The following is a 72,089-nucleotide window of genomic DNA, read 5'->3' on the forward strand; positions in this document are numbered from 1 at the left end:
AACAAGTGGACTAGGCACCATTATGGTTACAGGAGATGGCCAGTTCAGGTTACATATTTGCTATTGCTAAGAAAATACCTTTCTACAGACCATATCTTCGGGACTCTCTTCACAAATTCTTTTCTGAGCTGAGAATGACCCTTGCCTACTATGTGTGAGGCCCTGAGTTTGGTCCCTAGCAGCCAAACTCCAAATTTTAGGTTCCTTAACACCTTTTGGTGTATTTTGCTCTTTTACATCTGCCTTTGAAAAATTAAGGTACATATTTTATACTATCCCATGTGAAATCTCTGTTTGACGATCTCTTTGGTATCCAACTGCTGTTGTAAAGTTCAGTTAACAGCACTCCTTTAAATCTTGCCAAGCAATTCTTGAGAAGGAAAAGAGAAAAATATACAACATTTGATATTTTCTGAAACCAAACCAAACATTTCTTGGACATATTTGTGGATAAGTTGTGCATCTCTGCTTTCGTTTGGACTGAATGGTCATCCATGTGTGAGGAAATAAATTTGAAAGCTAACAGAAAGCTCTGGCTAGTCTTTCCAAATATCTCATGTATCATCTGGTCTTTTAAATTTACTCTACCACACATGGGTGGCTGGGCTCTCCAAATGAAGTTGGCAAGAGAAGACTCTTCTATGTTTGTGTTAATCTCAACTCCCTGAGTTGTCAGCTGTCTGTGCAGGGCCATAAGGCCCTTACCAACTTTTGATTTCACTTTTTCATTTACTCTCAAGTCCTTGCCTGATTCTTTCTTTTCAATAGACAAAAGTCTGTGCTCTTTCAGAAATGTAATGTATGAAGGAATTTCTCAAATCAGATCACAGGAAGGAGAATGCTTGTGTACATACAAAACAAAATCATTCTTGAAATATTCTATTTAAAGAACTACCCTTTCCTCTGGCCACTACCAGAAAGAAGCAAACACACACATGCATGCATGCATGCATGCATGCATGCACACATGTACATCATACCACTCTAAAATGAACACTTGATTATTTAAGATAACTCTGTATTTTCTTATTATCCAAATGAGATAATCACAAAAATGTTGAAACATTTCCCAAACCAATTAACACATTTTCACAACTATTTATAGGATGAGCACAATGTTCTCTTCTTTCACCTAATTACAGATTTATATGTTGTGTATTTTTGCTTGGGACTGTCTCTCATCAATATTCTCTATTGGAAAAAAAAGAGAGTGGGCAGAGGACACTTTACTTGATCCCTCACATTGCATTGGATTGTTCTGCATTGGTTTACTGAGACAGTTTCACTTGCAATTTCTGTGTATAAGCAAATCCAGCTTAATAGTTGTGATCTGCTAATCATAACGAGTGTGCATATTTGAATCATAGTCTTTCCCTCCAAAACAAAGCTTTAAAGATATAGCAAAATACATACAATTTTATAATTTTATTAAATCAAATCTATACTGTAAGCACACATAAAAACAAATAGTTATTTATGATTATTGAATGTTGGAAAAGAACAATATGGCAAAAACATCAATTACACAGCATAAAACATCAGCTTTTGTTTTGGGGAACCACACAACAGAATCTGATTTATACCACGGGTTGTATTATTCCACTGCACTGGTTTTAAGAAATTAAACTTTTGAGTTGCACATAATTATCTTGACTTTAAATATCCTGGTTTATAATTTTTGGTCCTTACAAATGTAACTCAGGCTCTTTCAACATAGTTCTCTTGATGCTATAAAAGCTGAAGACTGTACTTAACACATTTTGTTCTTAACATAATGTCTCTCCAAGTAAGTTTGTCAAAATGTAAAGTACACAAAAGCCAATTATAATGAATTCCTACTGGTAACATCAATAATAAAAGCACAGCATTACAAATATCTTGTTACCAAATTTTATATTACTTTCACATTTTTATATTACTTTTCATTAAATGGTTATTCTTTGTTAATATTTATTTCTTAATGTTTATTTTAATGTTTATGTTTAATGTTATTTTTCTTTTTAAATATTTAGTATTTTTTCTTATTTTACATATTGATCCCAGTTCCCTCTCCATTCCATCCTTCCATATTACCCCTACACACCCTCATCCCATCCTCCATCCACTTCCCAAGGAGAGTGAGGCCATCCATGAGGGATCATCAAAATCTGTCAAGTCTTTTGGGATAGGGCCTAGGCCCTCCCCTGTGTCTCTAGGCTAAGGGAGTATCTATCCCTCCATGGGAAATGGGCTCCTGAATTCCTTTTGTGTACCAGGGATACATCCTGGTTCCACTGTCATAGGTCCCTTAGACTGCCCAGGCCTTCTAACTGAGACCCATGTTCAGAGAGTCTGAGTTGATCCAATGATAGTTTCCCAGCTATCAATCTGGGGGCTCATTAGCTACTCCTTGTTCAGGACAACTATCTCTGTGGGTTACTGTAGCCTGATCTTGTCCTCCCTTTCTGCACCTATTCCAGTTTGTCTCAGTGTTTAGCTGTGGGTGTCTGCTTCTCTTTCCATCAGCTACTTGACGAGGGCTCTATGATGGTGGATACATTAGTCATCAATCTCATTATCAGGGAAGGACATTTAAGGTAGCCTCTCCAGTATTGCTTAGATTGTTAGTTGGGGTCATCCTTGTAGATCTCTGGACATTTCCCTGGTGCCAGACTTTTCTTTAAACCTATAATGGCTCAATCTATTATGGTATCTCTTCTCTTGCTCTCTTTTCTTTCCCTGACTCAAACTTCCTGCTCCCTCATGTTCTACTCTCCCCTACTCTTCTCCCCTCCTCTTTCTCCTAAATCCCTCTCACCTCCCCCACACCCTGCTCCCAATTTGCTCAGGAGATCTTGTCCCTTTCCCCTTTGTTGGTGACCATGTAAGTTTCTCTTAGGGTCCTCCTTGTTTCCTAGCTTTTCTGGCCATGAGAGTTGTAGGCTGGTGATTATTTGCTCTATGTCCAAAATCGATATATGAGCGAGTAAATGTTTATTTTTTGTAAAGGAACTGGGCAACAATGTGAAAATAGCATTTTATGGTTTATAGTACCAAAAATAAAGGTAAAGGGAATAAGAATATTTCACAGTGGCATCATTATTATTAACCTTCCTGAAGCCACAGGACTTTCCTGTGACTTTCCTGTAATACTGTGACTCTGGTGATGGGGAATAGGTGCAGAGAAGATTGAAGGAAGAGGAATCAGTAAAACTGATTCTTTTCAGTTTGAAAATTAATTTCAAACACAGTGTACAATGATATTTTTAAATTTATCTCAAACTTGATTAAATGTCATATGTAAATTACAAAAATATATTTGATTTCCTAATATTTGTGGCTGCATTGAAATGATGCCTTGCTTTTCTGTATTTTGGTATTTCCTACAGCACAGCAACAAACCCTCCAGATCCAGTACACTTACACAGATACATGATGCATGACATGGTATTCATAGTAGTTAATTTTTGAACCCTGTTTGAGGTGCATTCATTGTTATTAGTAGTATTATTTATAAGAAAATTATAAATGTGCAATCATGCTTTGAAGTTACTAATCTTTCTCAGAAACTTCATTTGGTTAGCTTTTCTATAAAGGATGTTAAAATGCTGAAATATACAGCCACTTTTGTGCATAATGTTCTGGGGTTCATAGTTGTATTGTCCCTCATAATCAGACAGAACTTTCTAATTCTAGCAGATAACATATAGCTAGCAGGGATTATGTATTCTCCTTGCATCTTATCGGGGTGTACATTTCCAGATGCGTTTTGCTGATGATGCTTGCCTCGATTACATGATTACATCATTGTTTGTCAAGATCCTCTTATAAAAATATAGTGAAAAAAAAGAGAATGGATAATGGGTACATATTTTAATTGGTATACATTTTTCTGGGGATGGACCTTAGAAACTGTGTAAATATCCTTATTTTCATTAAGCTTCCAGCTTATTCATTTTATTTGTACATATAGGAATAGATAAACAATTTCCTATTCTTTCCAGTGCTTCACAATCTTCTCTTGTCATTTTTCATTTTGAAGTTCAAATTGTTTTTAATTTGCTAATGAAAGCTATATGAACTTCTATATGAACTTGTATTTTCTTTATTTTATATCGTATTAACACAGTCATGAAATATTTTCTGGAACGCTTTCTCACTTTCTGGCACAAGATGATAGTATATTTCAACGTTCATACTTTCTGTGCCATAGTTTCAAGGAAAGTCTTTCTTTCTTTTTTTCTTTCTCTCTTCCTTTCTTTCTTTATTTTGTTTGAGAAGTCTCGAGTCTCATAGTAGGAAATGGCATTTAAATACCAAGAAGTTTATTGCCTTTGAATGACACTGTTTACAGAGGGAAATGGAGAAAAATTAACACACATAAATGCATACAGATGTGTGGACCATGTTTCTTTTCTATATTAATGAGTTATTAAATGGGGCAGATCTTTGTAACAAAAGGCAGAATGACAGTAGAATCACAAACACCATGAATGCTATTTGAAATTTTAACATGAGTATCTCATATGAACAAGGGAGGTTACCAGGCAAGTGAGAAAACCTCAAAGACACAACTTTGGATTCATTTTTAAATGCCATCATGCATATTGTAATAAAGAAAGAAGAGTGTGGGAAAACCCAGGTAAGAGTAAGTAACCAGGTACAGCAAGCCAAATAAGGGCAAGGTGAGTGCTGCAGATGCAGGACTTTCTATTAGAGCCCCTGAGTACTGAGAATGGGAAGGTTCCTTATGGTACTGCTTATCCATTACAGAAGGACAACTGCTTCTCAGCCTTCAGAGCCTCTGGGCCTCATAATAATCTGCCTAAAGTAATCCTTATGACAATGAGGCAGAGTTTGATTGGTATATATTTGTTCTCTATACATATACAAACTATTTATTTAAGTGCATACTACCTTCATGACTCTTTGACATTTGAAAATGTAGCAGAGGCAAGAAGGTCATTCTTCCCTTTATTTTAATAAACAGGACATAATACTGCATTTAGAGATAACTTGCTCCTACTTGGAGGAGAGCAACGTATTGGCTTTGAAAACACACAGAGAGAAATGAAATGAATCTAAACAGAGCTTGCTGAATCCCCCTAATTTAATACTCCTTTGACATTCAAAGTTATTTGTAACTGTCCTCTCTTTATGAAATCAAAGTGTGGAACCTCTTTCTATGTATGTTCACGTTGATAGCTTTAATGGGACATAAAACATGTATGAATAAGATTTTCTCTTACTGATCTGTCTTTTACTTGAGAAACAGTCCATCATTTACTTCTGTGAACACTCTCAGTTTCACCCCTGTCTCTGAGCAACCATTCTGAAATGCCCTGTTTGACATCATCGCAGTCAGCAAGGTCAGGCATATGGTACCTCCTGGCCTTTGTTGCACACAGGTTGAGTTATATCACCATACAAACACTTTATTTACCAAGCTTTTATTCAGTAGCTGCTGCTGAATGGCTTTCCTCGGCAGCATCCTTCTTGGTCTCGCCTACATTCAGACTTCTACATTATATATCCTGGGTTGCTTTTCCATTGTAACTGGAGTTTTCTCCTCCAGGTCCTGCCCCCCTTCTCAGCCCCAAATAAACATATAGACACTATATTAAATATAAACCTGTTGGCCAATGTTTAGGGCTTCCTATTGGCTAGCTCTGTCTTAATTATTAATCCACTTTTATAAATCTAAGTATTTCCACATGGTCTTATCTTACTGGAGAAAGGTCAGGACCTTTTACTCCTTCCTCAGCTACATGGCATCTCCTCATGATCTCTCTCTGCCTACCTTTCCCAGAATTCTCCTTGTCTCCTAGTCCCATATATCTTCCTGATTCTATTGGACAGTGTTTTATTATCAACCAATAAGAGAAATATATACAGAAGCACATCCTCCATCACTCCATCACACATTCGACCTGAAGGCCTACACTAAGGTGGACTTTTTCCCTCCAACTTTCTTCTGGTGCAGGTATTGGTATCTACCTTGTTTGGCTCAATGTATTGGTTTTGAGCTTAAGTATTTCTTGAACAACAAGGATGAGAGGTAAAAGGATAAATTACCATTTTTAGTCTTTCTTACACTTGTTTGGTATGCTTCAACTTTCTAAGTTGAAAATTTGTATGGGAGAATATTTTTAAGAAATTACATAATAGAACCTTTTACTGTGTAACTAGCAATGTGTGCTTCTAACTCAGATTTTAAGTAGTATGAGTGAAGTAGGATGCAATGGAGAACAAGACAACATGTCCCACAATATCAGGATCGATTCCTGCCCTAATATATGATAGGTGGTGTACAGCTGATGCCAAATGTGGACTTTCTGTCTGAATTTAATCTCTGTCTCTCTATCTCTCTCTTGTGTGTGTGTGTCTGTGTCTGTGTGCATGTGAATGGGTATATATGATGTGTATGGGTGTATGTGTATTTTGCATGTGTGGGACTACAAGTACTCTGGCATGCAGTGAAGGTCCTTTGCCTTTATTTGCCACTGTATACATCAGGCTAGTGGGGCCATGATTTCTGGCATGCCTCTGGTTACTGTCTCCCTTCTCACCACAGGGTCATTGGGATTACACCTGAGTTCAGCTTCATGAGAATTCTGAGGCTTCAAACTCAGGTACAGTTACAAGGTAAGTGATTTTCTGAGCCATTTACCTAGTTCCAAGTCTTAATTTTCATCTTAAACAATTAAGAATTGCTTCATGCTATGTCACATATCTCAACAAATGTACTAATATTTTGAGGTAGTTGAAAAGAATGCCCTTCTTTTCTTACAATTTGGCAGTACTGTCACAAACTAAAATGTATGATCTTTAGCATGTTTTATTTAAAAACCTGGAACTTGTTTATCCATAGAATTTATAGTAAAATATGAAATTAAGTTAAAAGATTTTAAATAGAACTAAAAATATTAGAAAAAACCCTGAAACAAAAATCTAACAGTCAACAGATGATAAAATCAATTCCTACAAGTCGAGTTTTAATAAGTTTTCAGCCAATATTACTTGAAAATATTGGTAACCATTTGGGTCTTTATAATACTGATATGTATTCAAGAACAGTTTTGCTATGATTTGATTAAGGCTATTGTCTTCCACAATTCTGTACTTTTAAATAAAATGAAGACCAGGGTCAACTTTATTGACAGTAATACTGGCTGTTACCATAGCTACTTTTTCTTTTTGATAAATGTAGTTGATTTTAAATATTCATCAATGCTTCCTTTTGGGGTCCCCTATGTTTTATATTCATCTCTGTCTAAAGACAAGGTTTAAAAAAACATGCTTAGTTTTATGAAGATAAATCAGGAGAGCTTATCACTTGGAATGGTATTGTATCCTTCACTGAGATGTAAGCTGTCGTTTCTCCATTTATTTCCATAATTATAATTTCTAAGACCAGTTCATTTCCAGCATATATTTTCTTGGGTTCTTATGATAGGTGATTATCTGCATTATATAATTGTAGATTCTAGTTGCTTTAGCAACAAAATGCCTGATTTAAATTTAGAATCTCATTTCTTTTCTGTCAGTTTATTCTTTACTGCTAAGAGACAAGCTATTTTCTGTTAAATAAAAAATAAAAAGAGATACTATCATAATGGGTGAACTGTCAGCATTTGGTCTTTGTTTCAGTTTAAGCTAAGGAGAAAAGGAATAGCTAGTTCCGGCAGAGAATAAAAGACTTTCCTATATGGGTAGGTGCCATGCTGGAGAGGTGTATACATCACAGTGCTGTTCCTGAGTCATGTAACTCACTGTAATGCTGTCAATGTCATCTGTGGAGCATATTTTAACAGAATGGAACCTTAGACAGTTGGTGGACTACCCTAGCAAGGAGTCTTTGCTAATTCTTATTTAAAGGGAGGAAGGGCTCACTTGGATGTGCATAGTCACATATAACATGGATTCAAGTTTCACTTGACTCATTAATGAGATGAAGAAGATAAATGGCAGGAATTGAATTAAGTGTATAGAAACTGGAGTTGGTGATGTTAAGAGTGATAAAATAAGATTTATGCCATAAAGATTGTATCACCATAGTTTTTTGTGTTGTTCTCTATTCTAGACTTAAGGATAGGGGTACAATCTCTTACAAAAGACTTTTCTAAACTAATATATAATTCTACAGTACTGTAGAATGATAAGACTAAAACTATGTAAGGATAAACTACAACAAGAAGTTGCCTTTTTGGAAAAAATGCAGAATTATTAGGGTGAAATCACTGGAACCCATGTAAAAATATCAGCCATGGTAGCTCATGCTTGTTGTCCCAGACTGGGAAAGTGGAGAAAGAGGCATCCCAGCAGTTGAGAAGTCAGTCAGCCATGCCCACTGGGGAGCTCAAAAATAATGACAATCTTTGTCTCAAGGGAGTCTGATGATGTTTCTATATTGACGTCTGAGGTTGTCTTCTGGTTTCCACATACACCATCCTCATTCATTGCCCACCCCACACAAATAAACATTAAAAGAATCAGAAAACATTCTATGTGGTGACACAATGCTTAATCTTAGCTTTCTGCCTTGTTTTCAGATTCTGGATAACTATTCTTATAGCACTTGTTTACCCTTTAATGCTCCCAAGTTTAAAAGCTTATGAAGAAAATAAAATTGCTTTCATAAAAGAGTTATTAGAAAATGATTAATATGGAGATCAGCTCACTGTCTGATGTATATTCTAGATAGTGGCCAAGAGTCATGTTCTTCTGCCACAAGACAGGTAGACACAACTCCAGCCTTCCTCTCTTACCTTTCCTTTCAGGAAATTTTATAGATGACAAGCCAGTTCATTTGGTTTATCAGAGTGTTTGGGTAGAAAATCTTAATTTAAAACTAGCAAGCATATATTCAAGAATATACAAACTACCAAAGAGCTCATTACAAGTTGATCTTCAACAATCTAAAATTGCATCTTTTTGATTATGAGAATAAGTCTGAAAAATAAGTCACTTATTTCTTGCTGGAAGTAAAGAAAAGTATTGTCTATAGGGAATAACAAAGAATTTGAGGAAATGGTGATCTTGGAACAAAATGGTCTCAGTGTGGATTCAGATTTCAAAATTTGAACTGGCTGTTCTCAGGTGGTTAGCAACAAATGGTGATGGGCTAGGTTATGTCTTTCCACTGATAAACATTTACAAGCATTAGGTGTCACTTTATCAAAAGTCAAACAGGGAAGTTTTCTGAGCAAATGGAACTAATGATATATACTCATTCCATGAATGGTTGAAGATAACTTCTTCCATCTGAATGATGCAAGAAAGGGTCACTCTGTAGACCAGGCTGGCAATGAACTCACAGAGATCTGCTTGCCTGTGCCTGGGATTAAAGGCATGCTCCACCAAGTCTAGCTGTATGTATAATTTCTACTGAAGAAACAAAAGTATAAGGAATGTGAAGGTGCACTCTATGATAAAAGTGAATCTGATTCTGATTTCATGTTGCCTTTCCATTGGACCACCATTGGACCAGTGGGAAATCCTGTCTCCATCTTTTCATTTCTCTTAACCTCAAATTCTGTGAAATTTTAAAGGGTCTAAGGTAGGTTTTCTCAGTTTCCCTTAGGGACCCTAGTGTATAAGTCGCAGAGTCCCTAGAAGGCACCTGAGCCTTTGGATAAGTTGTTCCCGTGCTGTACTGCCTATTATACATCAGGTTCACAGAATGTTGGTAGGGATACTACTAAACATCAAACAACCACTTCTTAATGTGGAACAGAAGTCTCAAACATCTTCCACCTTGGGTGCTTCTGAGGCAATTGGGTATAATTATGATCACAAACCTAGAATTTCACAAACAAAAGGATGAAGACTTCCACAGATAACTACAAATCTCAAACCTAGTTGATTTCTTTAAATGAAGAAGCAAGAAAGGATAGAGGGAAGTAAAAATTAATAACAAGAAAGTTTCTACTCTTGAATTTAGTAATTATATGTAATTCTGGAGATCTTTTATAATAAACAATAAAAATGTAAAGTGCTAGTATTGCTATAGCAAGAATGCATGCTAGATTCATTTTAGAGAATTCAACTTCATAATACAAAAATTAAAAATTAGACACTGCTACTATTAAAGTAACATTGTATATGGAGATCTCAAACATTTAGCTTCCTATGACAGCTATGATTATGCACAGTTGCACTATAGTTATATTATGAAGCATGATCTTAATTTAAGTGCCACAATATTGCAAGGGATAATTATGCATTTGTTATTGACTTAAACCTCTGTGTCTTATTATTCTGAGAAAATCAGAGATTTATATGGGATATGGAAGGTTAAAAAGATTATTATTGATTTTGGGTAATTTGACTGCACTTATCTTTACCAGACAGACTTTGAGATTTCCCTAAAAGAATCTCTTCATGTCCACTTATACTCCAGAATTTGTAGCTTTTAATTCCACTTCTCATAATTCCATGGATAAACTAAAAAATAGACCTCTTGAATTTTGGTAGCTCAGTTTCTCTCATCTTTACTTACATGATGCAGGAAGACAGTGTATATTACTATAAATATAATTTACTTTATATTTCTTGACCTTGCCTTTATGACTCATAACTTTTTTGTTTAGGGCATAGAGTTGGCTTCAATGATAAAATACTTATCACACAAATCTGAAAACTGGATTCTAAGAACTGATGTGAAGAACCATATGCAGTTAGCTCATATCTGGAATCCCAGCACTCCTATCCTAGGATGGGATAGAGGCAGAGCCAGGGGAATGGCCTTTTCTGGAAACACTTGGGCCAGCTAGCCTGTGGTTTACAGTGTAAGAAACCATTAGAGAGACCTGCCTCAGTAAAAATGATAAGGTTAGAACTGATTTCTGAAAGATGTTCTCTGACATCCACACCTGCTTGTGTAAACCCAGTCATACTCACTCACTCACACACATTATATACACTCAAATGCATATGAACACATGTACACAATACCCACCCCCACACTTCCAAAATCTTCCTTCCTTCCTTTTTTTTTTTTTTTATTATAACCACCTCAGTTCTTTTGAACTCAATGTGAAACCAAATTTCTCTTCCCTCTTTTTTTCTCCTTGAGGTAGATTATAGTCCAGACTGGTCTGGAATTCACTACCTACCACAGCCTCCTGAAACCATAAATTCATCTTTGAAACAAATACAAATCTTACTGTACTTATTTTGTTACAATATGAAAACTTAGTAGTGAACAAGTTAATACCAAAGATTCCAGGTGTTCAATTTCTGCATGAAAACAAGGGAATCAAGGGGACAACTGTTATCCTGTGTGCTATACACTCAAATCTTCACCACAGCTGTACAATGGCAGCTATCATATCATACAACACAGGTTTGGAATTGTTCTAGCATTCTTATTTTTGGGATGGCTGAGAGGAACTGAGTATGGACATGAAGCTATTTAGTGAAAGCAACGAGGTTTGTCTGTAATCCAAATGCTTAATTTCTCTAAAAATCTTGTATGATATTCATTTCATGTTTTGCCTTTAATAAACTCAATGAAGACGTTCCAATTATAGTGGAATTAAGGAATTGATGTGCACTGGCTCACATTTAGATCTACGCTAAGCTCTTCATTTTCTTAATCAGAACCAGACCTTTTATTTTAACCAGGTTGTTAAGCACCTTCTTCTCAGTCTCTTCTGTCAATTATCCATTGCAGAGCTTTGCTTATTCTGTCCTTTTGCCACAAAAAATTTATTGACTCAGTAGCACTGTAGTTTCTTTTTGATTCATCTTTCACTCTGTCTTTACCTGCTGATATCTCACACATTTTTAATAATTGCTCTTTAAATATATTTGTAATTGAAATAGAATTACATAAATCCCCCATTTTCTCTCCCTGTCATGTACCCTGTTTCCAACACCTCCCATATTCTTGTTACGAACAGGATTTCCCACCTGCCTGCCTGGTCCCACTGCCACTCCAGCCACATATAACACACAGAGACACTGTATTAGATATAACGCTGTTGGCCTATTACTAGAATTGCCTATTGGCTAGCTCTGTCTTAAATATTAACCCATTTCTATTAACCTAAGTATTTCCACGTGGTCTTATCTTACTGGCGAGAGGGCTTGGAGTTCTGCTCTCTAGGTCCTACATGTTGAATCTCCCCCTACTTCTTCCTCTCTCCTCCTTGTCTTCTAGCCCAGCCTATCTTACTTTCCTATTGGCCAATAGTGACGTATTCATTAACCAATAAGAAGAATATATTTACAGAATGACATTTCCCATCACATTTTTATCCTTGTTTTAAGCTGATAGCCTCAATTATCATCATCGTCATCACAATCATCAATCTTTGTTCCCTCTGAATTCCTACTGCATTTTGACTTCATTTTTATGCTCACTTAATTTGGAATCTTTCGCATAATCCCTCATTACATTTTAAAGTACTTGTGGGCAAAACAATCTATTTCATGTTTTGGAGCAGACTCTAGTTAGGTTCCATAGACATAACAGACATTTAGTACTTATTTGTTGAATGAATAGTAGAGGTTACGTCTAACTAACTATTGCTTTCATGGCCATTTGTTGTCTAATAGGAATCTCTAAGCAATCCAAATAAAGGATAATAGTATATTAAATCTTAACAAATAAAACATAGTTCTCTATTTTCCTTACTGTGTCTTTTCCAGATGTTTGTATTCCCTTGATGCTGACTGTCTGGTTTTAATACCTTCCCACAATAGGCAAGAAATATAAAACAGATGGTCAAAGGCTAGCAATATTTGAATATCAGGGTCCACTAAGGTCTCCTACTTACTAATCCCCAACATCCAGACATTTAGATATTAATGCTTTTCACTTCTGCTTCTCTTTAATATTAGCATTCTTATCTATTTGGATGTACATAAATTTTTACCTCTCTCCACAACACAAAGTTGTTGACTTCAAAACTGTGCTATGAGTATCTTTTTTTCCTTTATTCAGAGTGAGTCCTTTGATACCTTTGTTCATTTGATGAGATTATTGTCCCTGCTTCAAATTAACTAGTGGTAACGGGTTTAAAAAATGGAAATAAAGCTTGAATAAGGTTTTATAGGTAATGTACCTGAGACCAAGATATACAGTAACATAGTGAATAGCATTCAAATGACAGAATCACGAATGGATTTTCTTTTTTTCCTTTTTTTATGGGTGCAGTTTGAGACAGGCTTGGCTGTCCTGGACTCCCTCTGTGGATCAGGTTGGCTTCTAACTCATAGAGATCCCCCTGCATTTGCCTTCCAAGTCCTGGGATTAAAGGCATGTGCCACCACTGCCTGGAATGATTTCAGTTTTCTATCCTAGATAATATATGTCTTGAAAACACAGGTAGAAAAAAACATTAAAACCAGTTTATCTCTTAAGTGTTGGAAATGATTTCTTCTTAAGAATCTTGACTACATAATTGGGTTACTCATATTTCTATGTTAGAATTTCAGATGATTACTTTGCCTTCAGCTAAAACTGTTGAAAATGCTATAGGGAAATCACACATGAGTGTTGCATTCATCATGCCATCTGAGGTCTTGACAATGTCCCAGGCACATATCACATTGGTGAAGTTTAGGTAGCCTTCTAGGAAAAAAGAAGTAATGGCTTAATCTGAATAAAAATAACCTTTTGAGAATCTCAGAAACTAAATTTTTTTGGAGGCAGAATATTTTATTTTATATGAAAATTATGAATCTTTATTGTATTGGATAGCCAACTTTCAGAATTTTTGTGTGTGTGTGTGTGTGTGTGTGTGTGTGTGTGTGTGTGTGCGTGCGTGTGTGTGTGTGTGTGTGTGTAATCCCTGATCCCTGTACTATGCTTTGGTATAGCTACCTACCATATGTCAAGATGTATAATTATATTTTAGTGAGGGTCTAGAGCAGTGATTCCTAACCTGTGGGTCAAGACCTCTTTGGGGGTCAAATGATCCTTTCACAAGGTCACTTAAGACCATCAGAAGACACAGATATTACATTACAATTCATAATAGTCGTAAAGTTGCACTTGTGATAGCAATGAAAATTTTATGGTTGGGGGTTACTGCAACATAAGGGACTGTATTAAAGGGTCACAGAATTAGGAAGGTTGAGAACTACCAGTCTAGAGTAAATCTCCATGCAGACATGGGCAGATAGTCTATTTATGGATGTCTTGATAGAAGGTTTTGGTATATGGTACAGCAAAGACTTTAAAGACAAGCTGCCATCAGCTTAATCCTGCCTTTCATGTGTGTTTCCTCTGATTTTCTTAGTGTTGATAGTAAGTTATTTTTCAAGTATTGGATTCACCATTGATAGCATATAATTTACTTTTTTAACACTAAACCTGTTGGTGGAAATATTGCAAAGTGGAAAAAATTCTGTTAGGATATATAAGATGGGTTAACAAGTTCAAAAAAAAAAAAAGGAATTATTTATCTACTTATAGTTTGAACAACCTGGAAAACGAAGTAAGACCTATATTTGGAAACTGAAGCCCAGTTATACAGCTAAGAGAAAAATAAGACCATTTGGGGGATACCCATAGAAATAGCTGGCTGGAACTACTGGGAGGTCACTGACTCTGGACTGACAGCAGGGGAACCTGCAGGGGACCAAACTAGGCCCTTTGAATGTGGGTGACAGTTGTGCAGCTTGGGCAGTCTGTGGGACCACTGGCAGCAGGACCAGGAGCTAGTGCTTGAATTGGCTTTTTGGAGCTATTCCCTACTGAGGGGAACAGGGCTTGGTCCTGACTTAAAGAGATGTGCCAGAGTTGGTTAACTCCCCACAGAAAGCCTTACCTTCTCTGAGGAGTGGATGGGAGGCTGGGATGGGGGGAAGCTGGGAAGGTCAAGAGGAGGGGAGGGATTGGGAAGTGAGATTGGTATAAAAAGAGAAAAGATTGCTTTAAAATGAAAAAGAATAAAAAACATATGAACCATACCATCCATGAGAGTATTCTTCCCAGCCTCTTTTGTACTGTAAACTCCTTTAGGACAGAAATATTACTTCTGTCTCAAGATAGTACCTCCAGCCTTGACTTTAAAGGGCATTTTGAATAAGGAAATGGATGAATTTAATAATGTCTCTGCATCATTATACAATTCTGAATAGAACTGTGTAAGGAGTACAGGTTTTTCCTCCTGTTGCCGCTGGTCTTGTCCCGCCGCTGTGCCAGCCCCAAATAATGCACAGAGACTCTGTATTTGATACAGTGCTATTGGCCAGGTGCTAGTTTCTTATCGGCTAGCTCTGTCTTAATTATTAACCCATTTCTATGTATTTCCACGTGGTCTTACCAGTGAGAGTCGGCTGGCGGTTCTATTCTCTCCAGACTCTCCATCTTGGCTCCTCCTCTTTACTTCCTATTTCCTCCTTGTCTCCTAGTCCCTCCTATCTAGCTTTCCTATTGGCCAACAGTGCTTTATTCATTAACCAGTATGAGAAACATATACAGAATGACATCTCCCATCAGAACTGGCCATACATTCTTCTCCCTCTTCCCTCCTTTCCTCTCTCCCTCCCTCCATCCCTCTCTCCTTCTCTTCAGCCTCTTCTTCTCCCCCACTTCTCTTCCTTCTTCCTTTCAAGTTTACTTCCTCTCCACTCCTATTTCCTTGTTTTTATTTCAAAGAAAAAAATGTGTTAGTTGTATAAAAACACACAATGCTCCTCATAAAAAGAAACTGACTTTTCATTGAGTTAAGAAAATTTTAATCTAGTCTAATTTCTTTGAGTCCTTGTGTTAGAATACATGATAATGATCTCTTGAGAATACTTGGTATACTTTGCTACAATTAATGTTTGTATCTCCTCCTGTGAAACATATCCCATCAACTCCACTGCTCTTTATTAAGATGTAACATTTTCCTTACTGGACTTGATCAGCAATAGGCCAACGGTCATTGAGGAAGACTGTCCCTAAAGCTGTTCCCTGTCCAAACAGCATTACTTCTCCATCCTTGAGTCACACACCAGCCTCAGGTAGTCTAAGGAGCTTTGAGTATCTTGGACTTCTGATATTGTCACAGAGCTACTCAAAAAAGAAGCGTGAACTACTACAACAGCTGGAATTGTTTTTAAGAAAGTAATTATGACTCATCCTATTAGCAATAGTTAAATATTAAAACAATATTACATTGATACTCTATTTTTCTCTGAGTTCCCAAGGTCTCTTTATCATTCATTTGATGTTTGATGCTTTGCAAATCATTGAACTTTCCCTGGTTTTGTGTTTCTCTCCCTTAAATATTATTTAGCCAGAAATGGAATTGGCATGCTATCCAGTGAAGGAAATTAAAGTAGAAAACAAAGGATTTAGAGAATATATTGTATTTAATTCTGTCTCATTTGATTACCAAAAAAGATTTGCTTGAATTTAGGCAAGTATTCTTTTCCTTGTTGATGTGATATTACATATCTCCCATTTCACCTTGAAAGGAGATTATCCACTCTAAAAATAAAGACTCTAAGATAAAGATAAAGTTATCTCCATGTCTCATCTACTGATGATGTATGTAATTATGTAGTGTGTGTGTGTGTGTGTGTGTGTGTGTGTGTGTGTGTGTCTGTGTGTGTGAATTCTGCAGTGCCAGCAGACACTTTGGAATAGTGAGAGAGGAAGAGTGTGCCTCTCTTGCCTGGTTGCCATGGAATCCAGTCCATAAAAAAAGAAAAAGTAGTGAGTGTCACGTTTTCAGAAGGAAGTGTGTGCCTTTCTTCCTGTTTAGATCACTGTTGGAGCAATAGTTTTCTCAATGCAAGGGCTGTCAATGCCCGGTCAGCAGCTCAACATTCTGGTAACTGCACTGATGCTTACAGTACAGGTGCCATGTGAGGAAGCAGAAGAAATTGAAGAAATCCAGGGTTGGCATGGTGATGCGAGGAAGCAGTCACTGGAACAGAGTACAAAGGTTTGGGTAGACTTCAGAATTAGAAATCATGTCAGGGAAGCGTTCAAGCCATCTACTTTTCCATTTAATAAATAATTTACTGCAAACCACAGAGGACTTAATTAATAGAAAATTAGATACTGTTTTATTTTATTTATTTATTTTATGTAGTAACAATTACAAAATGAGAAATTAAGTGAAGGTACAATGTTTTTAAAATGTTGTCAGGAAGATTATTTTTTTTCCACCTAGACATTCTTAATGAGTGGCTTTGAGATGATTCCCACAGATCTCATTTTAGTGTTCAAAATGTAGATTGTAGAAACCACAAGTTATTTTCCTCCTAAGGGCTTGCCTTTGTATTCAGACAGGGAAGCACTCTTCAGATAATCTCTCTTAGAACAGTCCAGTGAGATCATATCACAGGACAGACACAAGTGAAAGCAAAATTCCACGTTTAGCTCTCTAGGTTCTCCAAGAGAGAGTACAAAGGAAGAATTTATTTGATTGTCCTGGGAACGACTTCTGCCACAAGTCTAAACACTGGTGCTTTTCATAGGACAAAGTGCTTGATAGAAAGTGGTACATCAGGTATGTTTCTCCTCATCTTGCTGATGTGGAATACAAAATGTAAATAATATTGATTTCATTGCTGACATTGGCATGGGCTATCTGCACTCATCTGCTGCTTTAACATCTTTTTCTCCACATGGTTAGACATTATATAGATGGTGAAAAGATAATCACAAACCAAATATTAAAATATCAACTTCCTTCCCTGTGCTTTAGTAACCCTAATAGATTTTTATTTTCATAGTCTTTTGAATGGTTAAGAAAAAAATAATCCACATTATATTGTTCAAGAAAAAGAAAGAAATCCTTTCTTTTCTCTTTGCTTCTATTTCACACGCAATAGTTTTCTCTATATATGGTTATTGCAGTGAGTTTGGGATCCTAGACCCAAACATTATAGATGACTTGCACACAACATAAATTTAATCCTTCAAAGCAAAGACTGGATTCTAGGAATTCAGCTCAGTGATTAGCTGTGTGTCTCTGCTTCTGCTTCCATCAGCTACTGGATGAGGGATCTAGGATGGCCTATAAGGTAGTCATCATTCTCATTATAGGGGAAGGGCATTTAAGATAGCCTCTCCCAATTGCTTAGATTCTTAGTTGCAGTAATCCTAGTATATCTCTGGACATTTTCCTAGTGTGGGACTTCTAAGGGTGTAGTTCAATACTGTTGGCGTCTTCATATGCTTGCTTTTGATTTGTATAGAAACAACTCCTCTTATAGGTGTCTTTGAATGATGGAATGCACAGAGCTTCCTAGGTCTCTTTAATTATAACACTAGCTCATTTTATTGCTAAATTACTTCTCCAAAGCTACATGTTCTGTAATGTTTTCAATTTGCAGTTAGAACTCCAGTGCATACATTAGAGCTGAGTACCAAGAATTAGTTCATAACATGGGAGTACTCTGTTCTAACTGGCTTCTATTGCACAACTTGTCCTATGACCAAAATAAAATTCTGTCAATAAAAACAAGGTAACATCTGCTCTTTCTTGGGCACATATACTTGTTGATGTGTGTTTTTTCCAAACCCTAAAATTTTATGTATATAAGATATTCTAGCTATTGACTATTTCTATTCTTATTTAAATTTCAAAATATTTTTATGTTTTGACTTGAAATAGAATTACTTCATTTTTCCTATGCCTTGTCTCTCTCCAGCCCCTCTTAGGTACCCTCTTACTAATGTCATCTATGCATCCCCACCTTTTTCTCTTTGCTTTGACTATTATTGTTATATTCTTTAATTGTCTGGGTTTTTTTCTTTGTACCAAAAATTGAGATTTTAATTTAATTTCAACATTGACCATTTCTCTTTGCTTTCAAAACTCTTCAATATAAATTCTTTCCACTCTTTCAAAATCAGCATTTCTTTTTTTGTCAACTGTTATGTCAATTGTATGCATATATGCATTTGTATATACACATATATGTACTAACATAGCCTGTTGAACTCATATAATGTTCCTTACATGTTTTCAGGGCTGACCTTTTGGCACTAGACAAGTAACTGACATGCTTTTTCCTGGGAAGGACTATCTTTCCAGCCCTCAGCTTTGTTCAGTTGCCTGTAGTCCTGTGTGTAGGGCTGAGGTCTCACGGGCTATTCCCTATGCAACTTGGCATATTGTTGATGTCCTCTTAGTTCAGTTGATACTTGGGCAGATATGTTGATGAGACTTTATGAATGTAGCTTCTAATGTTACCAGGAGACACAATCTCATAGCAAAGTCCCTGACTTTGCTTCTGCAATGTTTTCTGGGCCTTATGCATGGGCATGTTTTGTAGATGTATCTATTGGACTGGGCATCACACCTCTGCATTTTGATTTGTTGTGGTTTTCTGTAGTCCAGAATAATCCCTAATAATGATCTTTAAACATTTTTCCTGAACCCCACAGATAATTGTAATCTTCTCTTCTAGGAAAATTCTCTTTACAGCAGAGTACATTCTTTTTAATAACAACTATTTTCAGTTGCATATATTATCCATGACATGAAAGCAAAGTTTTGCCAATGGGTTGCAAGTGGAATTACTATATGGAATTTTTGGAAAAGTCTACTTACTTAAAGGAAAGGGATAGGCCATTTAATGCTTAAAATAATGATGTGTTGTTTCATGGATCCACCATGGAACTAGAGAATTTATACTTTTGTCTATAAGACACTGGGGACAGACCTGTCAGGGATTGGGGAAGAGCTACTGACCATTATTATTAAGTTATCTTAAGTACCATGTGTACTTGTAAAAGGGTATTGCTACTTAGACCAATGGAGTTTATCTGTCAAATTGACAGATATTGATAAGTAGTATAGAAATTATAGGATGCTCAGCATCTGAAGCCAGAGAATTTTTATCTGATGCAGGAGCATCTGGTACTATTGTATCTGACATTAATAGTGACAAGTGGTATATAAAGATAGTTTAAGACAAGATGCTTCAGCATAGCAGAGAGAAGTACTCAACATGTGGATCTCCTGACACAAAAATAAAATCTTAGAAAGTCAGCCTTTATGTCTGGTAGTAAAGAAGATAAAACTCTTTGTGTGCTGTTATCTCAGAGATGAACTGTAAATTTAGTTTTCACTGAAATTAGGGTATTTTGATTGTCTGGAAATATTTTTATATCTTAATTCTATGAAACTTTGTATCTTAAAAAGAAAAGAGGCACTCAGATTTTCTAGGAAAAAGAAAAAATATTAACATTTCAACACATGGTATTTAAATAAATTTTACATGTGGCAAGGCATTACTTAATCTTTAATTGAACTGATGCATTCTTCAGCTGCTCACTTGAAAGTTTCTGCATCTCTGTATCTCCAAGGGCTATTTTTCATATTTTCGCACAAAAAGGTAGTTATTAAATGCATATTTAAGAACAACAGGAAAGGTTGTAGCTGTAAAAGCACTAATTAGTTTTCATATGCTTCTTTTGTATTCTTAAACACTTTGATCATACTTCTTAAGGAGAGTTCAATGATATATAATTTAAAAAATTACTAATTAAAAATGTTGAAACTCTCACTCCTTGGCACTTTTATATGGTTGTAACTATTATAACCACAGAAATGCTATTTCCTAAAAGTAATATTTTTTGCTAATATTCCAGAAAATTATGTTTTGTTTTTTATTTTTCAGAGAATATATGTGTGTGTGTGTGTGTGAGTGTGAATGTGTGTGTGTGCGTGTATCCAAGTTTTTATGCAATGTAGAAGTCCTGTTCTCTTTCAACTAATACATGGATAGCTTAATTCTGTCTAGGAAAACCAAGTTTGTGTTTCTTGAGGTTCATTAAATAAGAGTTACAAAATAAGCACTTAATTCATTCAGTTTTTGAACACTAAATTCTTCTTGCAAAATGGCAAACACTGAGGACTAGGCTAACATTATTTTACACAGTATAAACTTGATTTATAACTGCTTTGACAAAAGTCTTACTTTTTTGCAAAGCCTGCATAAGAAGTAACTCTGCTTTGGATAGTACTGTACATAGTCCCTGTGTATAGAATATATTGCCATTCAATGTGAGTGCCCAATTAATATTAGTTATATCAATAATGAGTGATCAGATAGTTTTGACTCGAAATAAGGAAAACCCAATTCAAACTAAAAAACAAAAGGAAATTGATCAAAGAATGTAACTGAGTAAATAAATAAAGTAGGCCCCAGACAGAGCTAATAACACAAATAACAGTCACTGACTGACATTATGCATGTAGTCTAAATTAGCTTAGTGATAAGCCCTGAATATTTGCTTTAGTTGCTTTCCTCATTGCTGTGACCAAATACCTGAAAAGGAAAAATAAAAATACCTTAAGGAATTAAGCATTCATTTTGTGTCACAGTTTGAGAGTATAGTGCATGCATGGAACAATGAACATCAGGAAGTCACTCATATTTTATTTGCAGTTGGAAGACAGAGCAAACAAGGCCATCTCCTACTGTCACACTTCCTTCAGAGAGGCTTGCCTCCTAAACGGTCCCCAACATTTTAAAACAAAACAAATATCTGGGGAGCAAGTGTTAACAATCATGAACTTATGGAGTACATTTTGCACTGGAACTGTACAGTATGAGACTGAATATTAATTGGTCTGACCTATAGAAAGAACTTTGTCACTGTTGAGTGTTTGTTCTCTTTCCCTTCCTCTGAAAAGTAGCTCGTTCCATTGGCTCCTGAAAGTTTGAAGTTTACATTATAAAAACTATCATTGGATAGCAGTTGATACCCACTCCCCTATATCTGGGAGGAGAGAGGGTAATTTAAAATCATTTTTTATTAATACTTTGAGAATTTTATACAATGTATGTTAATCATATTCATCCATAAACATTCTCTACATTCACCCTCCTTCCTTATTCACCCAATTTGTGTCCTCATTTTTTTTTTTTAATCCATCAAGTCCAAATATACTTTCCATAATTTCTGGTTGTGTCACCCTCCACTGAAATGTAGTTGTGCTATCAGGCCACACTCTTAAAGAAAACTGACTTCCCTTATCCTAGAAGTTATCAATTGCTAACAGCTCCTCAATGACAGGAGGGACTTTGTTCCAGCCCATGATGTAATTTTGTCTATTTTGAGGATGAACAAGTCCTGTGCTTAAACAATCACTGTAAGAACATATGTGCAAATTCTCACTGTATGTGGAAAACATTGTAATACTATAGCCATCCACTGCCTTTGACTGTTATAATAATGCACTCACTCTTCCATGACATTGTAATATTGCAGCCATCCACTGCCTTTGGCTCTTGTAGTCATTTACTCACTTTTTTAAGACGATCCCCTATGATCCCACAACCTTAGGAAGGGTGGGTATGACACAGATATTCCAAAAAAGGAATGAATAGTCTGTATGAATTCTCTGTAACTTGACATGTTATGGGTCTTTGTGTTCCTGTGTTACAAAAAGAAGTATCTCTGATATAAGATGAGCAATGCAGAATCTGGGTATCACAATAAATCGTTAGGAATCTGTTAAATATTATGTTCTTGTCGCAGACTAACAGTAGTATTAACAGTAGTAGGTTCCCCTCTTGTGTCTGATTTGTCTAGCCACAGTTCTTGGTCCCAGTAATAGGGCTAAGTAAGGATTCGATTTTGCGGAACAATCTTAAATTGAACCAGAATGTGATTATCTTCTATAACATTTGTGCCACTATTGCACTAATGGACATGTCTTGCCAAGCTCATTATTGTAGCTTGATAAGTTCACAGATGGGTAATATTGATGGTTACTTTTTAGAAGAGCATATTACCAAGCAGATTGAATGTTAAGTGTTTCTTATAGTAACCTTGCCATTATAATTAAAGCTATGTGTTTCTTCAAAGTAAATTTACTCTTTTTATTTTAAAACACTTCTTTTCTCATTTTACATATTGATCCCAGTTCCCACTCCTTCCTCTCCTCTTGATACCCCCACTTTTACTCTCCCATCCACTCTTCAGAGAAGGTAAGGCTTCCAATGGGGAGTCAACTAAGTCTGGCATATCACTTTGAGACAGGGCTAAGGCCCTCCGAGCTATATATAGTCTAAGCAAGGTATCCCTACTAAGAGAATGGGCTCCAAAAATCAAGTTCAAGCACTAGGGATAAACCCTGGTCCCACTTCCAGTGGCCCCACAGACTGGCCAAGGCACACAATTGCCACCCACATTCAGAGGGCCTAGTTTGGTTCTATGCATGTTCCCCTGCTGCCAGTCCAGAGTCAGTGAGCTCCCACTAGTTCAGATCAGCTTTCTGTGGGTATCCCCAAAGTGGTCTTGATGACTTTGCTCATATTGTCACTCCTCACTCTGTTTGACTAAACTCTGGGAGCTCTGCCTAGTGCTTGGCTGTGGATCTCTGTTTCTGCTTCCATCAGTTGCTGGATGAAGGTTCTATGATGATAATTCAGGTAGTCATCAATCTGATTACAGGGGAAGGTCATTTCAGTCACCCTTTCCACTGATGCTTAGGGTCTTAGCTGGGGTCATCCTTGTAGATTCCTGGCAATTTCTTTAGTTCAAATTTGTATGTTAACACTTACAAAGGACCATCTAAGAGTTGTGACATTTGTGTTATGTTAAGCTGTATTCTCTTTTGGTAGTTTTCACTGCCCATCTTTTAGTCTTTTCAGAAATAGATGATGGGTCAGTGGATTTTACCTGAATAGATTTTAATGACTGCGGGCTGAGTTATCAAAACGTGTGAACCTTTTCCATCTTGTTTGTCCTCTGTTACTGAGATTTTTTGAATTTACAAGGTTGATGCACTGAGGAGGAAGATGAGTTTCTGGGATTTATGCTCCATGTGACAGAGCTTCAGTTTGGACTCAAAGCACCTGTTTAATATAAACCAGCCATAGAGTAGGAGAGATAACACAGGCCCTCTTTATTATAATATTTTCATGAATTACATTGGGATATAGTCTTATTTTAAATGTGGTTCGTCAGAAACATAGACACATTTGTTTTTCTGAATTTTGATTAAAATCCAAACTCTGCCATTTTCTGCATTGCGATTTTGGGTCAGTTCTTTGGTTTCTTCAAGCCCTGGTCTTTTGTTAGTAAGAGGAGGGGAAGGGTACTTGTTGGACTATCCTGAGGTTGCTGTAAGCATAAAAATATTGCAAAACAAAACATTCATATTTTTTGTCTATGTAATTAGCATGTGTACAGTACATCCACAAGGAGGTGAATTAGTTCTAATAATTTATTTAACACTCAAGAAAGCTTTAAGTTTCTGGTATTATTATCAACCTTATTTTATTTGAGGCAGATGTTCTAAATAATGTCACAGATATTTGACCCTGAGGAGTTGAATGACAAAGTTAACTCAAATAAATTACTGTCTCTTAAGAAGACATAAAGAAAGTAATCCAACTAATATTGCTCGCCATACATCAGTGAATAAACTTTTTAACTATACCAATCCATTCTCCTACTTTCCAGACACCAATCAAGTGCACTAAAAACCAATTAAATTCTGGTATGCATTGTCTAGAATAACACAGACTTTACTTTTTAATAACCCAAGATAAAATTATACAATGGAAAAAAGAAAGCATCTTCAACAAATGATGCTGGCATTTCTGGATGCAGTCATGTAGAAGACTGAAGATAGATCCATATCTATTGCCATGCAGAAAGCTTAAGTCCAAATGGATCAAAGACCTCAAAATAAATCCAGTCACACTGAACCTCTTATAAAAGAAAGTGGGATGTAACCTTGAATGCATTGGCACAGGAAACAATTTCCTGAACATAACACCAATAGCATAGACACTGAGATCGACAATTAATAAATGAGACCTCCTGAAACTGAAAAGCTTCTACAAGGCAAAAGGACACAGTTAATAAGATAAAATGGCAGCCTACAAAATGGGAAAAAATCTTCATCAACCCTATGTCTGACAGAGGGCTGATTTCTAAAATATACAACGAACTCAAGGAGCTAGTCACCAAAACACCAAATAATCAAATTTAAAAGTAGGGTAAAGATCTAAATAGAGAATTCTCAATGAAGAAATTTCAAATTGCCGAAAGGCACTTGAGAAATTGCTCAACATCTTTAGTCATCAGGAAAATTCAAATCAAAACTACACTGAGATACCATCTTAACACCTATCAGAATGACTAAAATAAAAAACACCAACGACAGTTTATGCTGGAGAGGATGTGGATGAAGGGGAAGACTCCTCCATTGTTGATGGGAACACAAACTTGTACAGACACTTTGGAAACCAGTATGGCCATTTGTTATGAAAATGGGAATCAATCTATCTCAAGATTCAGCAATTCTACTTTTAAGCACATACCCAAAGGACGCACATTCGTATCATAAAGATATCTGTTCAACTATTTACAGAAACATTATTTGTAATAGCCAGAACCAGGAAGCCCCTCAACTGAAAAATTGATAAAGGAAATGTGTAACATTTACACAGAGGTTAAATGGAATACTACACAGAGGTTAAAAAAAAATGACATCCTAAAATTTGCAGGCAAATGGATGGAATTAGAAGAAACCATCCTCAGTGAGGTAACCCAGATACAGAAAGAAAAACATGGTATCTACTCACTCATAAGTGGTTATTAGGCATAGAAGAAAGGACAACCAGCTTACAATTTACACCTCCAGAGACGCTAGGAAATAAGGAGGACCCTAAGAGAGACATACATTGACTCCCTGAGAAGGAGAAAGAGAAAAGAGCTCCTGAGCAAATTGGGAGCAAGGTGGGCGGGGGGAGTAGGAGAAAGAGGAGGGAAAAAGGGTAAGAGGGAAGAGAACATGAAGGATCAGGAAGATTGAGTTGGAGGAAGAACAGAGAAGAAGAGCAAGGAAAGAGATACCCTAGTACAGGGAACCATTATGGGCTTAATGAGAAACCTGGCACTAGGGAAATTTCCAGAAATCCACAAGGATGGCACAAACTAAAAATCTAAGCAATAGTTGAGAGGCTACCTTAGATGCCCTTCCCCTCCAATGAGACTGGTGAGATACCTTCAGTGCCATCATAGAGCCTTCATTCAGTAAATGATGGAAACAGAAGCAAAGATTCACAGCTAAATTACTGAGCAGTTGCAGAGAGGGAGGTGTGATGAGCAAAGGGGTTATGATCATGCTGGGGAAACCCACGGAAACAGCTGACCTGAGCAAGTGCAGACTAATGGGCTCCTTACTGACAGACAGGGAAACTGTATAAGACCCAACCAGGATCCCTGAATGTGGGTGTCAGTCGTGGGGCAGTCTGTGGGGTCTCTGTCAGTCTAACCAGTATTTATCCCTAGTGCATGAATGGGTTTGGGAGTCCATTCAACATGGAGAGATAATCTCTCAGACTACATACATGGGGGAGGTCCTAGGTCCTGCTCCAAATGATGTGACAGGCTTGGATGATCCCCCATGGTGGGGCTCATCCTCCCTGAGGAGTAGATGCAGGGTGGGATGTGGAGATGGTAAGGGAAATGGAAGGATACAAGGGAAGGATAACTGGGATTGGTATGTAAAATAAGAGTGTTTTTAATTTAAATAAAAATTAGTTAAAAACAGACTTCTCTTAACCTAGATACCAGTTTTTAACTGTAGTTCTGACAAACAGAGTATATAGCAAGGATCCATTCCCTCCTTATATTTCATAATTCAAAGAATAGCTAAAAAAATTCAGAACTACACTTTACTTTTATTTATTAGATTGTTATACAGTGCAAGAGATTCATGAATTACACCAAAAGGCTGGGTTGCATTTTTCGCTAAGTACCATGCTCCTAACATCTCAATGTTTCATGAATTCAGAATCACTGAGAACTTTGCTGTTTGGAGAAATTTATGGAAGTATAATCACACAGGAATGATTAATTAAATACTTGTCTACCAATGATTAACATAGTTGCTATCCTGCTACTCCCCCTGCCGTTGCTCCCAAGATCAGGGGTATAGATCTAAAAGTCAAATCTCATGTTTAGGTATTTTGGGCATAGTTCCTCCATTTTTAAGCTATGTAAAAGTTCACAGACACTAGGCAATGATCATGACACTCTTACCATTGCAGACTTAGGAGTCATCTACATGGAGATGGGGGGGGGCAAAACCCAAGCATTTTTTTTTCATATCACTGCAATGTTATTTCTTTATGTGTGTGTGTAAATACTACAAAGAAGGGAAATTTAGATCAAAATTTTCACTCAGGTCTTGTTTTCAACATGTACTAAATAAAGACAATTGAACAAGTTGCTTAACTTTTAGCCCTCAGCTTTTTTTATTTATTTAAAAAATTGGTTCTTATCTCAAGAGCTATTTGTAGGATTCAGTGATGTTTGTTATGGTATATTTTAAAAGCACCAAGAATATGTCATGGGAAGAGTGGGTATTGCTTTCCTTCCTGGAGTTGTTCTGAGTATTTAATTGAGAATACTTAAATGTCTTGTTTCTCTGGGAAAAATATTCTAGAAATTCCCTCAGGGAACTTCTAGTGTTGATAAATGCTTTCAGCAAGTTAGCCATATACAAAATTAACACATAAAAACCGGAAGCCTTCCTATATACAAATGGCAGACTGAGAAAGAAATTGGAGGGGGGGAATCATTCACAATAGCCTATAAAAACAAGTTGGGATAACTCTAACCAAGCAAGTAAAAGATTTGTATAATAAAATCTTTAATATGCTGAAGAAAGAAAGTGAAGAAGACATCAGAAGATAGAAAGATCACACATGCTTATTGCTTGATATTATTAATATAATGAAAATGGCTATTTTTACCCAAAATAATGTACAGATTAAACACAATCCCTATCAAAATTTCAACACAGGTATTAGAGTAGGGGAAGTTATCATCAAAATGCACTGTAGGACTAAAACCTACTTTCAATAAAAAAAAAAAAAAAAACCCAACACAATCCTGAACAGAAATTGAAAGATCCAGAGGTGATAGATGACACCAAGGAAACTTCTTCCAGACTGAACAGAACTGGTGTACATATGAAAGAATTCACAGGGACTGTGACAGTGTTCACAAGGTCTGCACCAAGTCCAATCCTAATGGAGCTCCAGTGCCTAGAAGGAGAAGGGAACATCAGCTCCCAACCCTAACCAAGAAGTTATCTTCAAATTGTAACTATTTGTAAAAGAAAACTTAGTCTCACTGAGTATACAGACCACACTTAAAGGCAGGCCCCTTGCCCAACAGTAGATAGCCAACACAAAATGAACTCAGTGGTATTTTTGAAGATGTTTTTCCTGTCTTATATTGCTTTCCTTGGTCATATTTTTTAACCTCACTAATGTTTTGTTTGATGTTATGGATTCTGATTTTGTTTTTATAAGTTTTGTGTGTCTGAATCTGTGCCTGTGTGTGTAACTACCTGTGTATGTGTTTTCTTTGGTTGATTTTTTGTTGTTGTTTTTGTTCTGTTGTTTTATTCCCATTCTTTTCTAAAGATAAAGAAGGAATAGAGTTTGAAGGATGGTGTGGAGGGAAGGATCTTGGAAGGATAAGGAAGGGGATGCCATGATCAGAATATATTGTGTGAAAAAACAAAAAGTTAAAGTGCATGTATAAAAATATGTTTTTTGTCATCATTTCCATTAGAATCTCTTCTACTGCTATTTCTAGATAAAGTGGCCTTTTAATTCCCTTAAACAATCATCACAGGCACAGAATACACTTTCTGAACAAGTCTGAAGTGATGCCAGGGAGGCAGCCTGCCCTGAACCGACAAGTGCTCTCAAATCGAAGAGCCTCTCAGCTTTCTTTCCTCTGTGCCCTTGCTCTTTTAAACCCAGTTTCTTCCTTTCCTTTCCTTTCCTTTCCTTTCCTTTCCTTTCCTTTCCTTTCCTTTCCTTTCCTTTCCTTTCCTTTCCTTTCCTTTCCTTTCCTTCCCTTCCCTTCCCTTCCCTTCCCTTTCCTTTCCTTTCATCCCTCCCCTCTTCTCTCCTTCCCTACTCCCCTCCCCACCCTTCCCCTCCTCTTTCTATCCCTCCTCTTTCTATCGCTTCCCTTTCATTTTCATCACCTCCCTTTTCTTCTCCCTCCCTCCTCCACCCTCCCTTTCTCCTTCTTTCTTTCCTCGCTTGCTTGTATCCTTCCTTCTGTTCTTTCTTTTTTGGTAAATTATGGTACGGTGACTTCAACAGAGTGAAGTTAAGATCAGAAAGAATTTTCTAGATTATGTGATGTGAAGTTTCCATTTAATAGGTGAGAAAAGGAGTCTGGCATTTTCTAACAATGGATGTTTTGCAGCTCACTGACCTCTTTGCAGAGTTCTCCCTATGTATAAAACTATTATAAATACTTCAGGTGAGCATTTGTGCATGAAAATAATGGTCTTTAATGCTGTTGTTTAAATCTACTATTTCCCCCACCAACTCATATTTGAATGCTTACTTCTCAGTCATTGGCACTATATTGAAGGCCAGGGAGCCCTTGGGAGGTAGCACCCAGCTGGTAGAAAGATATAGGTTTCTGTGGGTGTGCCTGTGAAATTTATAGCAGCTTTGTGGTTCTCTAAAGGTTAAAACATGGAGGTGGGAACATTGGGGAGAATAAGCAAGAGGACATGGTACTGGTTAGTCAAGCCATCCAGGTAATTTGAAAGTTGTTGTTTGGTGGTAATTAAAGCCTCTCCCCACCCCTGTAGGAGAATGACATATGAGGAATCATTTCTTGTCTTCTCTTTATACATCTTGACAATTATATGCAAACTTTAGAAATCTTCCCCCATGGAAATTTATAGTCCCCTGTAACTGTGTCTCCTGTCTTTGGTATCTTACCTGTTATCAGAACCAGACGGCACATAAGTGACAGATCCATAGGACTCTCCAACACATGGTGTGTATCACTCATGAATAGGAATCACAGTTTTCAGAGGGGACAAAGTATTGTTTACAGCCATCTTGAGCTACTGATATCTCAGGAGACAGTCTAGATATAGAAGATAAAGAATCACAAAAGGCAGGTGTACAACAGAGGTGGGAGGACATGGTCATTATATAATCCAGTTACTGTAGCCTCTGAGATGAGGCTAATAAGTGTTCACACTATGTCTAATAGTTAGACCTAGTAGTCAGAGGTACTGACACCCAATTGTTATAGAAGGGCAGCCTGAGAGGATGGAGGAATGCTGCATAACACACTGACTAGGTTTTTTTTCTACCTATAGATAAGAACCCAACCTTTCCCTTCATTGGCTATCCAATTGGTTGCATTCAAAAGAACTCATAAAGAAGCAAGTCGTTTTCTTTTGCCATTCAATATAGCCCCAATATAATATGGATGATAGGGAAACACGCCCCTTCGATTGGTAATTAAATTCTAATTCTGTGCTACAGCTACATATGTTTTGCCCAAGGAAAGGAACAAGCATTCAAGCCTTTTATATACCTTGAGGAAAGAGAATCATCCCTGTTTCTAATATTGAGTTGATTCCTCATTAATGGCTAAATAGAGTCTCATACAGACACCATGTGGAGGTGACACCCATCTATAAAGAAGACCTGCTTTCTCCTTCTAAACCATTAAAAATGATGAAGATAACTACCATGAATAACATGGTCTCCATTGCCCAATCCATGTGCATACCACATTTTCCTTATGAGCCTCAAAGCAAAGCAGAAATTGGACAAATTTTAGATGATACTGATAAACATTGAGATGCCTTATAACATCTGCCTAGGTTTTTGAACTAACCTGGAAGGGTATTAAAATCATGGGTTGTTGTAATTCTTCTCAATTCTGGACCTTTGCACATTGGTGATTTTAGAACAATATTTCTACTTTTCAGATTGAGTTCAAATTCTGAGCTACTAAGTGGATTCTTGGAATCAAACTCAGCTCCTCTTCACACATAGCAGGTTCTCTTAAGAGCTGAACCATTTAGTAAAAAAATTAGCTATTATTTCATTAATTTTAACAGATTTTGTTAACCTCTGATCAGATCTCAATTTAGGTGCTGTATATCACATGGATCAAGCAAGACTTAATCATTGTATTCAATAAAGAATGCTTCTGAACATATATATATATATATATATCTTCTAAGAAACTATGACTCTAGAATATGTTAATTTTCAGTTTTATCTGAATTGCCTTGGTGATTTTAAATTTCTACATAGTTATCTCTTATAAAATATTTATTTTATTGTTTTGAGGTGAGAAGTGATGTAATTTTAGTATCCAAGAGAGTCAAACAAGCAGCTAATGTGTCAGGAGCTCATCGAGTGCTAACACACACACCAATGCTTCAGAGCTTTACAAAAGATAGTGAAATTATTATGGTCTTCACTATGGAATGGGGTGCTATTATTTATTATAACCAATGGTAGCCACCCAAACAGGAACAAAGAGCCAAACCTACTTTCCTTCAGAGGGCAGAAGCATTATACTTGTGTAAATCAGCTACACTTTCACTGGAGACACAAATCCAGCCATCCTCCTACATGTGGTAGAGGTTGAGTACACCTCAGGAGTAGGCACCTCTGTAGGTGACTTGGTAGATGACTCAGTGGGCTAGATCCTAATCCTTCTCCACTTCTAGTTCATAGGGGTAGCCTTGACCCATGTCTCCATCAATGTACATGGAGCCACAACCCACAGAGAAGATGGTTCCAGAGATGAGGTTCCCCTCATTGTCTACATAGTAGAGGTCAGTGTCTCTCTCATTGCAGCCACAGATCATGGTTCCCATGGACAGTAAATGCTTTTGTACTGATTCACAATGTTAGCAAGAAGATTGGAGGCTCCTGCAACAGAGATGTGCTCCTTATTTCGAAGCTCATAGATTCTACATTATTGAACCAACAACTGCTCCCAGAAGCTGCAATCCATTGCACCCCCAGCTGTGGTTTGCAGAAGGTAATGATTTATTTCTACCTTCACTGCTTAGGAGGCAATAGAAGTACCTGTTGTGGTCCAGGAATCAGATGGCAAAAATCCATGGGGAAACTTGAAGTGCAGGAGGTGGTTCCATGAAACATTTTGATTTTCGCTCCTCTGGGACACCCCGGCTGGGTGTGGCTAGACTCATCCCATTACCAGGAGTTCCTAGACCCAGGGCCGGCAGATCTGACAGACCTTTGCATTAAAAAAAAAAGAAAGTGGTGCCGGTTCACCAGCATCGACTGCTCCAATACGCTGGTCAGTGTCATATATAGTAGTCTTATTCAATGCTTTGAATTTTATTGCACACTTAGCACTTAGCCTGTCACCATCTCTTGAACAAAGTATTTGAGATAGCAACTATTCCAAATTAGGGGTTCTGTGTGTCAACGGTCCTAAAAAGTATGTTAACTATAAAAACCAAACCAAACCACCACAACAAAAACCCATAATATTCTTAATAAATTAACTACACTTTTTTTTTTTAACATGGAGGGGTTTAAACATCAAAGGGGTTCTAATTAAAGGTACTATTTTATTTCAACATTTATTGAGTACCTGAAAATTACTGGCCACTATAATGGGTGCTGAGAATAGAGGTATGAATTAGCAATGATTCTTGATATGCAAGAGAAAAGTGAAGGACAAAGACTTTTAAACAAAATTGAGTTTGTGTTGGTTGGAGATAGGTGGCAGAGCAAGGCCACATGAAGATTTTGGCATAAAGGTGGGAGGTATTTTCCTTTAAAAGATAGTTAGTAGGTTACATTTAGTTTCAACAGGAAGTAAAATGTTGCTATGTGAGGGCATTACATTCTTCTTTATCTAGCTCCAAGCCGTGCCTGCAGTAGATGGCAGTAAGCCTAGTGTTCCATTGTTTATAACAACAAATGATTTAAAATGAATAAAAATCCCCTAAGTTCTGTTGTACAATGATAATAATACGAGGAATAAACAGCAAGCAAAATTATTATTAAGTTTGTTGTTCTCGCCCATCTGCAACTGTGGCCACATTTCAGCATTTTATTGCTTAATTTAGAAATAGGTAATGTCAGCTGCCAAAAACAATTGAGAATATCAGTCTAAGGGGACCAAACACAGCATATGGGCTGTGGCTATGGATCCTGCAGATGACCTCCATTGCTTTGTTTCTTTTTACTGCTTGACAATTAAAGATCCCAGGCAATTTATGACAGTGAATAATTTGCTTATACCAAAAACAGCACACTAATTCATTTTACATATTTTTCAGCTGAAGGAAATTACAAAAACCTCCCTATATTCCCCCATATAAAATTCTAAGAACAAATTGGATTATCTATAGAAGAACATGCTAAATACTCATAGTGACCAAGATTTAGCAAACCAAGATAGCTCTAGCATTATGGTCACTTTCTATTCTTTATAGAACCTTTTCTAATGAAGCCACCTAAGTTTAAAACAGTCATCTCACACTCATGGGAAAGTTAATTTTAAATCATAGTTGCTTTCCCATTTGAACTTAGGATTTGTGGATATTTTTTTCTTGTATGTTTGTCTTTCATATTGCCCTACCTAAGAGTTGATTGTTGAATCCCAACCATCTCTTGCTGGTTAATCATACATCCAGGCTTTAAATGTCATCTGTTTGACAACAATACTTAATTTATATTTCTAGCTATAGCTTTATTACTGGACTCCAGATTTATAGCTCCAAATATATTCTAGATTTTGCCAATAGAACCCATGGTTTTTATCTAACTTTGTTCTCTTCTATATTAGTCCTCCTAATGGCCCAGGCCAGCTTGAATATACTGTGAATTTCCCTTTGTTTACCCTTCATACATTCTGGAAGCATATTTTTGCTTTGAAAATAGATCTCCTCTCATATAATATACCCCATCACAGTTTCTCAGTTTCCCTTCCTTCCACTCCTCCCAGCTCTTCCCTACCCCCCTTCTCTCCAAGATCCACTTCCCTTCCCTTCCTTTTCAGAAAAGAACAGGCCCCCAAGAGATAACAACCAAACATGTCTAAACAAGATAGATAAGACAAAGTAAGACCCTCCAGATAAAGGATGGAAAAGGCAAACTGCTAGGAGGAAAAGAGTCCCAAGAGCATGCAAAAGAATCAGAGGTGTACCTGCTCTCACTGTTAGGAGTCCCATTAAAAATGACACCAAGCTAACAGGCTAGTAGCATCTTGATTCCATTCATGTATCACCTCTACTTCTGCAGTTCTTGTCATACTATCTCTCATCTGGTGCTTTTATGTCATCTTCTTTCTCTTTTTGTTTCTTTATCACACTTTTACAGTTAATTCTTAACACAGCTTTTAAAGAGAACAAATTACATAATTGAGACCACAGATTCTGTTTATATTTAATGTATTAAAAGATTACTGTGGCTCTAAAAACTTTCTGCACTTCACTGCTTCCTAATTTCTAATTTCAATTTCTCTGATGTCCATTCTGCTCCTGGGAAGTATTAAAATTTCATTAATTGAATATCTTCATGTTTGTTGTTATTTCAGCCTGGATACCCCAGTTAACCATCTCTTTCATTATTGTTATTATTGTTTTTATTTTTTGGGACAGGGTCTCTCTTTTAGCACTAGCTATGTTCTGGAACTTGCTAACTAGACCAGGTTAGCTTTAAACTCATGCAGAACCACCTGCCTCTGCCTCCTGAGTTCTGGGATTAAAACTGCAATGTACCACCATGCCCAACTTATTTCTACATTTTTTTTAAAGAAATGGATTCTTTTAGGTATTCTGATCTCAGCATGAGAGTTATCATACCTACAAAGATTTTTTCTAACCATCTCATTTCAAGGCACCCCCATTTTTTCCCAGTCTCCATCTTTCTCTTTTCCATTTAATTCTCTGCATAGGATTTAAAATTTGACATTTAATACTTATTTCTTTTGTGTTTGTGTATTTCATATAAAACACTTCTTTACTAACTTTCCCAAATAGAACATATTTAAGACAGGGTCATGCACATTATTATCATTACTTGCAGTGATTAAACTCTTTAAATCATCATGAACACTGAATTAACAAATACCTCTTATCACCTGTGAGAAACACAATTGAAACAGATTAGAAGTGGCCAATTCTTCTAAAGGGTATTTGGTTAGGAGTTAAATACTATTAAGTTATATTAACAATGTTAACATCGACAGGTTTCAATTTTACAAATTTTTTAGTCTTTACTTTTTCTTCAAATCAAGTAAAGCTTTTCGGGCTGGGGCAATCTGATACTGGCAGACACTGTCCTCAGTACATTGAGCAATGAGCAAACAGATCCTTCATCAGCATTTCACACTCTTGAACACCATACATCATTTTGAGGAAACACTGCTTTAGTCAAAAGGTCAACTAAGACCAGAATGCTACTGAAACTGTGATTCACCAGGTATCTTATGCTGGTTTTGGAAAATTCCACTGGGCAAGACAAACCTTAGGGAATGCTAGACAACCTTGAACTTGTATCTGTTCTTACTTGGGACTTTGGGGTGAGTCATCTCCTCAATGACTCAGCAAAGAGTATGCAGTCAGCCTTTATTAGCGACTTAGGAATGGCCTCCATGCAAAACCTGTGATTAGTGGAGGTATAGGCTGAGGGCAAGCATGCTATACATCCTTCCTCTACCTAATTAGGAAGCTGTTTTTCCACTTTTTGTTTAGTTTGGAGGTTTTCTCTCCTGTGTATACTCCTCTACCCCAATATTAAAAAACCAGGTTCATAAAAACTTCAACTTAATGGTACCTACGCCTCCCCGAAGACTTTCTCACAGGGAGAACAGAATGGTCTGCATTCTCAGAGCAGAGTAGACCCTAGGGCTTCCAGTCCTGGCTGTAACAGTTCTCTTGGCAGGGACGACATAGCAGCAGAGTTCTGCACTCTCTGATCAGAGAAGCACTTATCTGTATAGTGGGATGTAACAGAAGAGTTCTTGACAATGGCTGATGGCAGAAACTGAAAGATGCTGAGACCATAGAAGAGGAGAGGATGTAAGAGCCTTAGGCATGAGGCAAGACAGGACTGAAAGCCCAGCTCTTAGAAGAGTATTAAAGAGCTGAGCGGTCTAACATCAAGAGTTCAGAAGCTTTAACTATAAATGTTAGGTTTAAGTACTTTAAGATCATAAAATCAGGCATCTGTCTTGAGTACCTTGAACCAGCCCAAGGCTCTGAGAGCTTGGAGTCACCAGCTCTAGTTGTAAATGAGTGAACAATAAATAAGTGTTAGTTAGCTCAGCTTTTGAGCCTTGGGAAACAAGGGCCATCAGTGTCAAAAAAACTGCTCCACGCTTATCCACAATTTTCACTCAGATGGAGAAAAATTTATCCCTTCCTAGCTATTTGTGTTGGCACCATCATTCTTATCAAGTAGTTATTACATGTCTTTACTTTATGTGCTTATGTTTCAATAAATATTTAGAATATGTTGGTGATTTACACATGCTGAACTCATATACAGTTGCAATATGACTCATGACTAAAGAAAGCATTTCCAACACATTTCCCTTTGTCACAAATCTTTTACACAACAAAGTCACCAACAAAAGGCAGAAAATTGTGAAAAAGATATGGTGTAGACCTCTGTGAAGACACCACTTTACAGTGTGAGCATTGAAATAAGAAGACAAATTTTCGCAATATTTAACTTCAGTCTGGAAATGGCATATCAGATCATCTCTATTTTAGTGTCTTTGGATTGCTGGGAAAACACTGTGTTGATTTGGAGCTTACAAGTATAGATATTTAATATTTTAGTTGAGACACAAATTCTACATATTGCTAGAGTGAAATGTAATGCTTTTACTTGGGTCTCAATTAGATAGTGATAAAATCACAGGGGAAAAAGGCAGATATGGTAGTGCAAGCCTGTAATTTCAGCACTCAGGAGGTAGAGGCAGAACGTTCAGCTGTTCCAGATTATCCTTGGTTTCCATCTTAGTCACTATTCTATTGTTATGAAGAGCCCTATGACTAAGGCAACTCTTCTAAAGGAAAACATTTGTGTTCTTGATTACAGCTTTAGAGAGTTAGTTCATAAACACCACCAAGGCACTGGAGCAGTAGATGAGAGCTTTATACCCTGATCCACAGGCAACAGAGAAAGAGAGAGAGAGAAAGAGAGAGAGAGAGACAGAGGCAGAGAGATACAGACAAAGAGACACATACAGACAGACACACACATACAGAGATAGAGATGGGGAGAGAGAGAAAGAGAGAGAGAGAGAGAGAGAGAGAGAGAGAGAGAGAGAGCTTGAGGTGGGCGTTTGAAACCTCAAAGTGCATTCCCAGTAACAAATCTCTTCCAACAAGTCTATATCTCACTTAATAAAGCCACACTGCCCAATTCTTCTTAAATACTTCCACTGGGGACCAAGCATTCAAACATATGAGCCTATGAGGATCATTATCCTTCAGATAATTTGCATAGCAACTTTATAGCTAGCCAAAAAAGAAAAGAAAAAAGGAAAAAAAGGAAAAGAAAAAAAGAAAGAACAAATAGAAAGTAGAAAGAAAATTAGAAAATATAATGCATATTTTCAACTTTATCCTTTCTACATGTTGAGTTTATTTAGTGTTCTCTTTTTCCTGGCTATGTTTCCATATAAATAAAAATAAAGAAAATATTTTCTTTCTGAATTTAAGTTTATATAAAAATTGTTGGCATTATAGTTCAAGGATCTTAACTATAAATAAAAGACAAAAATTCAAATAGCTAAAGCAGAGGCAAATACTTCATCTGTTTATTGTGCATTTATTGTCATCTATTTTTTTCTAATCTATTGCTATTTATACATTTATATGTATAATAGAAAAGAATAGTCAAGGATAATTTATCTTTTTGTAGTTGTATGATAGCTCTCTTTTCTCAGAGCCAAAAGAGACAAAGTACCTTTTCAAAACAGATTTAATAATTTATTTTTATTTTTTGTAGAGCCTTTTGTTTATTTTGTTCCATTAAACTCTTACTTCTATAGTATGTTACTTCATATTACTTTGAAGAGATAAGCATGTGTGCTTATGTGAATTTAAAAATGACATTTAGGTGATTCAACGTAGAGTAATTCAGTACCAACAGCATTTAGAGTCCAAACATCTATTAGCACTCAGAGAGAAATACATTTGAAGCATATTTTCTATTTTTAAAGAAAGGGTGTTTTGTTTGAATCCTTTTTTCTGAGTAAGATTTGCTGTCTGTGCCTTTAAATACATTTAAGTAAGTCATGAAAAAAATGTCAGGTTTTGAAGCTTCACTGAGGACTATCTAATTTGCAGAGTAACTTTTAATTTGTCCCTACTCTCTTTTAATCTTCACACACACACACACACACATACACACACACACAACTGACTATAATACTTATGTATCAGTAACTCCCCAGTGTTGGTGGGATAGCAAAAATATCAAGATAAAGGCTGCTGGCCTTCACTAAATATTAAAAAAAATAATAGTAAATCTCTCATCCTTGAAGTTTTATGAGAAGTCAGCATAGTGTAGTCAATATATATATATATTCAGTCCTGGGCTTTGTTAAACTATTGAGTTAAAGCTTTAAAATAGTTTCTGCTATTTTGCAGGGAAAGCATTCTATCTGTCCATGCCAGGCAGCAACAGAAGTACTTTCATCAATGCTAAGCCTGCATTAAAGAGACTAATGGGCATTGGAACTTATCATCATAGGAGGGTCAGACCTCTCCATTCAGAATCTGTGTCAGCTTGAGTGGGTGATTTAAAAATATCACTTCTCTGAAAGCAGATGATGCATGGATGCACTGAAAAGCATTTAGGAATCCTTTTCATCCAGCTCTCTTTTATAGGCTGTTAAATTTCCCATCATTGATATGCTGCTGAACTGACCATACTGAGGTGCTTGTGTGCTAGGGTAAAATTGAAATCGAAGTGGACGTGACATGAAAAAAGTGGGTAGTGATATGCCAGAGAGCTTGCAAAAGAAAGGAATTGTTTTCTGTTATCAGAATGTCAAAGACACACAGCCTGGTTGATTGAATGGCTGTCCTGAACAAAATGGAATTCTGTAGGTGTTTAGACGTCTTTCACTTCTTCATTACTCTTCTGTGAGAATTTTCAGGGGCCAGATATGAAATCTAATGATAGGTACCCTTAGCAAGCTTGCAATGAGGTAGGATTTGCAGTAGTGGTAGGTATCAGCTCACTGCTGTGACAGTGGTTTGGTGAAGCATAAAGAAACATACAACATCATCTCTAAGTTGAGTCCTAACTATGAATGTTGCACATCCTATCTTGGCCTTGATTGCTATGTCTGTAATGTGCTACAGCATGTTGGGACTCCTAATATCAACTTTAAAATTCGTACTGAAAAATAGCAATTTGCCTATACTCATAGTCCATACAGAATAATTTTTATGACATCAAATGTGTGTATGTCTGTTTGTATATGTCTCTGTGTGTGCATTCATATGAGTGTTTCTTACACACTAAGCAATTATCCAGTTGTGGATCCTGTAATTCAGTCCAGTACTGGCATTATCTACCCAGAGATAACATAAGATCCCATAGGCAGAGGATTTGATCCCATGAAACTACCTCCACTGCCTATGCCAGCTGCAAACCCAGGATTTCTAACCCACTAGTTATAACAAAAAGTTAGCACAGGTGACTAAATTGCTAGTCTGGTTTATTTGCTAGAATAGCTCATCAAACTTGGAGAAGCATTTATATTTATATATTTTAATAAAAGTGTTATGAAGGATGTAAATGAAAGGCCTGTTAGAAGACTTGTACAGAGCAAGGCATACTGAAGTTCACAGTGCTTCAGTTACCTCTGCAACCATGAATCCATCTCCATGCCTGCAGCTATCAAGGAAGCTATCCAAACACTATCCTTCAAAGTTGGTTTAGAGGCATCATTAAATAGATATTATTGATTACATTATTGCCTATTGTTATTGGCTGATTCTTCAGTCTTTCTCCTCTCCTGAGATGTTAAGGTCTTAACTGAAAGTTCCAGTCCTCTGATAGCATGATTGACTCTCTTGGCTACCAGCTTCCATCCTAAGGCTATCTGAGAGCCCATCAAGAGTCACTTTGTTACAAGATTTCTTACCACCTAGGGAAATCCCAGAGATTTAGAAGCTCTCTGCCAGCAGTATCTGCTACTGGGGAAATTACAGAGGTCTTAAAAAGCTCTGTGTCAGAAACCAGAGACAAAGACCAACTACTAGTACAAAAGATTCTCCTAATGCTTCTATTTACAAATGTCTTAAGAATTTCTATGTCCAGAGGCAAGGACAGAGATCAAATACAAGTCTTTCTTCTTCTCCTCCTCCCCCCCTCCTCCTCTGCCTTCTTCTGTGTTTTTGAGAGTTTCTTTATGTAACACTCTTGGTTCTTCTGGAACCCACGTTTTGAAACAGATTGGCCTCAAACTCATGGAAATCTATCTGCCTCTGTCTCCCAAGGCAGGGATTAAAGGCATGCACCATCATGGCCTGGCTATGTGTTTCTTCTTGAATCTCAAGGTCTTAGTAAGTTACATAATGAGACAATGAATATTTGGAGTTTTATGACATAGTTCTTCAACCAATGCAGGTGGGAATTTACAATCCTACCTAAATGATCCAATGAACTAAGCCTTCCTTTCAAACACCTTGGTTTTGTTTGTTTAATAACAGAAACATCTACTGTGCCCTAGAACACTGATTATTCAATATGGCTACATTTTAGAGACTTATGAATGATTTGGAAACCACTGATGCCTGAGCTCTTCTAATAAGTATTTACTATAGCATGAGATATTCTTATAACATTACTATATGAAAATGTGAACATAGGATTGCAGTATGCCAGGTACAAGAGGTCCAGAAGACAATAATTAGGGGCTTCCTGCTTAACAACTAATAAACCATTTGATTTGGTTACTTCCAATTTGAGGACTGTGTGGATCATAAAATTTTCTTTTTCTCTTTGAGTTATAATGTATGCTAAATCAGTATTCATATATTTCCTAATCCATGGTCATATTGTAAGGAAACTTGTTCAATCTTTGTTTGGGGAAGTAGTTAGGGCCCTGAGGAGTATCCAAAGTGATGCTGCTTTGTTTTCAAGACAAGAGATAAGTCACAGTGCCGGCAAAATCAAGGCTACATTGATCCTTAATATCTGAAATTATAAAAAAAAAACCAAGAAGTTATAAAAAATGGAAAAGATTGAAACAAGACTAGAGGTTTGGAGGATAAAGGAAATTACCTGAGTGCAGACAAATAAAAAGTGATGTTTAAAAGAATACTAGAAAAAAGTCAAATTTGATATTTGCCCAAGGAAATTGGGTGAGAAAAAAGTTTACATATGGCCTGGGGTACATTACGAATGTGTGTATACATAGATATGTAGAAAAATAGTCAAAAATAGTAAGCTTTTGATTGTTCAGAACCATGTAAAAAAGCTTTAAATATCTTTAAAAGGTATTGCATTTGTAAATAAAATGTGCTGTGACTCAGCTAGTCATTGGCATATTTACAGGCAACTCAATTTTATAGTCATAGAAACCAATTTTCTCCACAGTGTGCTTCCTACAAGACAGGAGTGCTATTACTCCTTGACTGATAGAAAGAGGCCTTGCTAGTGCCTTTTTCTCCAAATGTTTCTGACTGGTTCGTGTTAGAAACTGGAAAAACATAGCTGAGCATCACTAAATACCTGAAGATTATAGGGAAAGAATGATTAAAAACCTTACAAGACAAATGCCATTGGCTTATTAATCAATGTCACTATGGCCAAATAATTTATCTCATCATCTGTCTATAATATTTTCCTTTTGGAATCAGAAAAAAATGTTAAAAGCAGGTGGGTAAATTGAAGGTTCTGTGAAATTAATGTAATTTCACTTTCATGTATATTCATTTTGGAGTTAGATGAGTATATCCATGTACTCATGTCAATGATGTCATAATTAACTCACCATTTCCTGACAATCTGTGACTGGATATTTCTTTTAACATTTTTCAGTTTTAGCTAACACCAAATGTGTAGAAAATATGTTTAAGGACCATAGATATTGATAAGATTAAAATGCAACTTTCCACATGACTGTCTGAAGTGTGTGTGTGTGTGTGTGTGTGTGTGTGTCCATCATACACACATTCCATTTCTTCTGTTTGGCTGGGTTTCATGCAGTCTGGACAAGCACTTTATTACTAACCTCTAATATAGTTATTTATTTATGTTAAGACATAGAAGCACAGAGCTATAGAGAGGCACATGCATGACGTGAGTGTGCATGTGTATGCACATACATGCACATACAAATACAGTTAGACAGACAAAGAGAGAGAGAAAGGGCGAGGGATAGGGAAGGAGTGAATGGGAGGGAGACACAGAGAGGACTTTAAAATATTCATAGTCTTTTGCATCTAATAACTAGTGTTCCTTATTTTACGGAAGCAGCTGACTGTGTAATAGGGAATGAGCCTTAGTGTAGCCTCTGTAGATAGGGAATGAGACTGCATTAAGAAATACTAGGGTTTTTTTGTGCCTACATTGATGATACAAGTGAGGCTGATTAAAACTATCACAGGGATAGGGAACCTTTGCCAACCTTTTCTAGATATTCTCCTCTCATCCTTCACTCACTGAAGCTTGAGTAATTCCCCAGGATTTAAAGGAAGCTTACTCCATTGATGATGACATTAGGAAGCTATTTCTTTGATCATTGGGGCATTATAGTAGTAGCTAAAAAGAGAAAGAGGGAGACAGGTAAAATAACTATATGAATGGCTTAATAGGACACACAGATTCATACTATTAATTATTTACCTTAAAAAAAGAAGAAAAGAAAAAACCCTATAATGCACATAGTTTGTTATATAAATATACACATGCAGTTCTGCCAAACTTTTCTCATCTGGGCTGATAGTACTCTTTCTAATAGCTAAAGACCACCTGCCAAAACCTCCAATACCAAACATGAGAAGCCTTCTTTAGAGTTTACCAGGGCTATCCAAATTGTTTCTAAGATATTTATCCTATTGTTACTGTCCTTAGTTTCCCTTCCCCCAAGATAAAAGGTAAGTTCCTATTGCTAAAGATACCATTCATTTTAGACACAGAGATCAGAGGATCTGAAGTTGGAATAGATCTGAATGCCCACTACTGGAGGACTAACTTCTATTGTACCAGAAGGATCTGTGCAAGCTTCCAAAGCATTGAGACAACCAATTGCCCTACTCAATTATGACACCTGTGAACCATATCAACAACCAATGTGGCTTGATAACCCTATGGGTGCAGTAGTAGTACACAATATTTTAGAGGTAACCAACTGCTCTCTACTTAGACTTAAGACCTGCTAAACAAAAGCAAAGTTTTGCCTGGTACTAGAAATCTAGCTAACTTAGTGCTTGTGAATCATGCTTATTAGAGGAGAATTTACAACCACAAACTTACTAAACCAGAATAATCTCCAACAACAATCTCTAAACATCTTTCCTTAGTAGGTATAGTTTTTACACATCATCAAAGCACACACACATCACTTTATATGGACTCATCAAGTTATATTTATGAATATATAGGTAAGTAAGAATATGTATATCTATAAAACAATAATTGATGGAGAAAGATGCCATTCATTTGGAGGGTTGTCAGGAGAGTATATGGGAGGACTTGGGGAGAGGAGAGGGAAGGGGGGGATGCTTTTAATGAAAATAAAATACCAAAATAGAAAAAAATAGCAACAAAATGGTCAACTGTTAGAAAATAATTTTTTTAAACTCTGCCATATATCCATTTTAGTAGGGAGGCTAGTATGTGTTTATTACAGAGAAGGAAATCAATCCATCTTTGTCTGATAAGAAAGTATTGTACTACATATACATATATGTATATGTGTATATAATTAAATCTATACAAATATAGCATGTTGCAGAACAATTTGTATAATACTTTCATAATATGAATTAAAATTTATGAAGACCCACATGAAATATTTGCTCACTGGCTGTGTCTCAGCAGTAAGAATTGAGAGGGTTGCTGTCAGTTCATTTTATACCTTAAACACACACACTAATTTTGAAGAAAACGTCTTGAAAATCAGATGAAATTTTCCATAAATATTAAAATAAAAAGTCAATATATGGGGCTAAATATTAATGCCTCAATGCCTAAGCATGCTTTATCTCTAAATACAATACTTTTACTGAAAAACAATATCTACAAAGGCACAAAATTTCATTTATTTTTTGGCCCACCAAGAATGAAGGCAGGTTATTTCATCTTTGAATTTTGGTAATGTTATTATTACCCACCTGCCATACAAAACATGGTTCTTTCACCTGTTTACCTACTGGTCAAATATTTTATAAATTTACCCAGCCTGATCCATGGTAGTCACATATATGTGAAATTAAGTGATTTTCAAAAGTTCTTTCATTGATGCTGAATTCATTTTGTATATTTTGGCAGGTTTCTGAGGGTAGTTCTCATATATTCTTGTCATCAATGATAATTGGTCTGTGTCCCAGTAACCTACTTGCCTCCTTCCAATCTTGAAGTCAGGTTAAATGACATAATTACTATAGAGAGGATGTTCTTTAAGATGTTCTAATCAGTCAATAAACTGAAAAGTACCTCTGCTTTTTATGCAATGCAAAGTGGAAAGTAGCCAGACTACGCTTCCCAACATTTGACCTCTTTTTCACGTAGGAAACAGGAACAACATCTGTCTGTCATGGCATGATGCCATTGACAAGTGATCTTTCCAGGTTCATTACTGGATGATATGCAGCTCTTCAGTAATTTGACAGTTCTCCATTGTGAGAGCTTCAAGTGGGCAGATGTTTCTCTGTGGAGTCAGAAAAGTATGATGACAACTTCACTGTATACTGACAAGATATCACACACCTTGTTTTTATGGACTGGGTATATTAGCCCAAAAGGTAGTGGGTCAGTTCTTGAGTGTAATTTTGGTTATCAGTATTCGGCAGACATAGAAAGGAATAATAATAGGAAATGTCAATAATATCTTGGTAATTAAATCACCAAACATTGTAGCTTAAACATTTACTCTAAAATATAAATCTAGAGGTAACACATGTAAGAGATATCCTGAGGATAAAAAAAATATAGATTTATTTTCAGTACATTTTTTGAGAATATATAGGATTTCTACAGCAGTATATCATAACTATATTCCTACTGAGTAATATTACCATTAGCTATTTGCCAGTAGCTACTTGCATAATTTTCTTTTTCTACTGCTCACTGGACCAAAGCCTATTCAATTTAGTGTAGTTGTCTATGGTGGCTCTCACTTTCTTAAATGCAGGGCTTTTCAGTATAAAGAATGTTTATGGTATCAGAGTAATCTGAAACAGGTGTTTAAGCCCCATGTCTATGCTGTGCAACAGAAGGTTTATATATTTTTCATTATATAGAGAGACTACAGCACTTGAAATGACCATCTGTCATCAAATGCATGCTGTGTGCTGAATGTAAGAGAAATAGTATCTTCAATGCAAAATCATTTGAAAGTAGAAAGATAGATACACTCCCAATATCTTCTATATATTTTCTTGTCATTGAGTTGGATAAGAACAAAAGAATTATTTTTTTTTTTGCTTTCTGAGTATCACCAGTGAGAAAAACACTAGAATATTGCACATTTTTTTCTTGGTTTGGTTTATAAAACTGTAAGCCTTATATTTGAGAGAACAGTTAGTCCATGGATTTCCCCCAGAAGGGTGATATGTAAGCCTATATATTTTCTTCTTGTTTTAGAGCTATAAGCAGTGTGGATCTTAAATACTAGCACTCTTTGGAAGAATCTGGGTTCTCAAGTTAGAGCTGCCTATTTATGTGCCCAAAGGGACCTCAAAAAGGTATTGTGAATTTGCGAATCTGGCAGGATAGAAATGGTGGAGAGCAAATTGTCCATCAGAAAGGATCAGCTCAAAGATCTAATGATGACAGTTATGCAGAAAAACAGGGCAATCACCATCAGTGCTATCAGTCTTTCTGAATAAATCTAAGCATTTACATGACCTTTCCTAATACTCAAATATTCACATTATATTCGAACAAACAAACAAAAACTATGTGGGTCAAACAACTATAAATGCAGTCAGAGGTATACCAGCTAACTTGTTGCTCTCACCTTCAGGAACTGTCTTCAGAGATAAAAAGACAGATTATGTGTTATAGCAGGAGTGTTCTAACCTAATTTCCTTCCATCAGGGACTTACTCATGATACTGGTGCTGATGCTGATATCATTCTTTTGTTACTTAACTGGTAATCAGTGATGTTGTGTTTACATCTGTTCTTTCGAGTTTTTACATTAGAACCAATTTAGAAGAAAATAATGAACAAGATAAAGATGGAGGTGATCCTTGCACTATACATGGAGTTACTGATCAGGAAGTTTGCAGAGTACTAAGGAATATATCATTTTAAGGGTGATTAACAAAACATATTCTCAAGATGGGCATTGGTGGTGCATGCCTTTAATCCCAGCACTCGGAAGACAGAGACAGGCAAATCTCTGTGAGTTCAAGGCCAATCTGTTCTACAGAGCTAATTCCAGGACAGGCTCCAAAACAATACAGAGAAACAACAACAACAACAAAAACCAAACAAAATCCCATTTTCCCCACTCTATTAATTTTCTTCCTGATGAGATAAAAGACACGTCAAAAATGGCTTATGGGAGGGAAGGTTGTATGGTGAGGAAACTTCAGTGTCAGGATGATGAGTCTGAAGTCAGGAGGCAGGCACCCTGCTCAAGTGGCTTTCTCCCCACCCCCTTTATTCAGCCCAGTCCTCCAGCCCATGAAACAGCACCACTTATACCCAAGATAGGTCTTCTCTTTTTATTAAAGTCTTCACAAAGTCCTTGAAAGTCAATTTTAGAGGTATGTCTACTAGGTGATTCCAAATCAAGTGATGTCAATAGTTAAGATAATGATCACAGACATCACATATTTTAAATTTTCATAAGCACCTTCTGTATGTTGTGGATTTTTCCATTTACTTATTATGTGTACCAAGAAGTTACCAAACATTATTTAAGGAGAAAATATACAGAAGAAAATTCAGAAAATACTTGTTCTATTGGGGCTATATTTGAGAAATAGGTGTATAGTACCTTACAAGGAAAATAAAGCAGAAGGAAGCTTGAGCAGCTAGATTGGGGATTGCCATTGCTTGGAGAAGAAAAGAATGAAGGAGAAGTAGATTAGGAGAAGAAGAATAAGAACTCATGTGGATGTGTTCTTTGTTGGATCAGTTAGACATTCAGTGATGATGAGAGATGGACAAAAGGATTGGAAGGGAGATCCAAGCCTTTGAGAGTGAATAGATGATATTTAAAGGCCAGGGATACAGATCAGCGGGGAGGCATTTGGCACACAAGCATGAGAACTAAAGACTGGATCCACAGCACTCACTTAAAAATTGGATGGACAGGAAAGGACTGATTGAAGTTCAGCACTTGAAATTAGCCAACTGGTAAGCTCTGGGCTCAGAGAGAGATTGCCTTAGTAAATAAAGTGGAGGATGATCAAGCAAGACAGGCACACACATATGCAGCCTCAGATATACAAACTCTATCTCTATCTCTCTCTCATACACACACACACACACACACACACACACACACACACACACACACACACACACGTGTATGCATGCACACACATATACACACACTTTCTTCCTGACAAACATACACTCCCTTTCTCACAGTTTCTAGTTTCTCTCTCACACATACATGGGCGCATACCTTTGCATGCACAGACATTGTCTTACATATACACTCTATTTCTTTCATTTACATACATTCTCTCTTTTTCTCTCAGATGCATATTTTCTAACACACATAGGCACATGCACATGGACAATGACTCTACAAGCTCACAAATGAAGCAGTGCTGGTGAAAGTGTTTATGACTACACTTTAACAAACACTAAACAGAGAACAGAGGAATGACTAAGGTGGTTTGATGCTTTGTCCTGATGATCCAGTGTCAGAAAACAAGAGCACCAGGTGCTGGATGAGCAGCAAAGGCGCTAGAGCTCAGAAGGTCAGAAAGCAACATACTAAATAATGGTGTACTAAAGCCAAACCACAGCCCAGCATGGCTGATGAGGGAGTCAACTTGTTTGTGATTGTTTGCATACTCTAAGTACTGGATATGAAATAGTCCATAGATGATGGTACCTAAGCAATTGCAGGGACCATCATAGAGAATATGTCACCCAGAATGGTGTAGATTGTATTACAGAATTTTTCTGCCAAATCAGAATAAAACCTATTCTAAATCAATGGGGAAACAATGAAACCATGTGCATTGCAAGCATGACAATCTGTTCAACTGGTGTGTACATCTATTGAGTTGTGTGATGGAGACAAGGAAGCTTTTACATGCTTTTGCTCTTAGCACAGTGCCTGTTATTCAGCAGTAATAGAATCTGTATTTAGATAGTGCATGAAGTCATATCCTGCCAGTGAAGTGGACATAGGACACATTTATGGACATAGCTCACTCCAGTGCTAGTATTTCATATGTACTTCATAAGTCATTTTTGTTTTTTATTCTAAGATAATTCCTGAAGGAACAAAGTGTTTGATTTTCAATGCTGTAAATAACTGTTTGCAGAGATATCTATTCACTAAGGCAATGCCAACTTTAACATCCAATCATTGAAAGATCTTTGATTATAAGGGGCTTTTACGTCCTCCTTTGTGTGCCTTGGCTGAGGAGCATCCTTGGTCAGAAATAGAGGAACTTGTAGAGGAAAAATCTCATCAGTAATGATCTTGTGGTTCGCTTGACACAAGGGAACAATCTTCTTAATTGCCCTTCCCATACAATTGCTGAAAATTGAGTATTTTATTGTTCTCAACACAGTCTATATTTTTTTCTCAGGTCCAAGCATTATATACTGTTTTCAAGTCTGAAGCTTTGTTGTTCATATTGTGGGTTAATGACAGTTTCTACTGTTCTGCCTGTAGTCTGGCTCAGTGTACAGAAGAGCTCTGCACTGGTTTCTTTGGTTCAGCAGATATAGTCTTCATTTCATGTCAGTGTGAAAAGCTCACTCTCTATCTGCTGAACTTTTCATCTTTTCAGAAAAATCCCACCTTAGAGGTTTCCTGATAGCTAAATGAAGACTTTTCTCAGATACATTAAGTAACATGTCTAGAATGACTTTTATACAAAATAACACATCTTGATTGCATTTTATTTTATTCTACTACCAAATAGAAGTTCCATAAATCTTCTTTAAAATTTTTCAATTATGTGTGTGTGCTACATGTTTATGGAGGTAAGAGGGCAACTCATATGAATTCTCCTTCTATTATGTAAACCACAGGGAATTGAACTAAGGTTCTTGCCTTGTTGGCAAGAGATTTTACTTATTGAATTATTGCATGAGCCATGGCCATAGTTCTTAAACACAAGACTTACATAGTAATGAACCAACGATTTACCAAATGTAGTTTTCCCTCCACTGTCTCTTTTTGTTCAATGCCACTGTGTCTGGGCCATTACCCCAACATCTTCACAGATCACTCTTAGTTACAATTTAAAACAATAATCAACAAATAGAAAGTAAAAGGTTATATTATAAGGTTATGTTTTTCACGAGTTAAAAGCTAAAAGACACCAAAGGTCAAGCAAATTACTTATTTCTGAGGAAAGTCATTGGCCATTGTAAGTTGAGACGTGCAAACAACAACACAGAGAATGGTAGGATTTTGAAATGACTATAAAAATTTCCTGGGAAAATAAATTAACTTGTTGAATAGGTGAGAGAAACCAACCCTCACTTGAGATCATGCTATATTTTTGTGGCAAGGTAGTTTGGTGTTAGTGATACTTTGGAAATGCCCTACCCCATTGGTATAGTCTGAGTTCATGTTGTAATACTTCTAATTACAGCAAAATCTTCTTCAATATAATGTGAAAACCCACATCATTTAAATATGAACGAATGATGTATTTTAGCTCATGTTTAAGTGGGTATGTTAATCATGGTAGAGAAGGCACAGTGGATGAAAAGCTTGTATCTGGGATACCCAAAGCATGACATGGCTGGTGACATTCTATTGGCAATCATGAAGTGGTTTGTAATCTGGAACTAGGGTCAGGGTATTCTGATAAATTCTGACTAAATTTGCCCTAGATCTGCCAGCAAGGCACTATATCCCAAAGGTGCTTAAACAGTGCCAGTAGATGTTGACCAGGCATTCAAAATCCTGAGGTTATGGGGGGAGCATTTTACACTGCAATCATAACATTCTCTTCTCATCCTTCATTGGCTTAGGACCACCTCATACGGTAAAATACACTTAGTACAACTACAAAAATCCCATAGTTTTTTTTAACAGATCCAATATTGTTTCAAATCAACACTATGTGAGCAAGGAAACTAAGTTCTCCAAGACGTTCAAGATGTAGACTATGGCCAGTGAGATGGATTAGTGGGTGAAAGCACCTACTGACAAGCTTGATGACCTGAGTTGGACATGGTGGAATTAAAGAAACAACTTGCATGTGTGCACCAGCACGGCAACATGATCCTTTTAATATGAATGAATGACTGAATGAATGAAATGTAACCTGTCACCCCACCCCCAGGCTATGACTCCAGTGGCCAAGTATTCTGCAGTTCAAAAGAAAAACATTTTTTTGGGTGGGACAGTTATTTTCCTTTCTTTTTTGATATTTTTTAATTTAAATTTGAAACAACTTTATTTTATACGTCAGTCGCAGTTCACACACTCTCACACCCTCCCTTGCCTCCCCCATGAACCATCACATTCCCTTTCTACTCCCCAGAGAGGGTGAAGCTTTTCATGGGGAGTCTTCCAAGTCTGTCATATCATTTTAAGCAGGGCCTAGGCCCTCCCCCATGTGTTTAGCCTGAAAGAGTATCCATCTATGTGGAATGGGCTCCCAAAATCCATTTATATACTAGGAATAAATATTGATCCAGTAATTAGGATGCCTAGTCATCCTAATTAACACCCACATTCATAGGGTCTGGGTCAGTCCTATGCTGGTTTCCCAGCTGTCAGACTGAAGTCCATGAGCTTCCCCTTGTTCAGGTTTCTGTGGGTTTCTCCAGCCTGGTCTTGACCCCTTTGCTCATCCACTCCTCCCTCTGTGTGACAGGATTCCAGGACTGCAGCTCAGTGTTTAGCTGTGGATGTCTGTTTCTGCTTCCATCAGCTACTAGATGAAGGCTCTAGGATGGCATATAAGGTAATCATTAATCTGATTTTCAGGGAAGGGCACTGAAGGTAGCCTCTCTACTATTGCTTAGATTGTTGGGGTCATCCTTGTAGATCTCTGGACATTTCCCTAGTGCCAGATTTCTCTTCAAACCTATAATGAGTCCCTCTATTATGGTTCTCTTTTCTTGTTCTCTTTTATTCTTTCCCTGATTCAATCTTCCTGCTCTCTCATGCCCAGTTCTCCCCTGCTCTTTTCCTTTCCTCTTCCTCCTAACTCCCTCTTCTCTCCCCCTTGCTCCCAATTTGCTCAGGAGATCTTGTCCCCTTCCCCTTTTCCAGGGGTCCATATATGAGTGAGTACACACCCTGTTTATCTTTTTGTTACTTGGTTACCTTACTCAGGATGTTTTCTTCTAATCCCATCCATTTGCCTGCCAATTTCATGATTTTATTGTGTTCTTTTCCACTGAGTAGTACTCCATTGTGTAAATTACTACATTTTTTCCATCCATTTTTCAGGTGAGGGGCATTTAGATTGCTTTCAGGTTCTGGATATTACAAATAATATTGCTATGAACATATTTGAACAGATGTCCTTGTTTTATGAATGTGCATCTTTTGGGTATATTACAGTTATTTTCAAGCAGGTAATCACCATGAAGCCAATCTCTGGACTCTTTTTACAGGCACTATCCTTTCAGATGGGTTTTTAGTTTTACAACCTGGAGTTTCTGATGGGTGGTTTTTTGCTCAAAAGGCACCATTCTTATTGCATTGTAAAATGTGCTGGCTTTCAGCTTTCTCCTTTAGCAAGTGTAGATGCTGTTTATAGTGCCTTGCAAGCTCTCCCTACAACTTTAACCATGTTCTTGCTCCTTTCCTAGTGAAATGCATGTTTTCCTTTTCCTCCTTCATGTTTTCTTTCATTATAAAATAGGCACAAATCACACCAACTCCTGAATGCTGTGTTGTCTTGAAATGTCCTCTGCCAAATAAATTAGTCTATTACTGTGGAATTGAGACTCACTGAAACTTTCAGGATATAGCAAATTATAGCCAGATTCTCTGCTACACTATAACATCATGAGTGAGTGCCCTCTTGCTTGCCAATTCCTGATAAAGTCTATGTTCTTTTTTGGAATCTCATGAGCCAAAAACATGTGAGTTGAATACTTATTATTCATCTAGTCCAAACTAAATATACTTTACATATATCACTGCCTACATTTCTATTAACATCCTCTTTTCCTCCTTTTCTTCAGAAGGAACATTAACCTCTGCTCAGGAATTTTTTTATCAGGCTCTTCAAACTCTTCCATTTTCCTCTCATAAACCAATTTCAAAGCCAGTGTTTGAGCTTTCCCTCTGTTGCTCTGACAAACACCAGGACCAACAGAGCTTAAGGGAGGAAAGGGCTTATTTGACTTACTCTTTGAGATCATATTCCATCACAGAGATAAGTCAGTGCAGGAATTCAGCCAAAATATTAAGCCATACTGATAGGAGAAAGACGGTATCTCAGAGTTGTTTTTATTTACATTTCCCTGATGGCTAAGGATGTTGAGCATTTCCTTAAGTGCCTTCCAGACATTTTAGATTCCTCAACTGTATTTAGTTCTATACTCTACTTTTTTATTGGATTATTTGGTATTCGGTAAATAGTTTCTTGAGTTCTTTGTATATTTTGGAAATCAGCCCTCTGTCAGATGTGGGGTTGTTGAAGATATTTTCCCTTTCTGTGGGCTGCTGTTTTGTCTTGATGACTATATCTTTTGCCTTACAGAAGCTTTTCAATTTCAGGAGGTTCCATTTATTAATTGTTGACCTCATTGACTGATGACTGTGCTACTGGTGTTTTGTTCAGGAAGCAGTCTCCTGTACCAATTTGTTCAATGGTACCTCTCACTTTCTCTTCTTAGAGATTCAGTGTGGCTGGATTTATGTTGAGGTATTTGATCTATTTGGACTTAAGTTTTGTGCATGGTGGTAGATAAGAATCTATATGCAGTTTTCTATAAGTCAGCATCCAGTTATGCCAATACCATTTGTTGAAGAGGCTTTATTTTTTCCATTGTATAATTTTAGCATCATTGTCAAATATCAAGTGTTCATAGGTGTGTGGGTTAATAACATGGTTTTCAACTCGAATCCATTGGTCTTCCTGTCTATTTTTGTGTCAATAACAAGCTTCTTTCAGGACTATGGCTCTAAAATAGAGCTTGAAGTAAGGTATAGTGATGCCTCCAGAAGTTTCTTTATTGTACAGGCCTGTTTTGGCTATCCTGGTCTTTTTTTTGTTGTTTGTTTTGTTGTTATTGTTGTTGAGTATTGTTCTTTCAAGGTGTATGAAGAATTGCGCTGGGATTTTCATGGTGATTGCATTGAATCTGTAGATTGCTTTTGGCAAGATTGCCAGTTTTACTATGTTGATCTTACCTATTGAGGAACATGGGAGCTCTTTCCATTTTCTGCCATCTTCTTTAATGTCTTTCTTTAAAGACTCAAAGTTCTTATTAGATAGGTCTTTCACTTGTTTAGTAAGCATTACCCCAAGATATTTTATGTTGTTTATGGTTATTGTAAAGGGTGATGTTTCTCTGATTTCTTTCTCAGCCCCTTCATTGTCTGTATATACAGTAGTGTAGGGCTACTGATTTTTTTTTAATTAATCATGTATTCTGTCACTAATGTAAATGAACATATCATCTGCAAATAGTGAATGTTTGATTTCTTCCTTCCCAATTTGTGTCCTCTTGAGCTCCCCCCCTTTTTTGTCATATTGCTCTAGCTATAACTTCAAGTACAATATTGAAGAGATATGGAGAGAGTGAACAGCCTTGTCTTTTTCCTGAGTTTAGAGGAATATCATTGAGTTTCTCTGCATTTTGTTTGATATTGGATGTGGCTTACTGTATATTGCTTTTATTATGTTTAGGCATGTTCCTGTTATCCCTGATCTCTCCAACACCTTTATCATGAAGGGGTGATGGATTTTGTTAAAGGCTTTTTCAGTATTTAGTGTGATAATCATGTCAATTTTCTTTTTCGGTTTATTTATATGATGGATTATATTGATGGATTTCCTTATGTTGAACCATTCCTGCATGGTGCATGATTTCCCTGATGAGTTATTGCATTTGATTTGACAATATTTTATTGAGTATTTTTGCATCAATGTTCATGAGGGAATCTTGGTCTTTTGTTCTGTTTCTTAGTTGTGTGTTTGTGTGGCTTGGATACCAAGGTAATTGTAGTCTTGTAAAAGAGTTTGGCTTCTATTGTATGGAACACTTTGGGCCATATTGGTATTAGATATTCTTTGAATCTTTGGTAGACTTCTGCACCGAAACTATCTGACCCTGGTATTTTATTGTTTGTGAGACTTTTTATGACTCTGGAATGGCTGATCTACTGGGATAGGTTACCCCATGTGCTGTCCCCAGTTGACAGGATTCTCCAAGCAGGGCACTTATAGTCTCCTTCTGTTGGTGGATGTGAGACCAGGATGCTGGCAGACTCTGAACCATCTGGTTCTCCTTGGTGGGCTTCCATGAGAGTGCACAGGCCTCATGCCTCTAGAGTCTCCAAGCAGGGCCCTGGAAGCCAGTGGAGGTGGGACTAGGATGTTGGCAGACTCTAGATAGGTCAGTCTTAAGGGACAGGTTCCTCTGCAAGCAGTCCTCTGTCTTCAGGAGGCTCCAAGCAAGGGTCCAGAATTAAGGCCAGAAATATACCTGTACTTCCCTTTCCCTTTTTATACTTACTTTCCAAACAAAAACAAAAACCCAGGAACAAAATAAAATAAGCAAGCCTCCACTTGAACTTGAACTCTGTCACATAGCATTTTTCTTGTGCTGCTTTTTTTTTTTTTTGAAAAGAGATACCTTAATAGAGGTAGCCACTATAGGTTTAAGGAGAAATCTGGCACTAGGGAAATGACCAGAGATATACTTGGATGAGCCCATCTAAGATTATAAGCAATAAGGGAGAGGCTATCTTAAATGCCCTTCCTCTATAATGAGATTCATGGCTACCTTATATGCCATCATAGAGCCTTCATCTAGTAGCTGATGGAAACAGAAGCAGAGACCCACAGCTAAGCACTGAGCTGAACTCCTGGAGTCCAGTTGTAGAGAGGGAGTAATGATGAGCAAAGGATTTAAGACCATGCTGGGGAAACCCACAGAAACAGGTGGGGGGCATGGAGGAATAGGAGGTTTAGAGAACTGGGATTGATATATAAAATAATATTATTTCTAATTTAAATAAAAAAAATCTCAAAAAATTATAGCATGTATACTTTTTCTTAATGGGAAAAGTATGTCAGTGGAAATATTTGTGACTAGACCAGAAGAACATGAGGTGTCAGTCAGAAACAGAGACAAACCCTCTTGGACTTTTGGTTTTATGTTGTGTTTGAATCTGGACCTGTCCTCCAAATGCAAAACATCTTCTCTCCTCTTGTAACCTGGGATGAGAGCTAACCTGATGATACAAGTGACTACTATAGACTACTTATCAACCAAGTGGTATGTAACTTCCCTTCTTCCTCAGAAACCTACAAGAAATTACCCTCACTCTGAGATATGTGCTTGAATTCATCTTAAAACCTCCAAAATGCTGCTGTCTGTGTATCTATTTAGTCAATAATTTTAATACATTTTTGGCCCAAATGACAATCTCTCTCAGTGTCTTCTTCAAACCCAAAACTTTTCATTTTGTTCAATATCATATCTGTTTTAAGCATGTTCTTTTGGTTCATGCATTCTACGGTTTTACGTGTATGTTCTTTTTCAGTTCTAATTGGGCTAACAAAGTATCTCCACTTATACACATGAACATTATTTCACCATTTGGGCCTTTTACCTGGGTTTATTAATCTGTATCATTCTAGAAAAGTCAACATACCCCTTATATAGTTTCAATGTGAAGACTATCAATAAGGATTTTCTTTATATTAGTAATGAAATACAGCATGTCTATTTTATATTTGATTTGTTTGTTTATTTGAGACAAAGTCTCACTGTGTATCCTTGGTTAACCTGGAACTGGCTACACAGACCGGCCTGGCCTTTCATTCTCAGACAGATTCACCTGCCTCAATCTTCTGTGTGCTAGAATTAAAGGAGTGTGCTTCTGTGCCTGGCAAACATATTTTTTATTTGTAGTACACTCATTTTGGACGAGGTACAATTTAAGTATTTAATAGCCGTACGTGGCCTATGATCACAGTACAAATAACGGGCTTCTGCAAAGATAACACTGGAACCACATTCCTTTGGTTTTCTCTCTCTCAGCAGCCCTCTCAGCTCTTACAGTACTCTCTGTATATATCTTGCCTTGTTATTTATTATCTGTCTTCCTTACTAGTTGTAAAATCTATAATATTTATGATGACTTGTCTGTATTGTTTATCACATTCTAGGAATAGTCTCAGAACTAAACTGGTGAACAAGAATAATTTGTTTTTAGCCAGACATCATGGTATATGACTGTAATCTCAGAACTCAGAAGTTAGATGCAGGAGGAGTAGGAGTTCAAGGTCATCCTGAGACACAGAGCTAGTCCAAATCCAAGTTGGGCTACATGGATCCTGCTTAAACTCTCACATCAGTAAAATTAAGTATTTAAAGGAAAAAGAAATAAATATTTAATTTTCTTTAATTTGTTAGTGTGAAAAAGAAAATAAAAACTAAAACCACCCAGACAACTACTGGGTGTGAGGAGTGGGCTAAGGCTAAACACCTCATTATTTATAAAATGAAATTTCAAAATTAAAACAGTAGTTTTGAGGAGAATACATTACTTTTGTGGTTACAACATAGAATCTCTTAGTTTCAAATATTAATAGTGGAATCCCACATTATCTAAATTTTATGTAGTTCATCTGTCTTTTACTTTGAATTCTGAAGTAATCACAAAGCAGAGAATTAATTAGAACTGAAGATAATGTATTAAAATTGAAATATATAAAATCTTATCATATGATTTTTATATCAAATCACAATAACATGTGTATATTTGCATAGAAATGGGCAGGTACACATGAAGTAAGTGTAAAATTAATATAGATCTCTGAACTCTATATTTTTATTTGGATGTACACAAATATATAAACTATGTTGTTGCCTGTTACTACATTTGCATTTAATACTATTTTTTCTAATTTATATTCAAGCCAATTCATTTTGATAGTATTCTACTATAGCAATCATGGATGCCTTTTCAAAGTCTATAAAAAGGGACTTCCCATTTAAGTATTGTTCATTGTAAGGAGGCATGTACTTGTCCCACTTAATAAATATTGTTATTACATAGATTTTTTTAAATAATAGTGTTTTCAGAAATGTGTGTGTATTTTATTAGAAGATTTTATGAGTTCACCTAAATTTGCCATATTAGCTCTAACACAAACCCAAGTTTCCCCTGGAAGATTTTCCCAACCTAAGCTATGGGTTTTTGTTTTTAAACAATCATGATAAGAGAGTAAATAATTTGTAGCTCAAGTGTTGAGTTTCTTTTGACCTTTTATCTGACTTAAGTGATTGTCTTTTAATGGGAGTCCTTTGGGGGAATCAATTGCCTTGATTCTCTAAATGGTTTTTATCTCAGTATAGGTGGAGTTGGGCTCACCAGGCTTATTCAGGTCAGATGGCTTTGAAATGCATTAGTGACCTGAGGACTGGTTCAGCAATTTGCTGTTTTGGCCCAAACCCACTTTTCCACAGGTAAGCACTCCAGGCTTTACATCATTCCTACGGTACTTATTCCGAATACTTGATTTCTCCTAGTGATACCCTAGAAAGATAGAAGTGAGACTGGAAATATAAATGCCAAGATGCTAGAAATGGTACAAAACCCACTAGTTTGATTACTCTAATATCAAAACTCATTTTAGAAGGTGCAAACTTTTTGTCATACTCCTGAAGAGAAACATCTTTTAGTTTTTAAAATTATGTAACAAGTTTCATGTATAGGTTATGTCATTTAAAGCCAATAAAAAAAAATTACCAAGTGAGAAATAGTATGCCTGGCATTGGGTAGATGGGGTGTGTAAATAAGGAGCTGATGCAGATAGCTGTTGCCACTAAGGTAAGGTATTCATCTATTACTAAAATAATTTAGTATGCCATTTATTCCCAAAATGATGGTCCACAAAGAGGGTGACGATGGTGAGTTTTCTAGGAGACATGGATGTATTAAAAATTAAGGGGTTACCAGAATTTCACCTCACAAAGACATATTGCACCAGAGGATATATGTATGTATGTGTGTATATGTTTATATGTGTATATGTGTATGTATGTATATATGTGTGTATGTATACATCTATTTGTGTGTGTGTATATATATATATATATATATATGCATTAAAAGAATAAATATAAGAATTATGGTGGAAATATGATACTTCATTTTACTGGTGAAAGTAGCCCTGTTGTCTGTGCAGTTAGAGGGTGAGGATCAATGTGAGTCAGGTTGGGGGAGGGGTAGGAGGCTGGTGGTGAAGTGAATTAATACCATTTTCTTGGATTTTATTTAGTAGGCAGTTGAATAAATATTGCCAGTATACTCTTCACCAATCCACTCTGTTATTTATGGTGTTGCTCCATTTTACTGACATGTCCCTATGATTCCAGAGGATCTCAGGAGCATAAATAACTCTTAATAATGATTAGGGGAAAGATATAAAGGAAAGATAGAGGTCATATCAAGCTTATAAGGGAATTTACATCTCACCTTGTCACCAATTTGGTTATTTGCTTTATATATAGAAAGCATATTTGGATTTGACCAGGAAGATAAATTTGACAAAAATAAATGTATAGTCTTGTATTTAGTTCATAAAAGTCACTTGCAAGGTGCAGGATAGATTTTATAGTAAACAATGGAAAAGAAAGATTTATTTGACTATAAACTAGATAAAGAATAGCATGGCTGCTCAAGACCTATAGCAATAATACATACAGTTGAACTTGCAGGGAGGCAGACATATTAACTGAAATGAGCATTATATTCTAAATAAATTTATAAAACAGCCCAAATTAGTTAGAACATTAAAAACATGTAAGTACTATATTCACTTACAATTTTAGTGATATTTGTCATTGAAGTTTTAGAACTCCTTGACATTGATCTGATTTAGTTATATCTACTAAAGTAGAGAGGCATGCAGATCACAACAAAATACTCCAGAGACACTTCTAAGCTGTGACTCTGTTTTGTAATAAGGCAGTGCCTTAGTTTACATCCTGTCTGGATACCTGACAGCGGACACGCTGAATAGCCTTTGTTGTGTTGCTGGGCCTGATCACATAAATGGGAACTATAAACTCTTATGACAAAGAAATGGTTATGAAAACCTACTTGTAAAATATCTTTCTTATCTTTCTCTATGGACTATTGGAAGTTCATGAGAACCTTGTGTGCAGTGTGATACTTAAAAAAAAATATGAGGATTTGTGGTTAGTGAGAGATCATGTGTCTCTAGTCTTCTGTCTCTCCCTCAGCTTTGGGCATGTTTTTTAGGTTACAGATTGCAGCCACATCCTTAGTCATCCTTCAGAAATTATTCTTCCTTCATTAGTACTACTTGTAAACAGAAGCAAAATGTATTTAGTGTTTCTAAGTGGTTCAGAGATTATCTACATGAGATACACCAGGACTGGTTATAAAGCAATAAAGCTGACTTCAGACTCACTGGCCTGAATGTCTACAGTTTGGATTAAGTGATCTGTAGATTCAATAAACTACCACTTGTCTAGATCCCCAGGAGGCATTTGATAACATCTATAGATATTTTGGGAAGTTAGAGCTGGGGTAGAGAGGTGGTAGCCAATGCATATCACTTGCCTGCTGTGAATAGAGCCTAGAATGTTGCAAGGCAGTATACATCTCTGACTGCTACTTGTGCTGAATTTTGAGAATCTTGTGACTCGGGACAGTTTGCAAAAGATCTATATCTCTAGGGGCAAGTCTTTGTCTCTTAGTTTGCTCAGTCATTTTATTCCTTCTCAAGATTTATGTTAAATGTTTTTTTTTTTTTAATGTTGTAACACATTAAATGTAATGCTAGAATTGGGATTTGATACTGTAGACTTAATTCTGGATATCTTTAAGTAAAGTTTCTCCAATTTCAAGCAAATTCTTACCTGAAAGGATAGTAACTGAGACAAGATTTTTAGTTAGTTGATGCTTGCTTCTTTAACCTGCTGAAGAGCTTTATTAATTCATACTGGACGAGAGGTTAATCTGACATTAAGAAAAGTCAGAGTTAGAGAACATTTAAAACGTACAATTCAGTTTTATTATGTTCAAGAACACAGTTCTATTTTGTTGATGGAATTCAGGGAGGGAAAGGTAGATTATGCATCTCTAGAAACGTATTTTTCTGCATACAAAACAATCTCTTATAATTAGCTGTTCATTGTTTTGAGTGTAAACTGTACTGTTAAAATGGCAATGTTAAAATGAAGCAGTGCTCTCATTTTCTCCTCAGTAGACACAGTACTTCCTTCTCCGCACTATTGATTTGTTAACAAATCTCTTTTATATTATAACGGTGTGAGTGTAAAGCCTGCCCAGCACTTCTAAAATATGATAAATCCTTAGAGTCCTTAAAGATGGAACACAGCAGCCTATTTATTCACTTTGTTGTCATTAAGCAGAGAGATTCCTATAATATGGCAGTCACCCTTGTAACATGTTCAGGCTGTGATTTAAATTTAGCTTATAAGGCATCTTCAGCAGATGTTTAAGCTCTTACTGATATCTGTGGTGACTTTCACTTCTGACAAGCCTGGAATCTCTAATGAAAGTTTTTCAAAATAATAAGATAGAAAAGAAGCACTAGAATGTTCTGGAAGATAGAAATTGAAATCATTTTGGCTAAATGCATCAGGTTAGAGATTGCCCTAGTTATTGATTGCAGACATTAGGTAGTCTCTCCTCATGAAGGAAAGGCAGTTACTGATTTTTGAATTTGAATTTTTTTCAAAATAATTGATTTTTTTCTATTGTAGATCCTTATCTCAAGTTATAAAACTAAGTGTTCCAGTAGATATTTGGTGTTTTGAATAATTTTCCTATGCTTACTAAACTAGAAATGACTCACATTCAGTATTCATAAAATGGATACAATTATTGAGTTCAGTAGTGTATATATGTGATGACAATATAACTCAGCCACAATTAATGATGGATAGATTTACTTTAAATAAAGCATTTCCAAAATGTAGTTTCTAGAACCTGCCTTCTAATTCTATGTTCTAATGTTTTTCCTCATTATACCACCCACTATGAAAAATATACATAGGACACTGGCTTAAAATAATATGAGCTATATGGAAAAAAATCACATGTATTGAACTCTATGATTTTATTAACATTAGATTAAGAACTATGGATAAATTGGGCAGTGTTATTGAAGCTGAATATTGGATGAAAATGTCAATTAAGTAAGATACACATAATTATGGAAACATAATTATTTATTTTATCTGAAGTATTTTATAGAAGTCCCAACTGGAACTTTGTAAATTAGTGCAGCCCCAGGTTTAACCACTCAGAGCCAGTACCCAAAGCTTCAGATTAAAGGGAGAGCCCTCTAATATGTCTTCCCTTGCTTACTTCAGACACCAGCTATAGATTCCACACATGTCCAGAGCAACCGCATTCTGTATCAGCTGGCCATCATTTTGGATGTTTGTCAGTTAAATGTAGGTTTGTGAGAAAATTCTTTAGAACAAATTGTCTCACAAATCGCAGGACAGTTATATAATTATGAGTAAAGTTTTATTATAGATAATCAAATTACAGAAAATGCTGGAGTCTGTAGAAATGAGATTCTAGCACCTGGGGTGTTTTATAGCATTGCTCATTAAACATCCAGGAAGTTCCATTGAGCAGAAAGTTCTGTTGAGCATCAGTGTGTGAAGCTGATGCTAGGGATGTGTTATAGGAGATAGATTAAATTGCTACTACATGATTTAAGTTCGTCATACCCTCTACCTGAGGGAGACAAAGCAACCCAGCCCTCTAATTACATGTTGGTCTTTGGTTGGAGAGCCTCAATGATGAAGCAATTAAGGAGTTACTCCATTCTTACAGCAATAGTATTCCCATTTCTTAGGAAATTTCATGCCAATTGAAGCTCTTTGTTGTAAACTCAAGGCAAAAATCAGATCATTTCTTTATTGTGTCCCATTCAACTACTAAAAACAAACAAATTGGATTTAATGGATTTTTAGCATATGCTAGCTATTATTTTAACCATAAGCCAATTAAATAAAAAAGGTATCTACTTGCAAGAACCTAATTATAATGGGAAGCTTGACCTGGGTAGATTATTGATAATAAACAAGTAAGGCAATAACTGCCAGAGGGACTTTTAAAACACTGTGAGAGTTAGGCAGGAATACCAAAAGGAGGGACCAGGGGTAAGGCTAGAATTTTGAAGAAGGTGACAGTCTCTTGAGAAATCTGTGCAGTGAAGGGACGAGTGTGTGAGCTATGGAATATTTGTCAGAAAACTGCTCCAGGAATGGAAAACGGTTATTGAGGCAAGAGAATATTTAGATTTTGGTATGGCAACAAAAAAATGGATGTTCTAAGTAGCTTTATAAAAATGTTGACTGAATTCTTACAAAGGTTAAAGTAAGGTCTTAAAATGAAATCAGTGTGCTATGCAATAATAACAATGGAAAGCTTTTAATTTCAAAGCCAGTGAAGATCTTCTAATAGCAGAAGAATAACAAAGAGTTTGCAGTTCTTTCTGTATGATTCTTAGAAAATTTCAGGTTTAAGGAAGGGATAGGAATAAAGCAAAGCTCAAATATCTCATCTACTGACCTTAAACATAATTTGTTGCTCTTTTAACGTTGTAATTCAACATTCATGATTCTTGGGTAACAAAGGATTTCAACCAGACTGTGATGAGGAGCTCCTTTCCTTTCACAATCCCCTATGATTTCTCTAGTCTGTTGTTTCTGCTTTTTGTGGGTTCATCCTTCTTACTCTCCTTCCTTCCTTCCTTCCTTCCTTCCTTCCTTCCTTCCATCCTTCCTTTCTCTTTTTGTTAGTTTGCCGTGTTCATCTTTGCGGAGATACTTTTTCTTTTATCTTGCTGTTTATTTTGTTATGTGTAACTTTTGTCTCTTAGAAGCTTATTCTTGTGTTCTTTTCTAATTAGAGAAAGAAATGGAATTCATCTGCATGGGAAGAAGGTGGGGAGAAACTGGAAGGAATAGAGGAAATGAAAACTGTGGTTGTGATATATTTAAAAATAAAGGAGATCTCTCTCTCTCTCTGAATATAAAACATATATCATTGGTAAACTATGGAAGAATATTAGAGGATATCCCCTTCATATTAGCCTTGGAATAGAATTAAACATTTATCCATGTATACCATACTCAGCAAAAGTTAGTTTATGTCTATTTATTTTTTAATTATATTTGTTTGCAAGAGAATGGGGATGTGTAATGTTTTTGATCTCCATAGGTGCAAGTAAGGACTTTGATAATATATCCTTTCAACACACTCACAACTCAATCATGAAAATTATTATTTCTATTATTTCAACAGAATAGAACATTTAGTTCAGGTTTAAAACATTCATATTTTCTTAGTATATATTAATTGTACATATTGGTAGAATGTGGTGTGATATTTCTCATGTGAATACAATGTGCACTGACCAAATTCAACCATACCTGGTACTTTTTGTGATTAAATTCTTTTTTTTATATAATTTTATATACATATAGCATGATACTGATCACTCTATCCCTAAACTCTCCAATCTCACTCCAACGATTTTGACTCCATACTCTTCTTCACAAATCTTTCCCCCACATTCATGATTATTAGTTTTGTGTTGTGTCCACTGTGTTTTCTCAAAGCTATCTGTATGAGCATAGCCAGGAAGCTTTTAGAGACTGGTGGACCCAGGAATGGATACACAACTGAAGACAATGACTCCTCATTTCCCAGAATCTGTCAACAGCCAATAGTTCAGGAATAAGGGGGAACAAATCTAGTTATGCTGGTTTTGCATAGATAATAAAGTTACTGTGAATGCATGGTTGCAATAGTTATGTAAAGTATAGAAGATGACATTTCATAGCTCTTTTCCTTATCTTCTTTTTACATTCTTTCTGCTCTGTCTCCTGCAATGTTTCCTCAACCTTAAAGGGGTAGTATAAATGTCTTAGTTAGGGCTTAGTACTCCATCATTGCTTATTCTAAGCAACAGGGATTGACTCTTATTTCTTCCTTCTCCACCCTTGACTGCAAAGAGATGTTGAAAGGGGATATTTTGATAATAGATATTTAGGAGGTAATTTAATACTATGCCAATTTAGTACAGCGCAGTAGTAGATTCCTTCCTTATCTTTTTGCATCCTTAGGCATGGAATATCAGCTGAGCTTATGGGTTATGCCACTAGGAATGGTCCTGAAATCTAATCCGAAGTTAGTTGGATACCCCTACAAAAGTTATGTTACTATTGAGAAGATCTTGCCTGATAGGTTAGTTTTGTGGTTCGTGGTGTTCTCAGAGAGTAGGAAAAAGAATTTCTAGACTTGACTGAACATGAAAACAACTTAACAGCAGCACCTGTAGGATAAAATGAAGGCAGTCCTAAGAGGAAAATTAATAGTGCTAGGTACCTATATCTACAAAACTAAAGAGCTCTTAAATTAACTTAATTATGCACATTAAATCCTTAGAAAAATAAAAATTCAAACCATAAAGCAGTATATAGGGAACATAATCAAGATGAGGGTATATATTAATGTATTGAAAATGGAAATAATACAAAGAATCAATAAAATGAAGAGTTGGTTCTTTGAAAGGAGAACAACATATACAAATGCTTGGCCAAATTAACAAAATGAGATAGAGAAGATCCAAATTAATAAAGTTAGAAATGAAAAAGAGACATTATAACAGATACTGATGGTGTTCAGGCATGCTTTAAAAATTATGCTCCAAGTTAGAAAATATAAAAGAAATAGAAAACTTTCTAGATGCTTATAACATATCAATCAAACCAAGATGGACATATAATCAACAATGAGATCCAAGTGGTAAAAAAGTGTTTCCCATATCAAATCTCAAGATCAGATGAGTTCACTGTAGAATTCTACCAGATTGTCAGAAAAGAACATCAAAACTATTCAGATTACTCAGTAACAGAGAAAGATAAAGAATATTTTCATATTCTTTTCACAAAGCTATTTCTACTGTGAAACCTGGACAAAGATATAAGAACCAGATAAAAAACATAACACAACTGACACAAAAAGACAAACACAGTATATACTCACTCATATGTGGTTTTTGGACATGAAGCAAAGGATTACCAGCCTAAAATCCAACTGCCAGAAAAGCTAGGAAACAAGGAGTACCCTAAAAGAGACAGTCATGGTTCCCTAGAGAAGGGGAAAGCTCTAGATATCTACCTAAATAAATATAATAAAACCTCTCTCAGTACTTAGCTTTGGAATGCTCTTTTCTGATTGTGGCAATACAGTTTCTCTCAATGACTTTTTACCATTTTACCATTATTGGAGGATAAATTTTATTTTATTTTAGAAAACTCTTAGGAAAACAAGTCAGAGTTAAATGTACATACAAAAGGGAATAATTAATTTAATAAATGTTAATTTTGGTAAAAAGAAAAGATTGGTTGTGATTTACTTTGTTATGTGTCTTTAAGTTGGTTTCTAAAAGTTAGAACTTGGCTTTATATTGTGAAAGGCTTAAAATCTTCTATACATAATGCCCTGCAGAGTAAGAAAATTTTAGAATTTTAGTAAAATAATCACATATGTTGTATTCAAAATTACTTTTATCAACATTAACACTAGATACATAATTCACAATGATATTTATACTATGTAGTTGAGTACTGCCATGCTTGTTTGAAAGTTGATTATGTCTTCGGTGGAACAATGGATTATCAGTATAACTTACTAATAACAGTGAACAGATTGTTAACAATTCAGATTTTTACATAACACATACATTATTAGGTACCTGGAAATTGTATTTTTTAGCTCTGGAGATGTTTAATTTCAGTTAGTTTATTTTTTCACCATCAGTTTGAAAAGAACCATTCTTAATTTTTTTTAATGTTACAGGCATATGTTCGTATTCAATTGCATATTTGGATTATTAAGACCGAAAGATCAAAAACTGTAAAATCTTTTTCATTTAGTCCTCGACTTGCTTTGTGTCAGCTCTGTCTCAAATACATTTTATGGGAATTCATAGAGAATAATATGATCAAACTATGTTAGGTGTACTGAGTACCTTCCATTACATTTGTCATTGAGTGGGGAAGAAGAGAGGATAGAGTTCCACTTGCTGTTCTTGTTTTCATTGCTAACAGTTTAAAATCAAACTCAGAAGGGAACATAAAACCAGTTTATTGGAGTTAAAGAGACAAAACAAAAGGACAGGCGAGAAGCAAATCTTGGTAGTAGCCCAGAGGACAGAGGCATGAAAAACTACATTCCTGATAGAACACAAATTGAAAGGGTCCACCTTGGAGAATGATGTGGATATACAGGTGAGACAAAGAATTGGGTTGCTTAGGTATTTATTTCTTATAGTTTTCATCAAAGAAACATAGTTGTCTTCCAGGGTGAAAGGAACCTTGGACATGAAAGCAATGAGTCACTTTTCAACCAAGGAGGCTATACTTAGCTTTAATGTTATATTGTTTAGCCTTTTAGTTAGCTAAGAGTTGCTCTGGGTGACCTAGAACCCATATCCCTAAGACAAGAAGGGCTAATAAGTAATTTAGCCTATCATGGTTATTTCACCTTTTCATTTTGTTAGCTTTGAGTCATTGTGAAGCCCTTGTCATTTGCTTAGTTTTAATCTTGTAATTAGTTACAGTGTTGAGAGATGGAGAGACTTAATACTTTTTGAAAGGCCATTGGTGGCTTATTTCTCATCTGCCATGGAAGACTAGTCAGTGCTTTGAACTGAGTCACAAATAAACTGGCAGTTGTACACTATAGTCCATGAAATATTCATTTAAATTGAACTAATTAATAGTGTGGACAAGGCTCTGAATATGTGCTTGTTCAAGCATGCATGTATCCAGGACAGAGGTTGACAAGGTTCAACCCCACCCTTTGCCTGGTTATTTCCATTTTTTGAAACAGAGATGTCACTGAATTTAGAGATCACTGCTTCAGCTATCCAGGCTGGCAAATGAATCCCTGGGATCAACTTGCCTCTCCTTTCCCTCTTGCTTCCAGCATTGGGGTTACCGTATCCTACAGCCACATCCAAATTTTATGTGGGTTCTGGGTCTCCAAACTCTGGCCTTCAGGCTTGGGTAATGAACTCTTTATAGATGGAGCCTTTTCCCAGCCCTTTTAAATTTTTAAAATTATTTTCTCTTGAGCATTATTGGCTCTTTATTATTTGTGTTGGAGAAAATGATGAATGGAAATAGATGGTTAAAAGGGCCTCTTTATTTCCCCCTTTTCTGTGTATCGCCCTATTTTATAGGGGCATGTGTGGGTATACTATACAGTCAACAGCTGTTATTCTTCAAACAAATTCACTGCTGTAGATAGTGGAGAAGAAAGAACATCTTACTGGGAATAACTGGAAAGTCTTAAAATAAGCCTTGGAAGAATTTGTCTTTATGAGCTTTCAAAGTCATGGGAGTATTAGAAGCAAATAGGTAAGTTGGGAGGCTGGAAGAGGTATTTATAGACTGATGACTTGGTCTGTAAATGACAGCTTAAGATGCTATGGATATTACAGGAGGCTCAGACCAGTAATATAATTTGTGCTGATTTTGTAGAGCATCCTGCTTTTCAAACATGGAATGGATTAGATATTAGAGAAAATTGAACTTGTGATAGCATTATAATTCTGTTTTGAAGAGATAAATATAATAAGATATACCAGAGCAAGGAGAGGTCAAAGACAGAAAGAAAGATATGAGAAGAATGAACATTTAGTACACATTTTTTTAAAGGCAGCTTTACAATGCAAGTTTTAAAGCTAAATGAATCAGGGTTTGGATAAACTTTCTCCCACTGTGACAAGTTACCTGAGATAATCCACTTTAAAGTGGGATAATTTTATTGGCATATGGTTTCAATCCATGATTGCTTGGCCCAGTTGCTTCTGGGCCTGTGACAAAGCAGCATATCATGGCAGGAAGCATGTAACAAAGGAGATTGGACACTTCATGGAGGCTAAAAAGCAAAGAGAACAAACCAGAAGGCCTTCCCAGAGCCCCAATGTCTCTTAGAGAGGCTTGTTCCCAGTGACTTGCCTTCCTTCTCACTTTCCCTTTGTCCCACTATTTCCCCACAGTGCAGCAGAATCGCAACCAAACTGTCAGGACATAGCCTTTATAGAGCTTTTAATTTCTAAACCTTAGAAATCAGCATTTGATTAGAGATGAGAGGTAACATTGGGTAAAGACAGAGGCTTAGAGGAAAACAATAGTTAGATGTATCTTAGTGTGGTGTTTTTCATGAATGTTGAGACTAAGCTTTCCTATGAAATACTTAGTTGTTTTTTAAAGAGGCTTTGGAGAGATCTTCTGTTTCTATTCATCTGTAGAAGAATTTGAGAAATCACTATTCCAACATTCAGAGGTGAAATGACCTAGTAAGCTAACTAACTAACTAACTAAATAAATAAATGAATAAAACCAACTCAATTTGGATCTTCAAAGAAGTAAGAACATAGCAAAACTTTCTCCACACTGGAAAAACAGATATGGAGAAAAAAAATCAACATCTATCCAAGCAGAAAGTCATGAAAGGATGCCACCATGAAAGCTAGAACTGGGAAAGCCAAACTTGTACTATAAGGGAAAGACTGGTAGAAGGACTATTTGAGAGTTAAAAACTACAAGGGCACAGCTATAGGGAGCCTTCCAAACTTCTGTGAGTTTACCTCAGGTCCTCACAAGGTAAATGTCCTCTGATGCTTCTGTCAAAGAGAACGGGAAATGAACTATTTTGAAAGAACCAGGACATTCTATTTCATATAAACAACTCTCATATCAAGAAAATCTATTTTACCAGGACTTAACCAGTAAATATCTTCTCATAGACTAAATTGCATGAGATTAAGGAGATGCCCAACTTTAAGCCCTTATGGCCACCTGTGCAACTAAGTAGGGGCAGGGAAAGCACTAAGATATACCCAAATAGTTAAAGGCCCAAGGACACACACAGGCTACCCTAAAATCTGAGACTTAATCACAGGAATATCCCAAAGCTTCCTCCACAATTTTTTAAATAATATTTTATTTTACATATCAATCCCAGTTCCCCTACCCTTCTTCCCTTCCTGATTCCCTCCCTCCCTCTCTCCCTCTCTCCCACTCCTCCCATGCTCTCCAAACACCCTCCCCTCCCATTCCCCCCAACACTACACATGTAGGGTGCTGCCTTCCAGGAGGGGTCATCTAAATCTGTCAAGTCATTTGGAGTAGGGAACAGGCCTTCCATCCTAGTTAAGGTTAAGAGATTATCCCTCCATGGGGAATGTGCTCCCAAAGTCCTTTTTTCCACCCAAGATACATCCTGGTTCCACTGTCAGAGGTACCTTAGACTGCCCAGGCCTTCTAACTGAGACACATGTTCAGGGGGTCTGAATCAGCCCCATGCTGGATTCTCAGCTATTAGTCTGGGGGCATGTTAGCGCCTCCTTTTTCAGGTCAGCTGTTTGTAGCTTGGTCTTGTCCTCCCTCTCTGCATCTGGATCCAGTTCGGCTCAGTGTTTAGTTGTAGGTGTTTCCATCAACTACTAGATGAGGGCTCTATGATGGTAGATAAGTTAAGTCATCAAACTCATTATCAGGGAAGGACATTTATGGTAGCCTTTCCACTGTTGCTGAAATTGTTAGTTGGGGTCAGTCTTTTAGGTCTCTGGATATTTCTCTAGGGTCAGTTTTCTCTTCAAATCTATATTGGCTCCCTCTTTTATGCTCTCTCTCTCTCCTCTCTTCTATTCCTCCGCTGACTCAATCTTCCTAGTCCCACATGCTTTATTCTCCTCCCCTTCTCTTTCTCCTAGCTCCCTCTCCACTCACTGCCCCCCGCACTCCCAATATGCTCAGGAGATCTTGTTCCCTTCTGTGAGGGAACTTATATGAATCTCTTAGAATCCTCCTTGTATCCTAGTTTCTCTGGTGGTGTGAATTATGGATGGTGATCCTATTGGCTCTATGTCTAAAATCCATATATGAGTGAGTACCTACCATGTTCCTCTTTTTGTAACTGGGTTACCTCATTCAGAACCTGCTACATTGTTAATGGTTCATCTCACTACACTTTCTATTAACTTATTAGAAAAACTTAACTGTACTGCACAGTTCCTATAATAACATGTCCACTTTTCTATAAAAAATCTACAATGCATAGTAAAAGGCACCACTTTCACTCACCTGTCTTTCAAAAATAAAAATAGCTATATATAAAAAAACCTTCCCACAAGAAAATCCCCAGAGCTAGTCAGATATGGTGAGAAATTCAGAATTATCAAATCAAGAACTAAAAATAAGCATCATGTAAAGAGTTAAAATGCAAAAAATAAATGGAACACTGTTGTCCTTTCGTTACAGTTATAAGAATAAAAGGTGAAGAAGGGGTGGGGGTTGGTGGTCCCAAGTGAGGGTCCCAGGTTAGTGGGGTCCCAATGTCAGGGACCACATGGGAGAACATAGCAGGTTCCATAGAAGGTGAAGGTGACTGAGGTGGGAGGGAATAACATGCCAAGTAGATAGAGCCTAAATAAGGAGTTTATTTAGAAAGGGGAGTGAGGGAGAAGGGAAGAGACATAGAGGTGCTGGGAACAGAAGAAGAGAGAGGGAGAGAGAGAGAAAGGATGAGAAGAAGAGGGGGGTAGCTGGTGGCTAACCAAAAGAAGGAGAGAGAGAGAGAGCGAGCAAATGGGAAAGAAAGTGAGAGGAGGAGAGAGAAAAAGGGGGTGCACTTGTTTTAAAAGGGAAACTGAGTCCCTATGGAGTCCCATAATGAGTGAGGTAGCAATGACATGGCCATGCATGTCTTGCCCATCATCAGGGGGCGGGGTCAGCAGACTGCTAGTTCCAACAAACGAGATGGATAAATGATGTGAGCTGAAAAGAGAAAGTTGTAAGAACCAGTTAAATATGGGCTAAGGACAAATCAAACTTTGTAGACATTTGAAGAAATGATCTCTGAGCTTTAGGGTATGATAATAGACATGAGTAAAACTGAAATGCTAACAGACAAAAGACAAAAAAACAATGATAAAAATACAAAAGTCACATGAGTACCAAGAATTTGTGGCTAGAGAGATCAAAGGCCCCAGGGGCGAAACTATCACTACCATTTTGCTAAATAACCATGTGAAAATGACTCATCATGTTTTTTTATACTCTAGATTAGCGAATCTTTCAACTCTTAGAGAAGCTTCTTTGTGTAGTTGACAGCTATTAATACAAAGGTTCCCAATTGTTCATGGTGCAGAGAGGAAGAGACTATGGACTGCTCAGCCCTAAACGTGGCTTATACATCACATCTCCTCCTCCCCAGGCTCAGGGATCAGCACAGAACAAAGGGAGGAGAGATTGGAAGACGACAGATGGTTGCAACAAAGCAAGGTCTTCTGAACAGGGCAATTACACAGGTGAATACAGAAAATGTGATAGCATGCATAAGACTGGAATCATTTCCTATCTCAGCATGGAGAGAGGAGGTGGGTTACAAAGCCTCACCCCTAAGTGAGGAGCTGTTCAAACTGAGAGTTGCTAGGGAAGGGAGAGACAGTTTCCTTTAAAGATGTATCCCCTGGTAGGTCAACCACATGCTCATGGATAATTTTAAAGCTGAGAGTACATGGGCTGATAAAATTGGGTTTTGTAGGTTTTAAAAAAATGAAAGAAAAAAGTTGGGTGGATAGGGAAGCTTGGGTTGTAGATCTGGGAGGAGCTGGAGGACATAGGCGAATATGATCAAATTGCACTTTATGAAATTCTCAAAGAATGAAAGGAAATATCAAATCTACAAATAGGAAGGAAGGATGCTGGAGATGA

At 36.6% G+C, this 72,089-nt stretch overlaps 1 pseudogene; it reads right to left on the minus strand.

The window, feature by feature from the left end:
- Positions 1-31,274: 31,274 nt before the first annotated feature.
- On the minus strand, positions 31,275-32,058 carry LOC127232938 (proteasome subunit beta type-5-like; annotated as a pseudogene).
- Positions 32,059-72,089: the final 40,031 nt, after the last annotated feature.

Source organism: Phodopus roborovskii, unplaced genomic scaffold (assembly GCF_943737965.1).
Source record: "Phodopus roborovskii unplaced genomic scaffold, PHOROB, whole genome shotgun sequence".
NCBI classification, from domain to species: Eukaryota; Metazoa; Chordata; class Mammalia; order Rodentia; family Cricetidae; genus Phodopus; species Phodopus roborovskii.